The 72,089-nt window shown below is 42.8% G+C and overlaps 2 protein-coding genes across 3 annotated transcripts; one reads left to right on the top strand and one right to left on the bottom strand.

The window, feature by feature from the left end:
• Window positions 1–308: 308 nt before the first annotated feature.
• Window positions 309–23,225, top strand: nop14 (NOP14 nucleolar protein homolog (yeast)). Its single transcript, XM_056290856.1, has 18 exons — window positions 309–621; window positions 5,090–5,224; window positions 5,591–5,735; window positions 7,223–7,368; window positions 7,730–7,867; window positions 8,262–8,384; window positions 8,617–8,748; window positions 9,277–9,640; window positions 10,540–10,670; window positions 13,714–13,799; window positions 13,930–14,065; window positions 15,831–15,932; window positions 16,421–16,574; window positions 20,499–20,658; window positions 21,753–21,900; window positions 22,067–22,185; window positions 22,366–22,521; window positions 22,696–23,225. Exons 1-18 carry the CDS (start codon window positions 439–441, stop codon window positions 22,784–22,786), a joined length of 2,649 nt encoding a protein of 882 aa, XP_056146831.1. The 5' UTR covers window positions 309–438; the 3' UTR covers window positions 22,787–23,225.
• Window positions 23,226–23,832: 607 nt separating this feature from the next.
• On the bottom strand, window positions 23,833–36,321 carry LOC130121998 (alpha-synuclein-like). 2 transcript variants are annotated; one of them, XM_056291006.1, is made up of 6 exons: window positions 36,165–36,321; window positions 35,544–35,738; window positions 35,239–35,268; window positions 30,505–30,647; window positions 25,686–25,757; window positions 23,833–24,678 (listed from the first exon to the last, which is right to left on the bottom strand). In XM_056291006.1, the coding sequence occupies exons 2-6, from the start codon at window positions 35,662–35,664 to the stop codon at window positions 24,661–24,663; spliced, it is 384 nt and encodes a 127-aa protein (XP_056146981.1). In that variant the 5' UTR covers window positions 35,665–35,738; window positions 36,165–36,321; the 3' UTR covers window positions 23,833–24,660. The 2 variants fall into 2 exon arrangements, with proteins under 2 accessions (XP_056146981.1, XP_056146982.1); XM_056291007.1 differs by having other exon boundaries at window positions 36,150–36,321.
• Window positions 36,322–72,089: the final 35,768 nt, after the last annotated feature.

Genomic DNA, 72,089 nt, shown 5'->3' on the forward strand with positions numbered 1-72,089 from the left:
CCTCTGCCAGCCAGGTACACTTATACCTCACATAGAAACAAGTTACTTCCGGTGTGATCTAAACGAACTCAGCAGTCGACATTTTCCTTGACCAGTTTGGCAACTTTTGTTCTTCGTGTTGTATTTGATCGTGTGTTACGCAGTATAACATTTATTTTCGACATTCATTCTATTCCAATATTTATTTTCAATATTCAAAATTGCCCTTTTGAGTCTGGCCACTTGTGGCGCTGTAGGAAAAAAAACATACAACTCAACGCTCGTTTCATTTCCTTTTATTTGAACTCTGACCCCAAACTCCTCACACGCCGGATTCTCCCAGCAATACGACGTGTAGATTCGAGAAAAACAACGATTAGATACGAACAATATTATATTGACAAGACTCTTTGGTGGATATATCCGTGTTGTTCATCGACACAGCTGTCTTGTAGAAAGATGGGGAAGCCGCCCAGAAAGAAGAAACTTGCGGACAAGATTCGCAGAGCCAAGACCTCCACCGAGATCAAAAACAATCCGTTCGAAGTGAAAATCAACCGAAAGAAATTTGATGTTTTGGGAAGAAAGACCAAGCATGACGTGGGTCTGCCGGGTGTGTCTCGATCGAAAGCCATTAACAAGGTGAGTTTTCTTTGAATCGGTATTACAGAAACATGGAGACACCGGGAAAGTACAGTTCCTGAAGAAACTGAGGGCTGAGAGCGCCCGAACAGATTACTTCTTTACTTGACGTACGTTATCATTATACAGAAAACAATATTAAAACATTACAGATGTTAAAATGCGCTAAATTTGAAATTTACATTGCATTTCAGATGTTTTAAATGTAACTTCTCCCGACCAAATGTTTGTTGTTGATTACTACCGAAGCTTCGGAGCCCAAACAATGGTATTCGGGACAGCCCAACAATATTCCAAGCATCTCTCCACCGCACATGTCCTACCTATCTCAATCTTGCCTCTGTCGTTTTGTCTCCAAACCGTCCAACCTGAGCTGTCCTTTCAATGTTACAATTTCATTTAGCAGAAGCTTTTATCCAAAGCGACGTACCTCTGACAGTTAATACAACACAGCAAATAGGCAAATAGGGACGATGCACTACAAGGTGCCATAATAACCAACGATAATAATAATAATGGGACAGCAAAACAATTGTTGGTTGTTTGATCATTTCATCCTTCTAATATACTCATTTCTAATTCTATCCTTCATCACTCCCAACGAAAATCTTAGCATCTTCAGCTCAGTCATCTCCAGCTCCTCCTCCTGTCTTTTCATCAGTGCCTCTGTCTCCAAACAATATAACATAGCTGGTCTCACTACCATCTTGTAAACCTTCCCTTTAACTCTGGCTGGCACCTTTCTGTCGCAGATCACTCCTGACACTCTTCTCCACCCACTTCACCCTGCCTGCAGTCTCTTCTTCACCTCTCTTCTGCACTCCCCGTTACTTTGAACAGTTGTCATCCTTCTTGAACTTCCACCATTTGATCCTTGGCTTTGCCTTCACTCTCTTTCTCTTCTTGATCTCCAAAGTCATCATACAGACCGCCATCCGATGCTGCCTAGCTACATTCTCCTCTGTCAACACTTTGCACTCTTCAATCTCATTCACATCCCACCTCCTGCTTAAGGTATAGTCCACCTGGGTGCACCTTCTTCAACTCTTATACGTCACCCTGTGTTCCTCCCTCTTCTTGAAATGCTTATTCACCACAACTGTTTCCATCCTTTTCGCAAAATCCACCACCGTCTGTCCTTCCACATTCCTGTCCTTGACACCATACCTACCCATAATCTCCTCATCATCTTGTTCCCTTCACCAACATGCCCATTGAAGTCCGTCCCAATCACCACTCTCTCCCCCTTGGGTACACTCTCCACCACTTCATCCAACTCACTCCATAATTCTTCTTTCTCTTCCATCTCACATCCAGCTTGCGGGGCATATGCACTGATAACATTCATCATCACACCTTCGATTTCCAGCTTCATACTCATCACTCTGTCCAACACTGTCTTCACCTCCAACACATTCTTGACATACTCCTCCTTCAGAATTACCCCTACCCAATGTCTCCTCCCATCCGCACCATGGTAGAAGAATTTGAACCCACCTCCGATGCTTCTGGCCTTCCTCCCCTTCCACCTGGTCTTTTAAACAAACAATTTATCTAACTTCTTTCTCTCCATCATATCAGCCAGCTCTCTCCCTTTACCAGGCATAGTGCCAACATTCAAAGTTCCAACTCTCACCTCCACACTCCTACCTTTCCATCTCTTCCGCTGCCTCTTGACATGCCTTCACCTTCTCCTTCCCCCAACAGTAGCATAGTTTCAACCAGCACCCTGCTGGCCAACAGTATTGGTGGTGGTCATTCGTAACCCAAGCCTCGACCGATCTGGTATTGAAATTTGATTTATGATCTGCATATTTGATTTGGCAAATGTTTTATGCTGGATGCCCTTCCTAACACAACCCTCCCCATTTATCCAGGCTTGGGACTGGCACTGGCACTGATAATGCACTGGCTTGTGCATCCCCAGTGGCTGGGCTTTATATATATATATATATATGTGTGTGTAGGGGACAAAAAAACTTTAATCCATAGTAGTACAAGCCTGTTTCGTGCGTCACACACTCATCAGCTGCCAAGGTGACTTAACAACAAGGGGAAAAAAACCCACACAGCTATGTATTAAAGTTTGTTTGCCCTACGTCGATCTTAATATTCCGCTCCACATTTGTTGAGCACTTTTATCAACACCATTGATGGTTTCTGAAAAAAAAAAGAATATTATAAAGTTTGACATACACTTGCAGCTTAAAGTTTGCGCAAATATGCAAGTCTGCAAATATATAAGGCATTGTGGAATAGATATAAGAAAAGTGGTGAGTAGTGTGAAGTAAATGAGTATAACAATTTATAAGGCATGATAAAGGAGAAAAAAGTATGAAATGTTAAAAGAACGAAGCCCCATTATAAGCCTCTGAAGCTCCTAGTTAACATAAAGACTGCAAAAGCTGCAGCAGTTGAAGCTGCTTCTCAGGTCAGCGAGATGCACAGCTGGAGTGCTGAACATTATAAACTTTGACTTAAGTTTATAGTTGAAAGTATGCTTAAGTAAATGAGTATAACATTTTATGGAGCATTATAGAGTATGAAAGAGTAAAACTGTGCAGCAAATAGCTGTAAAAAGAACAAAGGAGTAGAATAGTGTGAGAGGGGAATAAATGAGTACAAAAGATGTTCTGTGCACCTTTGCACTGCCTGTTGACACCTATGCCCTATCGGACTTGAACCTAGTTTTATTTTTTACACGTACTTGCGTTGTCGCCTCCTGACTAGATCCTTGCTTGTGTTGTATTAACTCTCAGATGTATGTGGCTTTGGATAAAAGCATCTGCTAAATGAAATTGTAAAATAATTTAAAGGAGTAAAATACTATGAAAATTGTGTAAAGGAGTGTGAAGAAATAACATAGTGTGAAAGGAATGTAATAATATAATAATGTAATAAAAGAGAAACCCAGTGTGAGTCTGTGACAGCTGTACAGACTTGCTCTTGGTTAAATTGTGGGAAAATCTAAATTAAAATGTATATTTATGCTAGCAGCCATACCAACTTATATCCTGGTTCTGCTGAATGACAGGAGCTAGTATATAGGCGTGGGCTTGGCTAGTACTTGGACGGGACACCTTCCAGGAAATCAAAGTTGCTGCTGGAAGTGGTGTTGATTGGCAAGTAGGGGGCAGTCTTCCCTCTGGTACTAATAAAAATAAATAAATAAATAAATCCCAATGCCCCAGTGCAGTGACAGGGACACTGTTGTAGGAGATACCGTCCTTCGGATGAGAGGTTAAACCGAAGTCTTGACTCACTGTGTTCATTAAAGTTCCCATGGCAGTTATTGCAAAGAGTAGGGGGTCCCCAGGTGTTATGGCAAAATTCCCAACCTGGCTCTCTCCATCTGGCCACCTAATTATCTCCCCTTGTAATTCGCTCAATGATTCCTCCCTCTCCACCTCAAACTGATGTGTGGTGAGCGTTCTGGTGCAAAATGCCTGCCATTCATCACTGCAGGTGGGTGCTACACATTGGTCGTGGTTGAGCTGAGTTTCCCCCTTCAATGTGAAGCACTTGGGTGTCTAGATAAAGCGCTATATAAACTTAATTCAATATTATCATTATTATTGTTGTTATTATTATTATTAGCCCTGTGATGGCCTGGCGGCCTGTCCAGGGTGTCTCCCCGCCTGCTGCCCAGTGACTGCTGGAATAGGCACCAGCATCCCCACAACCCTAAGAGCAGGATAAGTGGTTCAGATAATGTATTATTATTATTATTATTAAAAACTATAAGTATATCAATGACAAAAAGTAATTGTACACCTCTTCTAAAGAAGGTAAACACTTAACACAGCAAATTTGAAAGAAGTGGGGTGTCCGGGTGGCATGGCGGTCTATTCCATAGCTAACCAACACGAGGATCACCGGTTCGAATCCCCGTGTTACCTCCGGCTTGGGCAGGCATCCCTGCAGACACAATTGGCCGTGTCTGCGGGTGGGAAGCTGGATGTGGCTATGTGTCCTGTTCACTGCACTAGCGCCTCCACTGGTCGGTTGGGGCGCCTGTTCAGGGGGGAGGGGGAACTGGGCGGAATGGCGTGATCCTCCCATGTGCTATGTCCCCCTGGCAAAACTCCTCTCTGTCAGGTGAAAAGAGGCGGCTGGAGACTCCACATGTATCGGAGGAGGCATGTGGTAGTCTGCAGTCCTCCCCAGATTGGTAGAGGGGATGGAGCAGAGATTGGGACAGCTCAGAAGAGGGGGTGTTTGGCCGGATACAATTGAGGAGAAAAGGGGGGCACAATCTAGATTGCCTGGCTAACATAAAAGTAATCAAAAAAAAAATTTACAGCTTATTTGTGCCCACATTTAGGACTCCCCCTGTTTGAGTTCTGCAATATTTAAGCAATACTCATCATCACTGTAGTTATACTTTCATATATGTTTGTGTCATATGTGTTGTTTATTTATTAGAGAGGGGAGAACAGCAGTCTACAAAATTGTTTTATCTCCACAGAGAAAGGACACCCTCCTGAAGGAATATAAACAGAAAGATAAGGCCAACAAATTCATTGACAGACGCTTTGGGGAGTATGACACCAAGATGGCACCGGAAGATAAAATCCTGCAGAGGTTTACCTTGGAGAGGCAGGTCAGTTAAGAAATAATGCATTGGTTTGTGCTGTGTGCAAATGCAAGATATTGTAACTCCCTGAACTGTTCAAAATCATTTTAAGAAAAAAAAATATTCAAAATACATGTTATGTCCTCACTTGTATGTTTGCTGTGAATGGAAGAAGTTTGGCTTTCAGACAGATTTGATCTTACCTTGACATCCAGTGGCAAGTCTACTATTGTAGGTACAATAGCTAGCAACATCATCACTCCAAATAGTTAGCTAAGCAGACTATACTGACATTCAGTAACTAAGAAAATGAGAGTTTCAGATTAAGAAATGGTCCCGTAGGGCTCCTTGTTCATCTCTGGCCACCATACATTTATCTTGCATTTCTTCTAGCGCACCCAGGTCAAGAAGGATTTGTTCAACCTGAATGAGGAGGAGGAGGAGCTAACTCACTACGGCCAATCACTGGCTGAGATTGAGAAATTTAATGATGCAGCGGACAGTGACAGTGAATCAGATGAGAAAGGCCTTCTGTCAGGTGAGTACCACCAGACTGTTACATATTGTTACAGAACATTTCTGCACACACTTATTCAAATAAGTCTCAATTTATATTTTACCTTAAATCAGTAAGGCTGGACCCGAATATCCGAGTATTAGGATATTCATTCGTTGGGTAGGTATTGTCAATTTTGGGATTTGGATATTCTTTTTTTTTTTTTGAATGGAGGCTATCAATAAAGGTGAACTGCAAGATACTTTTGTCAGCCCATTCTTACAGTGTTACAGTTTCATTTAGCAGATGCATTTATCCAAGGCGACGCACATCTGAGAGATAATATAACACAAGTAAAGATGTAGTCAGGAGGCGACAACGCAAGTATATGCCAAAAAAAACTAGATTTAAGTCCGATAGGACATAGGTGTCAACAGGTAGTGCACAAAGGCAATGGATAGGGTGCATAGATGTGACTTTTTTTGTTTTTTTTGTGTGTGTTTTTATTAATACCATCAGATGTGGAGGTGTTAAGAGAAAGAGCTGTGTCTTTAGCTTCTTCTTAAAGATGGAGAGGGACTCAGCGGATCGAATGGAGTTTGGTAACTCGTTCCACCACCGGGGAACTACAGAAGAGGAGAGTCTAGCTAGTGACTTAGGGCCCCACTGTGGCAAAAGTGTCAGGCGCCTTTCATTGGCAGAGCGTAGTGAGCGGGACTGAGTGTAGCCCTGAATGAGGGAGTTCAGGTAGGCGGGAGCCGTTTTAGTTGCTGTTTTGTAAGAGAGCATCAAGGTTTTGAATTTGATGCGAGCAGCTACTGGGAGCTAGTGGAGGGATAGGAACAGTGGAGTGACGTGCTGTTTTGGGTTGGTTGAAGACCAGACATGCCGCCATGTTCTGGATCAGGAGCTGTGCTGCATGCTCAGACAGATAGGGTCTAATTTTCTTGTTGTTGTACAGGGCAAATCGGCACCACCGAGCAGTCGAGGCCACGTAAACCTTAAAGGTTAGTTGGTCATCAGTCATGACAGCCAGGTTTTGGGCAGACTTTGTGGACATGAGTTGGGTTGATCTGAGCTGGATATTGAACTGTTGTTGTAAGGATGGTCTGGCTGGGATGACAAGGAACTCAGTCTTAGATAGGTTAAGCTGAAGGTGGCGTTCTTTCATCCATACAGAGATACCAGCAAGGCATGACGATATTTGTGCCGAGACTGTGAGGCCATCTGGCAGGAATGATAGGAAGATTTGAGACTTGCTCCAACACTGACTACTTTTAAATCCACGATAAAAACATTTATGTTTACCACTGGTTTCTGCTAAACTGCAAACTTTGCACTTTGACTTTTGCAAGGTTGTAAACCTTGCATTACATTTTGATTTCATTCTTTTATTCTTTAATTTAAATGTCTTTTTATGGATTAGTTAAATCCCTTTTATTGTATGTTTTTATGTGAAGCACATTGAGTCTGCCTTGTGTATAAAATGTGCTATATATATAAACTTGCCCTGCCTTGCCTTATCATAGCTGAGTTGACTGCCTCCCACTTTGGTGGAGGAGGTCTCCTGAGAAAGAAGATGACAGATGAACAGGATGAAGGCGGAGGAAGCCACAGGGCCAAGTCCAGGCAGGAGCTCATTGAAGAACTTATCCATAAGACTAAACAGGAGAGAGTGAGTAGTCAACATGCTATTAACTGACCTCAGCGTTCAGCTCTTAGTCTAGTCGTGAGTCTAGGCTAATCTTTTAGTGTGTTATTAGTCCTGGTTGTATGATCTTATTTTCCTCCCTGGGGATTAATCTGTTATTGATAATGTGGGTGGAAAATTTAGATGTGATTAGATGAAGTGTTAACGATCCCTATGTGTAAATTGAATCATTGCAGTAGCAGGTAAGTGTCGACATCTATGGAAGTGAGATTATTGGAAATGTAGCACAAAAACAGGAAAAGGACAGATTAATATGCCCTTCTCATATGTATGAAAAGATGTTTGAATTCACATGAATAATCTTCATGTTGCGTGTCTTCCACAGCGTGAGCGTCAGGTGCAGAAGGAGGAGACCCAGGAGCTGACAGAGAAGCTTGACCAGGATTGGAAGAGCATTCAGGCTCTGATGACAAAGAAGACCCCCAACGCTGATCAGTTAGAAAAGCAGGAGGACAAGCCCAAGGTATTATCAGCGAATATCATTTGCGCTAGCTGAAATTGCTAATGATTTTTCCATTCAAATTTGAGATTGATTGATTTACCACTGGTGATGGGTTTCCCATTAAGAGTTTTAGACCTGTGAGTTCATTCTTACAGCGCCATAACTGTAGATGGAGTGAGTAAATTATGTGTAAGGGCTAAGAATTCAAACAAACTGAAACATTCCTCCTCACATTTGAACAGATCACTGTAAAATAACTCTGAAAGTCTCTATACTACAGATGTAGTTAACTGTTTCAATAACAGGTCTATTTCCCAATGTTCAACTTGCAAGGTGTTCTGCCTCAGCGGTCACTGACAGCTAAACGGATATCTTTGCTTTTGTTTTCTTTCCCTTCGCTCTCTTTGCTGTTCAGTTGGATGAGTATGACATGAGGGTGAGGGAGCTGGGCTTCGAGATGAAGGCACAGCCCTCAGAGAAGATGAAAACCCCTGAGGAGCTGGCCAGGGAGGAGAGAGAGAGGCTGCAGAAACTAGAGGTGCGTAAGCAGTTTGGCTTCAGTCTTGTTTGCAATTGTTAACCTTTGATATATCATTGTGAACAATGCTCCATTTTGTTACTTGTTTTGAAAAGTAGAACTGCTGTAAATCCTGTCATCATTTATAGTATCCCATTTGTTTTGTTCCAATCTGTTTTAAAACTGTATAAAACTAAGTTCTGTCATGCGTTTTAGCTTCACATTTTTTTTCCCATGCAAAATTTTTCTCCAGGCTGATCGTCTGAGGAGGATGATGGGAGATGTAGCAGCGGACAGTGTGAAGAGTCAGACCCATTTATCTGCTGATGACCTCAATGACGGCTTTATCCTTGACAAGGAGGACAGGAAGGCTTTGGCTTATCAGGTAAGGGGCAACACAGGCTGCTTTTATTGTGCTTTGGCATGGTGGCCCAGTGGTTAGCACTGTTGCCTCACAGCAAGAAGGTCCTGGGCTCGAACCCCAGGCCGTCCCAGGTCCTTTCTGAGTGCAGTTTGCATGTTCTCCCCATGTCTGCATGGGTTTCCTCTGGGTGCTCTGGTTTCCTCCCACCATAAAAAAAAAAAACCATGTATGTTAGGGTTAATACTCCTGTCTGTGTGCCTGACCAAGGCAATAGAAAGAAAAAACTGGAGTTGGTCCCCGGGGGCTGCATGGCGGCTGCCCAAGGGTTAAATGCAGAGAGTGAATTTCATTGTATGGATGTACAAATGACAAGTAGTGTATTCTATTTTGTTCTTGTATCAATGGATTCAATTTATTTTTTAGCATGGTGGTTGATGGAAAAACTAATGAGTACTCTTATTAGTAATGTTTTCCTGTTATGAGTAATATTGTTTTGTTCGTGTATATGATCCATAATTTAATTGATTTTTGTTTATTTTTAATCTGGAGGATGGAAAATGGAATCTTGAGGAAGACTTGGAGAAAAATGAAGATCAAAATGAGGATGAAGATGAGGATGGTGAGGAAGGAGTAAGTGGTCAGGATAAGGAATCAGATGAAGAGGAAGAGGGGGATGATGATGATGAAGATGGGGAAGATGGTGACGAGGAGGGACAGGAGGAGAGTGGCATCAGTGAAGGAGAGGACAGTCACTCGGACTTAGGCTCTGAACAAGAAAGTGAGGCAGAGGAGGATGAAGATCAAGGAGAGACAGAAAAAGAAGATGACACAATGCCGGAGCACGTGCTGTCCAAAGAGGAGATCAAGGCCAGACAAGAGGCAGCTAAATCAGAGCTACCATACACATTTACTGGTATTTACTGTCATTTGAGAGGCATGCTTATACATGTACACACATAAACAAAGACCCAGTATGGAAATCAGAGCTCTCTTGCTTGCTTGACGAGGAGGGGCAGTTTGTGGTGGTGTTGATGTGTGTGTGTGTGTGTGTGTGTTTTCACAGCTTTTTTTTAAGACATGACAATCATATATTCTTTTTGGTTAAGGAATTCAGTACTTAATAGGGCTGGGATTCAGCAGGTACCTCCCAATTTTATATTACAATGATAATTTAGTGCCGACTTGCAATACAGTTTTTTTTAAGGCTCCATCCCTTCTATCTACAGTAAAATGTGAAAACTGCTATCATGCAAAAAAAAAAAAAAGTTAAAAATACATTGATATCAAGGCTGCTGTGTCAAAAAAGCTTAAAACATATGAGTGTGCTTCAAACAATTCACATTCAAACATTCAGAGATGTAGAAATTATTACTTCAGATCTCTACACAATATCTGTTCATTGTGCTTCAACTTTGTAAGTCAGGGAAAAAGATGCAATATCAAAATTGTCACAGCTCAGTATTGTGATTTTGCACTGAATTGATCCCACTCATTCTTTGATAGTGTTCCTGAGGAAAGGGAAAAGTATTTTGAAGCATTATAAGTGAAAATCTCGTTGGCATGAGTTTCACATTTTCCCCCTCCTTTATTATTTCCTTTGACTAACTTATGTTCGTATAATTGCCATTTGAAACATTTGTCAAAATGAAAACATTTCCACTTCAACTCATTTTGTGAGGTTGATTTTTCCATTATAGATGACTATTACAAGTAGACTTTGCATATGTAAGCACCATTACTAAAACTCTGATCATTTTAGCAAAGTTTTTGTCCTTGAAATAAGATGCCACTGTGTGTTCCCTGCTCACTCAGCCCCAGAAAGCTACAGTGATCTTAAGGCTCTCCTCCAAGGCCATACCTCTGACAACCAAAGACTGATACTGGCCAGGACTCAGAAATGCAACCACCCCAGTTTGGCTGCGGGCAACAAGCTCAAACTCCAGGTACAGACCGAGCCTGATTAAATGGATAAACTACATGTCAGATATCTGTTTCCAGGCTCCCTCACACCTCCTCCTAAACACACACACTCCCAAGCATGCACATTTTATAGGCTATTTAAATATATTGGATATTTTTGTAGATGAATGAGATGTCAATTTAACTACTACATTGAAGATTTTATGGATACAGCCATGTTGGGTGCTTTCACGCTATATCATGGCAGAGCGCTGTGGACAGTGAGACAGCCTGGGGCCAAACAAGTAAGCAACATGGCTGTGCAGTGACACAGATAACTTCGAAACATGGAAAGGTTCTGATTTGTGAGCTCATTCAGCTCGCAGATCAGTGCGTGGGCGTACGTACCCGTATGTAACCAATGCATAGCTCAGTTGGTAGGACTATAAATTGGATAAGAGATTAAATTTACAGCCAAGTATAAGTGAACAGGCACATAGTTATTCCCTGGAAGAGGAGAGAGTTCAGAAGCAGCAACTTGATGGTGGATGTATATGTCTCTCAGACCAAGACAAACTACAGAATGGACTGAATCGTAATCTCTTGTCCCTATCTGAACTGGATCAGCTTTCTATTGATTATTACTTTGATAATTATCAAAGTAATAATCAATAGCACTGATGGATTCCAATTTACCCGATACCTCTTTTCCCTGGATGCAATGTCCTGGTGAAACCTTTCACAATGTTGGTCACTGACTGCACCAAGATCAGCAGGGAAGAAGTCCAAGTGTGAATGCAGAAAATTAAATTTCAATGACATGTTGCACATCATGGTTTTGTATGCTTTAAGCATGTTGTCAAGCAGCTCAATGTAGTTTGGTGCTCTGTAGTTGGCAAGAAAATTCTCGACAAGATCCTTAAATGCCTTCCATACTATTTTCTCTGGCCCCACTAGCAGATCTTCTAACTCCCTGTCATTGATGACCTGTCTGATTTGTAGACCAACAAAAATGACTACCTGAATCGTGGCTTCAGTTATTCTTCGAAACATCTGTCTCAAATAGCAAAATCCATCACCTTTTTTGTTCATTGCTTTCACAACATTTTTCATCAATCTGAGTTTTATATGAACAGGGTGCAGAAATATCGTTGTAGGGTAAACAAGTGATTTATGAGCCACACTTTTCTGCCCTGGAATGTAATGCTTATGGAGCAGCCAGTTCTTTTTAATGTAATATGACTTTTTAGCTCAGCTATCCCATTCACAAAGGAAACAACAGTACTTTGTATATCCGAGCTGCATTCCTAGTAGCAGTGCCAATACTTTTAGATCACCACAAATATTCCAGTCGTGATTGTTGCACTGTATGTGTTTCAACAGCAGTTCCGTGTTATTGTAGGTGTATTTCATGTGTACTGCCTAGCCAATGGCTACTGAAGGGTGGACATTGCCATTGTGTAACAAGACAGCTTCAGGCTTAACTTTGACGAGTCTAAAAAGATGCCATGCACACAACCCAAAGCCATGAACAATCCATCAATGTCCGGGCAGAAACAGGTTGTGAACCTGCATAAAGAAGTTTGTCAGATGTTCTTGACGGTTCCGAAAGATAGAAATTTTTGTACCTGGTGTCAGCAAACCCCATCCTTGCAATCTTAAACCATTAATCTTAAAGTTCTGCTTTAGCTTTAGACAAATCTAAGTCCCTGGCCAGGTCATTTAATTCTGCTTTGTTATCAGATGAGGATAACCAGGCATAAAGTGTTCAACATCTGGATTAGTGTCGTTTTCCACATCTGGTTCATGTATTGTGGCATTTTCATCAGCCTCATCTAGGCTCCATGTCTCAGGTGGCTTCGGTACTGGCAAACTGTCATCAAGTGGCACTGGTCTCATGCCTGAAGGCAGGTTGGGGTATTCAATAGATTTCTTATTTTTAGTAGAGAAGTCACATACATTGGTCAGATAGAAGTAACAGTGCGTCACGTGATCCTTCTGTTCTTGTCTCGCCATATCATTGGGACTGCAAATAGCATTGACTTCCAAGTCCCTCTGAGCCAAGCTCTCAGGTTGACTGTACATGTTACACAACAAATGTGAGGAGCTCAGGATTTCTCTTGGTCACCAATTTTACATCCGAAGTCGAGCTCATAGGCTTTCTTAATAAATGCAGTTATGGTGCATCTTTGAGCTTTAAGTGTATGCTCGCCCCAGATGTAACAGAATGTATTCCAGCTGTTGCAAAATTGACGAGACATTTCTGCTGTATTAAATTTTCCTGAAGACAATAAATCCTGTTGTTAAGTAAACTCACTATGCTACTGCCTGAAGAACAGGTGCATCAACATGCATCTGTGAATGTGAGCAGCTTTTATAGCCTGTCTGCAGCATCTAACCTGACTAAGCATGCCCAGGCACACCTAACACAAAGTTTGCATAGCACCTACACTGAGTGCATGCCCAGGCACACTTCGACTGACCAAAACAGCTTGCTTTGTGGGCAGTATACTAGTAGACTTAAAATATGGGGGGAAATCACATAAATAGGTTATAGCTACAAAACTGTATGTGGTAGGAACATTTTAAAGTGATTTTCATGATCAGCAGCCCAAAATCCATAAAATACACCCAAAAGTGTTCACGAAGCAAAATCTTCATTGTCCAGTGTTATTTTTATTATTATTATCATTATATTTAACCTAGGTATTTTTTCAAATCCTTTTTTACCCTTCCATCTGAGTCCTCTGCAATAATTGGGCTCTAGCCCAAATTACTTAGCATTTCAATTTATAGTAATTTAGCAATGGCAACGAAAAGGAGAACTGATCTGCTCAAATTGAAAACAAAGCATTTTTTTTTTTAAAGATTATCACTAGAGATGTGACGTAAATGGTTAAATGGTTAGCAAAAGTACACAAGGTTTAGAAAAATACCAAAACACAAGTACGAAACATAAGTACTTTTGCACATCTGTTACACATTCACTGTTAGTTAACCCCCTTCTAAGGGTATTCAGAGTATGATGAACATGGGAGAAAGGTTGTCAATATTTTATGAAATTGTTAATTTTTGTTTCATTTTCAGAAACTGTTTGGCTTCCTGTTGGAGTATGTAGGAGAGTTGACCACCAGAAAGCCGCCTGAACTCACCACCATTGATAAGCTTGTACCGTGAGTTTGAAATCGAATCATCTCTCACAAATTAAACACTTTCATTTTGTTGATATATCAAGTATTTAATCAACAAAGTATGACCTGTCATTGTCAAAGCTTATTTTCTCTCTATCGTTTCTTCCCCTAGTCAGTTGTATGCACTGTGTCAGATGTTTCCTGAAGCGTCCTGCAAGGCGATGCAGACAATCCTAAGAGACAGCGCTCATAGCATGGAGGAGGTGCTGGAGGTCAAAGGGCGTGCTGCCTTTCCACCTTTAGACATGGTACACACTTAGCCAGCTTTCTGTAGTAGGGATGGGAATCACAGAGTAACTCACGATATGATACTACCATGATACGTTGCCCACGATAATGGTAGCATCGCGGTTCTGCCATACTCGATACATTACAAGGCAGTCATCTACGATACATCACAGTATCTGTGCAACTGAAAAATAACAGATACCCCTAAAAAGGCAAAAAGCAGGAAGTATGTATTTATTCACTGCATTGTGGTATCAGTTTCACAGAACGTGACAACTGAAATGACACAATGCACAATAAAATGCATAGAGTCTTAGCTTTGTGCCTCTTTAATACACACACACACACACACACACACACACACACACACACACACACACACACACACACACACACACACACTGACTGCAACTTGTCCATTTCCACGTGTGCCATCATTCCAATGTAAAATAGCCATAAACTGGTAAAAGGCCTAACTGCCAGAAAGCAAAACCGTTCTGGAGTTAAATTGTTTAAAGGAAGGATGCAACTGTGCCTCACTAAAATATTTTCAATCTGTGTAAATTAAATTTACAGAAAAAAAACAAATACATTAATGCAAAAAATATAAATTTCTCTCTCAAAAGATAATAAACACATACACATTTCAGTGCTTATCAAGCATAATTAACTTGTTTTATGTAAACCTGGGCACACTTCAGTGCTTACCAATACCAGCTGGTTTTATGCAAACCTGGGCACACTTCAGTGCTTACCAATACCAGCTGGTTTTTTGCAAACCTGGGCACATTTCAATTCGTCATCAAATATGCATGTTCTTGTTCAGGAACAGCACCTGATGAGCATGCTCAGAGGTGAGTGTACTCATCTGAGCGGTGATTACATGGTGATTATATCCCTAGCAGTTGAAAAGCTTCTTTCTGCGTCTACATTAGTCCCCAGAACACACACATACCTTTGTGCCAGCTTGGCAAGGAGTGGGTACCCTTGTGCCTGAGATTTCCACCAATCCAATGGGTCATCTGTCAGTGGTAGAGGTAGAGCATCTTGGTATTTTCTGATCTTCTTTTCAGCCACGGAAGTAGCCGGCAACAAGGGAGCTCTGGTGCTCTTGAGTCTGCCCGAGGAGGTCAGCAAGTGCAGTTTTCTTCTTCTTCTTCGGTGTGTGTGTGTGCAGTGGAGGGATCGTTCCCATTGTCACTGGTGTCAAGCCGTTCAGCAGCATTCTGCTCAGTGTTTCCTTCTTTGTCAGTGGTGCTTTCTTGGGAATTATTCTCTCTTTCCAAGTCTGCATCCTCCTGTAAGAAAAGGAACAGTGGCACACCTTTTATGAGATTATTTCAAAAAACATATTCACATGCACCTGCATAATTTAATAAGAAATATCAATACTTGGCACCAGTGTATTGATAAGGTATCGCAAGAGGAAGTAATATATATTCCTTTATCAATATTTTGTCTCACCCCTAAAACATGATATAACACCTATCCCTCTTCTAGATGTCTTAAGTGATCAATGTATGTAATGAATGTTCATTGAAGATATGAATTGGAGGCCTTTTTTAGCAGCAGAGATTTTACAAGTCAGTTGTGCTACTTGGTCTATGGTTATCGGGTGGATGTCAGATGTCAGAGACGTAGGTTGATTATAGTCTCGGTTTCCTTTACTTAAGAATTTGCCTTAATCCATAGCTGTGTAACTGACCTATTGTTTCTCAGTTTGCACAAGTCTGTCTCGTCTATTGACAGATATGTGTGTGTGTGTGTGTGTGTGTGTGTTTTAAGATGATCTATCTAAAGGTGACAGCCCTACTGTTCCCAACATCAGATTTCAGACACCCCGTCACCACTCCTGCCCTCCTCTACATCACACAGGCTCTCACCAAGGTAAACACAGCCCTTTTTATAATCAATAAATACTCCTCAACACTGTTTTTATGGTGCCCCCCCCCCCATTCTGGTTGAATTTAGTCAGTTACCCCTTCATCAGTCATCTTTCCATGTTTATCCATTGTCTGTGGATGAGGAGAGGCGTACGTAACAATCTTCCCGTGGTTTGATGGATGTTTATAAAACTGCTTTTGGCTCATTTCATTCTCACATTCTTGTTTTCTTTAAAACAATCAAAGCAAATCATAAATGTCATACCAGTTAAAAAAATTGAATGATGTGTTTTCTAGTTTTGTCTGTTTTGTTTTTCTTTTCTAGTTTTTACTGTAATGGACTGTGAGTCTGTCTTACTTAGGCTCAAATTTGACTGCAATGAATGAATTTGAGGTGTCATTTCAATTTGTAAAGATGTATCATAACTTTCTATGTCATATGTGTGTTTGTGTGTGTGTTTGTGTGCGCGTATGTTTTCACTGTTCACTCAGTGTGCGGTGACATCACTGCAGGACATGGTATCAGGCTTGGTTCTGTGTTGCATGGCACTGGAGTATGTCTCCCTCTCAAAGCGCTTCCTACCAGAGCTTATTAACTTCCTCGCCGGGACGCTTCACCTGGCAGTGGCAGACAAGACCTCTATAGGTAAATACAGACATATCATTTAATGCAAAAACATTCGCATGGAACCATTCAGGGCAGGATCCGAGACTTCCCAGATTGGGATGGGCATCTATTTGATTAGATGTGGCACCTCTTTTGTCACTGTCAAAATCTGTAAATAATTTTTGTGTATTTAATGTTATCTGTTCTGTCATTCTTTTATTTTCCGTTTGTAAATTGCTTGTTTGCCACTGTCACCTTCTGGTCCTCTCATGGCTCCAATCAGACTCGTGTTGCTTTAAGGTGTTGGTCGACACTAGGGTGGCAGAGACCATGATGAGTGATGCTACGTGGATACCACAAGCAATCCCACTGATGATGTCACACGTGGGAAAGATTTTGCCGATCTAGGCATAGAGAGTCGCTGGTACCAGGGCCCATCCTTCTTGCGAGTGACTCCTGAGCAGTGGCCTAAGAAGCCCGGTCACTTCACTAACTGAAGGAGATGAGCTCTCAGAAAACCTACGCTATGGCGCTAATCTCAGACCCACCAGAAGCTAGTCAGTTCACCACTTTTAGCAAATTTCTGGAGGTCACTGCGCTCTCCAGTCATGGGGCGGCTTAGGAAAGCCCCTCAGCCAGTGACTTCAGGGAGGCAGCGATATCCCTCCTCCAGCAAGCAAAGCAGGACTGTTTTGCCACTGATGTGGCACTCCTGAGAGCAGGGAAAACTGTCCCCCGTACCAGCTGCCTGGTTACTCTTGCTCCAGAATTTGATGATACCACCCAGTTGATCCGAGTGGGAGGTCACCTGTGGCACAATACTCTGTTGGATCAGGACCCTATGCACCCTTTCATGCTTGAAACCCAGCGCTGGATCACTAAGTTGATCATCAAAGTGTTGGACGAGAGATTACTCCACCCAGGCCCAGAGTGAGTATTCGCTGAAACCCGTGGAAAGTATTGGATTATCCATGGCAGCGAGGCTATCCGACATCACCAGCGGGAATGCATCGACTGTTGGAAACTGCATGGAACCCCTCAGATTCTCAAGATGGCTGACCTGCCCCCTGCTAGACTGTGCCTCCACAAGCCTGCATTGTACTCCACTGGAGTAGGCTGTTTCGGCCCCTATGAGGTTAAAATTGGCTGTTGGAAAGAAAAGAGATGGGGTATTCTCTTTAAATGTATGACAATGCTTGCCATTCACAGTGATCTCTTCTACAGCATGGATGCCGAGTCCTACCTGATGGCACTGAGACAGTTTGTGGTGTGGTGAGGAAATCCATTTGAGCTGTTGTCCGATTGGTGGACAAACTTTGTGGGAGGAGAAGGAGAGCTGAAGGAAGCCTTCACAGCTCTCCATCCAGATGTGGCCGGCAAATCCAGTTTACTCTAACCCCACAAGTGCACCACATTTTAGTGGTTGTTGGGAAAGAGAGCCGCTCCCTCAAACAAGCTCTGTGGGCAACCCTGGGTGCTCAATCAGTGATGGAAGAGGTCCTGAGGACGGTACTTATCAAGATTTGGGAAATCCTGAACTCCAAACCTCTGGGTTACACCTCCCTCAGATGTCGCTGACCCAGACGCAGTAATCTCAAATACTCTTCTGATGGGCCAGCCAGATGCGTCACTCCCGCAGGTCGTCTGCCCTAAGTCAGACTTATTGAGTTGGCATAGATGGAGACACAGCCAGTTGCTGGCGGACCATTTCTGGCAACACTTTCTGAAATACTACCTGCCTCGTCTCCAAGCATGTCAGAAATAGCAAATAGAAGTTACTAGATCTCCAGATTGGGACCACAGTCATGATCGTGGACCCACAGTTACCCAGAGCACTCTGGCCCATGGGACGGTTCTCTCACGACTTCCCTGGATCAGATGAAAGAGTCAGGAATGTGGAGGTGCAGGATGGAGATCGGACGTAGGTGCGTCTGGGGGCCTGGATCATTCGCCTTCCTGCACTGTCTGATTAGAACCCCCCCCTTTAAGAGTTGAGGCCCCTGATTAGAGGACCTTTGTAGTGTTGTGCTGATTTCCATAAGAAATCTGGGGGGGGGGCTGTTAAAAAAGGCCAACTTTCTTCTTTCTATCTTTAATTTACGTTAATCAGTTTCCTATTACTTATCACAGCTGTCAGTCAACTATTGTGGTTGTCCACTCATGTTACTGTACACTTAGCAGTTGGTACACACCTACTTCTGTAACTTTTCATCCTGACCATAGGAAAACAGGAGACATTATTTGTTCGGGTGCAGGAAATATCCCAAAGTGTTGTGTGTGCAAAAATCTCGAGTTTTCAATTCTCGTCATTTGTGCGCAATGTGACTTTAGCTGTATGTTGTGTGAAATACGGGATTCGTTGTTATTAGTGATAACCACACTAGCTTGCCGTTGATGCTGGCTTTATTGAAACCTGTAATGTTAATTGTATACATACCAGTTTGACTGCAAATGTTATGTGTAAATGGGACCTGTAGTTATGATTACATATCGTTAATAGAACATAAGCACGGCTGTGTTTATGTTCTAAAATGTTTGTTTACTAACGCTGCCTAGTTCCTGTGAAGTTACTTTAGCATGTTACACTGTTTATTAATATTGTGTGGTAGCTTCTAGACTTTTCTACTGCAATACATCCGCACATGCACAGTTGATATTTGATACCAGGAAGATTCCCTATTTTGTATGTTCTCGCTTTTGTGTTAACGGTGCCTTAATTTAGATATGCAAATGTGGATGAATCTGTGATTATGTGCATATTCATAGGTATATTTATGCATTTCTGTGTTTATTTTTTTATTTTATTTATTATTGTTATAGTTTTGTTTTATTATTATAGTTTATTATTTTATTTCAGAACCACATTATTGCACTTTGGAAACTACTTGTGCTGGGAAGTGCAACTGGACTTGGTATATATCTGTGAAGACGTTTCGTCTCTCATCCAAGAGGCTTCCTCAGTTTGTGCCTTTCTGACTAGACCAAGCTAGTCTGACTGGCTGGTGATGAGACTCAGAATTTATCCTCTAGGAGTCGTTGTCAGAGCTATTGATATGCATGGCTCCAATAGCTCTGACAACGACTCCTAGAGGATATCAAGTCCAGTTGCACTTGATTCAACTCCTTTGGATAACCATGACCTGGATGAATGAGAACATTCACAGACATACTAGTGCAGGGGTGGCTAACCATGTGCCATGGAGAGCCATGTGTATGCTGGTTTTCATTCCAGCTGGACTCCACACCAGGTGATTTCACTGATTAGCAACCCTTCAACCAAAGAGGAAGAATGTATCAGTGAAATCACCTGGTGTGGAGTCTGGCTGGAATGAAAATCTGCATTCACATGGCTCTCCATGGCACATGGTTAGCCACTACTGAGCTAGTGGGTGTGTGTGGAAGTACTGTATGTGGTGAAGAAGCTCGACTATAAAGTTCTGAACTTCAGCTTCATCTCTCTGTCTCTTATTGGACGCCCTGCAGCGTGCTTCAATCCTGTAATCAATTATAGTTATAATAACGGTTGAAGGCTGGATCAGCCAACCATTTAGATGGATGAGATCTTCCAAAAGCCTAACCTTATTTTTCACATTGCATACCACTAGACTTTGTTTGTGTGTGTGTGTGTGTGTGTGTGTGTGTGTGTGTGTGTGTGTGTGTGTGTGTGTGTGTGCATGCGTGCGTGCGTGTGTGTGTGTGCATTTGCATGTACGTTTTTTTTTTTTTTTAGTGTGTATGTGTGTACAAGATCTATCGCCACCAAAAGTCTATTATCAAGGCCAGTGCCACCACACTCTCTCACCCCTTCTGTTGTACAGATGGATTAATCCCTTCCACGCTCGCTAGCCTTGTATATAGTTTGAGGTGCTTTGCAGATAGTTTTTACTAATCTAAAACATTGCTGCGAGAGGTAGAAATGCATCTTGTAAAATGGAATTGACTTGCTCTGGCGTTGCATTGCAGATTACGCTGTAGTGCCATCCTTCAGGCCATCAGGGAAGTACAGTGACTTGCTGGTGGTGTCAGACCCAAGCTGCTGCCAGAGTTGGACCAAACACGCCCTGCCACTGTCAGCTACACAGCACCTGGAGATCAGAAACGATCTGGAAAGAGATCATTACAGGTAGGATTGGGAGGCATGGTGGTTGGATGAAAGGAAGGAGCAGGGGAATGGGGGGTAATGCGTGCAGCTCAGCAAGAACCTGGCTTAGACAACCAAACACTAAACAGCCAGGCGGGAATAAGGTGGATTATGATGGTTTCAGTCTCACTTGAAGAGGTGAAAGTGCTAAGTGAAAGAATAAAGAAATGGCCTTTTTCTTTTTTTTTTAAGATACATTGTGAGAAAAGGGAGATACACATATTTGTGCAACGGTAGCCAACAAAGCTTTTGAATATCTGTCCTTTCTGAACGACCTTGTTTGAGAGGAATGGTTGGTGAAGTCTGTGAGTACCGACTTTATATATTAAGAGAGCTGCTGAGTCACGCTGTGTCATTGAAATGCTAGGTACATGTTGCAGGATATCTATTTTGGCTAACCGTGTATGGGAAATTGACTACTAATCTTAGCTATACTGTGTTTTTCTGTGTAAACTGTACGATGTGGTGTTGATAATCAATTGGGACGATGATGAGTGGCTGTTATGATTTCACCCAGCAGCTGGTGTGTGGGTGCACAGAAAGGCTTGAGCAGCCAAGAATTACAAAGCTCTCTTCAAACAGTCTTTAGCAAATAAGGTTTGTGCCAGTTTTTGAGTAATCAGAGTCAGAAATACTTTATTAATCCCCGAGGGTAAATTTTGTATAATAAAATAGCCTGGCGGCCCATCCAGGGTGTCTCCCTGCCTGCTGCCCAATGACTGCTGGGATAGGCTCCAGCATCCCTGCGATCCTGAGTAAGGATAAGCAGTTTGGATGATGGATGGATGGAAAATATATATAAAAAATATTTTATATATATATATAACTTCATTAAAAGAAACACTCAGCGGTAGGAAAAGTGCTCAACGTATAAGGTGAAAAATAATCCAGTGATGATTCAAGTAAATTCTTTATGAGACAGTACAAGCCTGTTTCATTCCATAAGCAATCATCAGCTGTCAATAGAGCTACACAGCAAAGAACATAGCATATATGTTATGTTCTTTGCCACATAACCCAGATATTGAAAGTAAATGATGTATTTTAAATTCTATGTTTTTTGTACCTGTTCACAGGTTAACTTGTATCTCAACCTGCCTGGACCTGGTGAAACGTTGCTGTGTGCTCTACAAAGACCTCACTTCCTTCACACACATCTTCCAGCCAATTAGGATCCTGCTTTCAAAACATCTTCCTATCCAAACATACCCAGAGCTTTTACAGGTTGGTGCCAAAATGTCAGTCCAGTGTGATGGTAGCAAATGGAGGGTCTACAAGGCAACTTAAGCATCACACTCCCACACTTATTTACAGCCACATGATTGCTGTATATTGACACTTCTATGCATGTCCCTAATCATGGTCATTTATTGTTTATTGTTTGTTCAAGGAGCTTCACAGTGAAATATTGGCAGCCATCAGTGGTACCTCTGTGACCCACAGTCCTTTGGTTTTTGAAAAGAAGAAGCCTATTCCACTGAAACTGTTCACACCTAAGATTGTTGAAGTGTGAGTGACTCTACAATTAATTTAAAAAAAAAAACAACTCTTATGGGTTGACCTCATGTCACTGAACTGCCTTGTTATGAAGTCTTTTTATATAATTTGTGGAACTCATGATGTCAAGATATTTGCTGAGAAAGTAAGTCAATCTTACATACCTCTGCCCACGTCTTGTATGTGTCTCAGGTTGGATTACGGAAAGAAGCGTGGCTGTACCAAAGCAGAAAGGGAGAAGGAGCGGCTGACGCACAAGTACAAGAAAGAATTCAAGGGTGCTCTGAGAGAGATCAGGAAGGACTCGCGCTTCCTTGCCAATGAGAAGCTCAATGAGATCATGAACAGGTTTGCATAACACCCGATGACAAACATTGAGGGGAGCAAAAGAGATACTTGATTTTAAAAATGAGGTGCTATCAATAAGGAGAAATTAGTGGTATCCCATCTGCTTAGTCTTTGTTGGACGCTTTTGTCTGCATAGCACTATAATGTATTTTTACTTTTGTCTTTGTTAATCAGGGATGCAGAGAGGAAGAGGAAAGTCAAGGAGCTGTTTGGCAGCCTGGCTACCCAAGAGGGAGAGTGGAAGGCCCTAAAGAGGAAGAAGTGAAACACCAAATTCATATTCTTTTTAAAAAAATTTTGCTTCTCTCTGTCATTTATCTGTCAAGGCGTCATCTCCCACTCTACCACAGATAAGACTTGCAGTAACCTATGTAAGGTTCAAACTGGGAACTGCCATGACGATTTGATGATTTTTTTTCCTCTTAAATATTGGAATAAAATGTAATTTCCACACAAAACAAGTTTTGTACTGTTCAATAGCAAATGCTTCTATTGTAGCCAAGTGGAATGAACATAACTTAGTAATACACCGATCAGCCAAAACATTAAAACCATTGGCAGGTAAGTGAATAACATTGATTATGAAAATAAAATGAAAGCCACTTTACTTTGTCATTGTAGGTTACAATGAAGTTTGTTTTCTGCATTCAACCCATTCTATGGTATAGGCGCATTGGGCAGCTGTGGTGCTGTGCCGGGGGACCAACTCCAGTCCTTATTCCTATTGCCTTGGTTAGGGGCACAGGCAGGAGTATTAACCCTAACATACATGTTTTTTTTTTATGGTAGGAGGAAACCGTTGCACCCGGGGACAGGAAAGACTGAATTTTAGCTATGTTATGTAAATTAAAAATGCAGTCTTGGTTATTTCTTTAATGTGCTTATCGAAGTAAAGGCTGGGATCAAATGTAACACCAAAATTTTTGGCTGCCACACCTTGTGAAGTCACAAAGTTGTCGATTGTTAGTGTTACTTGATCAAATATGTGTCTGTGTCTAGCAGGGCCAATGACCAGCACGTGGTAGTCTGCAGCCCTCCCCGGGTCGGCAGAGGGGGGACCGTGATGGCTCGGAAGAGTGGGGTAATTGGCTGGATACAATTGGCAAGAAAAAAGGGGGGGGAGGAGAAAAGAGAAAGTCTATTTGGACATGTGACGCCGGTGGTATTTTGATAGTGGGCTCGTATGTTAAAAGGCTGCATGTTTGGCACAGTCTCGTTTTAATATTTTTTTTATCCACTTTTTAACTCATTAGGTTTAGAAAAAAGCACATTATTTGCTACTCAAATACAACTTAAAACATTTTTCTTTTCCTTCTTGCTTTATTCGACACTTAACAAATTCAAAATAAGTCAATATAACAACAGTTAAGTTGAATTATTTGGTTACATGCTTTTGTTTTTTCCAGTTCCATCCGATAGTCATTCAGATTTAAAAGCAGTGACAACTTGAAAAATAAAAATACAACATGAACACACAAATAGCTTAGCGCTCTGTAGTCCACCGCAAAAACGGACAATATACACACAAAAATAGAGTAGATAATTATGCCTCTATTTCAGATTGATTACTGTATATTTTTAAATCACTATACAGACACTTGGGTGTTTTTAGTGGTAAATTGGGTTATATTTCTGTCTTTGTATTATTTACGTCAAAGCCAAAGGATTGGCGGAAAACGCAAACACACACACACACACACACACACACACACACACACACACCCTAGTGACCATGCTGGCATTCTCAGTGGGAGGGACTCACTGCAAATGACATGACACCTTTTCCAGGGCTGATGTGGGGAAAAAACGTGAAAAGGACACACACAGACTCACAAAATGCGCATATATATCCACACCCAAACACCCAACACACGGACGTACACGCACATACAATCTCTCTCACTCCCTCACTCTCCCTCTCCCTCTCTCTGTGCACACATACACCAGTATGCAATTATACATAGTGACAAATACAAAGGGAAACACACACACACACACACACTAACATACGAGAAACACGCACACACGCACAGGACACACACGTCATAAAAGGACCACAACGAGGCACGACGGGACTCGGCAGAGCGGCGTGGAATGTTCAGCTCATTGACTTTTGATTCTCCAGCTTCCGGTACCCCATCACTTCCCAGCATCCTCCTGCAACACACACAGCACAGAAGGAAGGAGGCATTGAAGCGCTCGTTTTGCAAACCGTCTCTCGTTTAAACCCCCGAGTCACCTTGGATCAAAGTTATCTTGCGCCCTTCAAAAAATCACCAAGTGTTTGTTTTATCTTATTTAAATGGTCTTTGCTCCAGCTGCTGTGATTTTTAGAGATGCAGTATTCTTGGTCTAATGAAAGGGCAGAAAGCAGGTTTCACCTTCGATGAAATGGTGAAAGCGCCACAGACGTTCCTGTTTGCATGCAAATCTGGCAAAGCTCTGGCCAATTTTACGATATTTTTTTTTTCTTTACATGAAATCAAATCTCAAATCTGCATTTAGAATACCAGCAGGAGCAAACCCAGGGACTGAGGGACTTCAGTACAATGCTGGTTTCCCCTTAGCCATCACACAAGGATTTTTTTTTTTGATTTTCCCGCTTTTTCTCCCAAGTTGTATCCGGCCAATTACCCCACTCTTCCGAGCCGTCCCGGTCCCTGCTCCACCCCCTCTGCCTATCCGGGGAGGGCTGCAGACTACCACATGCCTCCTCCGACACACGTGGAGTCGCCAGCTGCGTCTTTTCACCTGACAGTGAGGAGTTTCACCAGGGGGACGTAGCACGTGGGAGGATCGCGCTATTTCCCCCAACCAACCAGAGGAGGCGCTAGTGCAGCGACCAGGACACGTACCCACATCCGGCTTCCCACCTGTAGACACGGCCAATTGTGTCTATAGGGACGCCCGAGCAAGCTGGAGGTAACACGGGGATTCGAACCGGCGATCCCCGTGTTGGTAGGCAACGGAATAGACCGCCGCGCCACCCGGACGCCCCCACACAAGGATTTTGATGCCATGGCTCTCAAAGAGCTGGATTCAGCTATCTGACGTCATTTGTAAACTTTCATTGTAGTCATTCCTGGTTGAACTCGCATCACTTGGTATGATGCCGCATAACTGGGGGACGGTTTTTAACGCAACCGGTAGTTAACGGGGCTCACCTCTGTGGTGGCAACACTGTCGACGTCAGCAGGCGACTCCACCACGTCCTGTGGTGTTGATGCATCTTCATCCTGAAAGCACACAACAACAACAATAACACAGCGGGAGGGGGAAAAACAATCAGTTACCTGATTATACAACCAAATATGATGCAGCTATATAACCTATCAGGGCATATTGTGTGTCTGATGGCCAAATCACACAAGATATTGTTCTAAAAAAAATGTATCATGGGTATAAAAGAAGCTGCATATTTGAAAAATCCTTGCAAAAACTCCTAAATAATAACAGCATAAAAAACATTTTGATGCAAACAGCACACAGAATATACCCTTCTTTGTGTTCTTTTAAAGTGTCGATTGATAATCAATTCCTAATAATCATCAGCATCAAGGATTAACAACGAGCATAGCGGTGTATATGAGTGACAGGGGGCGCTATAGAGATGAGGCAGGAGGCGTTAATGAGCAGGCTGACTCCATCTCTCCTGGATGACTTGATGAAACCATGCCATCGGGGTGACCTTGGTTAATGGGGAACAGGTGACAGAGCAGTTGTGTATTAATGTGCTTGTCTGTGTGTGTGTGTGTGTGTGTGTGTCTGTGTGTGTGTCTGTGTCTGTGTGGTGCAAACCCCAGAGCGGTTAACGCACTCTTTCCTCCTCTTTCATTTCAAACCACCCATCGTGCATCCACCTGCTCACTAAGCAAGATAGTGTGCTTGCGTGCACATGTTCATGCATGCAACACACACACACACACATGCTAAAATGTGAGTCATAGTTGCATTAAATTAATCAAGTGTTCAAAACTGAAATATCGCCGTGAGAAATCATCCATTCACACATCACCTCCAACGACTGCAGCAACGTGTAAGCCCACGACGAGACACGCGGTTCTTATCGCCTGCAACACACATGGCTATACCCAGGTTTAACATGTGTGAGCGGGGCAAATGATAACTAAACACTCTGACTCGGAGAGATATGAGGGCGTCTCCGGGAACACTGGCCTCCAATCATCCTAGAACAAACATGTTTGTCCGTTTGGACACCTTCTATCGTTTCTCCATCGTTCATCTTTTCTCCACTTTGCCATCCTCTGTGTGCTTTCTTACAATCACATAGCCCTCCGCTAACCACCCCTTCATCCCCCCCCTCTCTCTCTCCCTCTCTCTCTCTCCTCTTCCATTCTCTCTCTATTTTCTTTCTCCTCTCTCCCCTTCTCACGCGCTTTTCTTTATCTCCTCTTTCTCTTCTTCTCTCTCTCCTCTCTCCCCTCTTCTCTCTCTCTCTCCTTTCTCTCTCTTCTCTCGCTCTCTCCTTTCTCTCTCTTCTCTTCGCTTCTCTTTTTTTCTTCTCTTCTCTCTCTTTCTTTGTCCCTCTCTCTGACTGTTTTTCTGCTGATCTTCTCTCATGGTCCAGGTTGTTAGCGGCTGATTGGCCAATGAAATGGGATGAAAGAGATTTATCAAACGACTAACTCTCACCGCCTGGTGTGTGTGTGTGTGTGTGTGTGTGTGTGTGTGTGTGTGTGTGTGTGGGTGAGGTTCAAAAGACAAATCTTTGATGGGCTCTCTCCACCTGACTTCAATTTTAAATGTGATCAATATTAATAGCATTCAATAGCTGAGCTGGCTGAGAAGACCAGTTCAATTAAAGCAATCTGCTGTCTGTCTGAATGTCCGTCTGTGTCCTTCCAGGCTCCGTGTCTTTCAGCCATACAGATACCTCATGTCTGTTTGGCTGGCAGCCTATTTCTCAGTCAGTTCATCCATCCACCGACTAACCAACCGACCATCCATCCTATTCATCAAACCTTCCCCCTGCTCTTTTTGTCTGCCTCAATCTGTTTTTATCTGTCCATCTACTCGTCTGTCTCTTCTTCCTGATAATCTGTCCTGCTGCTGTTCTTCCTCATGAGACTAATTCAATACCAGGTGTATCTTCCTCATTGTTTTGCTCCCTGGGCCATAGAGCACGATTAGCCACTACAGCTTCCTAACAAAACCAGAACCGGCACAGAGGATAAAACATGTTGATTCAATAATCAAACCATAGCGGCAGAGGAAAATAAAATAGACTGCTTCAGCGGAAGAACATCATGAAAACATTTTTTCCGACGTCAGCGAAAGAAGAAAAAGTACATGATTTCTTTGGTGTCTCCATTTTCCATAGTGCAGTTTTCACTAATCACAGCCAGTTAGACATCCAAGAAGGTTGAATCACTTCCCCTGGATACAACGTTTATCGAACGATACACAGTATCCGTCAATAAACGTTGTATCCAGATGATTAAACCTTCAGATGATATTCAGATGAGCCGATTCAACCTTCTTTGATTTTCTTACCTGGATTATTGAGCATGCATCAAGACAGCCAGTTAGACAGTTGAGGTTGTGTGTGTTTGTGTGCGCGTGTGTGCGTGTGTGTGTGTGTGTGCTAAGTCTCTAGGTGTTGCAATTATTGTTCTGGATTCCCAAGTGTTTTTTCCACTAATTGAGGGATAACAGAACTAATATCACAACAAATAGTCGTGCAGAAGACAAACTGCGCTCCTCACCGAGGGAAGCATTTTGTTGGCTTATCACTCCCTACAGCTCACAGGGATGTTACGAGAAACACGATGATTACGGCCTGTTTTAGTCATCTGCGCAGAATATTGTCCCATTATACAGACTATTTATCTGCACACGGACCAATGGAAGCACAGGGCAGATGCCAATAGGGATTGCTTTTTTTTGTTTGTTTCCTGCAGCTCTGCAGATCCATTTCTAATGGGTGGAAGGTCAGGCCCTTTCTGCTGTTGTGTGCTGGACTAATGAGATTCCTCTAGTTTCACTGATGCGCTGATAGCGCCTACATTGAGTAATGAAAGATGTCTTGTGAGAAAGGCACAGATGGAGTTGTTACGTAATTTAAATGTACATTCAACCGAATGTGTAACACGGAGGTAGAATCTCATTAAAAGAAGATGGTAGGCACGCCATCACATAAACGTTTTTTTGTTAGAGTCAAAAGACATTTGAAAATAATTTACTGAAGGTTTTTGTTAGTGCCTATAGGACGGATTCATGGCTTAAAATAATCTCTAGGCTGTACAGGGGACTTCAGGAGATGAAGATAGCAAGCACCACCTACATAGAACAAAAACGGGGAAGGGAAACTAACAGCTCCGCTCCAGAGGAAGTTTGGACAAAATATATTATGAATCTCAATGGGGGATAACAAGCTCAACCTCATGGAGAGTGTCTGGCTGTAAGAGTCTTAGTAGATATTTTATCACACCTGTTCAAACATCTCATCTCATCTCATCTCATCTCACTACTCAGGCTCTTCCAGTCGCTGGAGAAACTGTAGCGCCCAGGAAGCCAACCACTACCACTTGTTTTGGGCCTGCCCAAGAGTACATACCTTTTGGCATAAGATTTATATAGAATTAGTGACTATATTTGGGACAAAACATTACTTTTAATTGGGATGAACTCCTCTTTGGTCTCTTACATGCAACACCCACAAACATTAATACAAGTTACTTATTTGGAATATTGAGTATTGGGTGTAGCTGCTAGAAAAGCAATCACAGAGAAATGGCTTAAGCCAGACATCCCATCTATAGAGGACAGGTTATGATCTCATTTACGAGATTTTTGTGATGGAAATAATCACCTTCCTCATGAGGCTTCAGGAAACTAAATTTGAGGAAATTTGGAAGAAATAGAAATTGTATATTTGCCCAAAACGTCCTTCTTTTGTTTAAATTTGTGTATGTAAGTATGTTTTTTTGTACCTTTCTTTCCTTTATTTCTTCCTCTGTTATCTCAAATGAAAAACACCCCATGTTCTATTTTTGTGTTCTGTAATTACTCTGCAAAAAGCAGAAAAGGTGGATCACTTTGTAAAAGTATCCAACTAAAGATGATTACATAAAATGCTGTTAATATGTGACTCAAAATAAAGGAAAAATGTAAAATAAATAAATAAAGGTGGACTATACTATGATGAAAGAACCAAAATGGTCATTCAACTTTGATTTGACAAAAAACAAGTTGGAAACGCACACAGGTTTTAAAAAATTAATTAAGCCATATTTTAAAAAGAGCTTGAGAGAAAGGGGAGGATACAGAAACAACAAGCAAAAAGAGCAAAACGCAAAACGAAAGAACAGAAGCGACGGGGGAAAAGGGAAGAATAATGAGTTTCCCTCGTTAGCTCAGGTTACCACAGCAAACATTTTGCCATGGTTAACTCACATCTCGGCCTTTGAACACGCTGACGCCATCTAGACACACAACTAATGCAAGAGCTGACGAACCACATCAGCCTGGTATCAGCAACAAGCAGCAGCAGATATGGCAGAGCAGGCGGTAGAGGATTCGCAAGGCCAGAGGACCATCTAGAGGACCATCTAGAGGACCATCTAGAGGACCGTGGTGAAGAGCTGCAGCTGGCAGGTGCTCTCATAGAGGTACTATGTGTTGTACTGGAGACTGCTTCAGCCATTCTGGTTGTGTATGTGTGTGTTTTCATTTGTCTACATACATGAGGACCAAATGTCCACAAAAGGATCGTAGAATCACACACTTCCTGTCTAGCAGAGACAGTTTTATTTATTTGGTTCCCACAAGGAAAGGGATGTTTCTGAGCTAGGATTAAGGTTCATTTTAGGGTTATGGGTTAGGGAAATCGGATTTTGACTGATATAAGTCATGTGTGCTTGTGTTTGTGTGTGTGTGTGTGTGTGTGTGTGAGTGTGTGTTTGGAATGTGTCATCAAATATTGCAAAAGCAATAAAAAACGTATACCAGGGAATGTCTTACATTTTTGGCAGGATCTTTCTTGACCAGTCCAGTTGCAGCGACAATACTGCCCGCCCCCTCAACTGTCTTCTGGGCCACAGCAGTGACTCCAGTGACCATGGCCCCGCCCACATGAGACACTCCAGACACCGTTTTACCTGCTACTATAGACAGAAAGGGGAAGGGGAGTAGAGGGGAGGAGAAGAGAGGACATTTCAGGCATTTATTTATTATTTTTTTTGAATTTTCCCTCTTTTTCTCCCCAATTGTACTTGGCCAACTACCCCACTGTTCCGAGCCGCTCCGGTCGCTGCTCCACCCCCACTGCTGATCCGGGCAGGGCTGCAGACTACGCTTCCTCCGATACACGTGGAGTCGCCAGCCGCCTCTTTTCGCCTGACAGTGAGGAGTTTCGCCAGAGGGACGTAGCGCGTGGGAGGATCACGCTCTTCCCCCCAGTTCCCTCTGAGCACCCTTCGTGTTTGGCATGCAAATGAATTTGAAGGCTATGTGTTATTGTAGTACTATTCATCGTGCCTCAGTTGTTCTGGGCTGCAGCATCTTCTCTGGCCATCTGGACCTTGAGAAGGAGGATTAGCACATCACGCATCAAAGTGTTGGGTATGACTCAATGTCCAGCTGAGCCGAATGATATCCTCGTGCACCTTCCTGTTGACTAATGTAAACATTTAAGCATATATATTTTAGCTGATGCTTATACAAACCCAGCCCACTACAATATCTTACATACAAATTCTCCCTTACTCAGTCTTCATGATTTAAGGCACACGCACACTAAATGAACTTGACATAATATGAATTGTGGGTGATGATATGATAGCTATTTAGCATTCTATGATGCCTGTTGGTGAAATTTTCTTTGAGAATGTTGATGGAGAAGTATAGAGAAGGCCAGAAGGAGTTACATTGTGTCTTTATGGATTTAGAGAAAGCATACAACAGGGTGCTGAGAAAGGAGGTGTGGTATTGTATGAGGAAGTCAGGAGTTGCAGAGAAGTATGTAGGAGTGGTGCAGAATATGTATAAGGACAGGGTGACAGTGGTGAGTTGCGCAGCTGGAATAACAGATGAGTTCAAGGTGGAGGTGGGATTACATCAAGGATCGGCACTGAGCCCTTTCTTGTTTGCAATGGTGATGGACAGGTTGACGGATGAGATCAGACAGGAGTCTTCGTGGACTACGATGTTTGCAGGAGACATTGTGATCTGTAGTGAGAGTAGGGCGCAGGTGGAGGAGAGCCTGGAGAGGTGGCGATATACACTGGAGAGAAGAGGAATGAAAGTCAGTAGGGAATGGAATACCTATGTATGAATGAGAGGGAGGACAGTGGAATGGTGAGGACGCAAGGAGTAGATGTGATGAAGGCATATGAGTTTAAATACTTGGGGTCAACTGTTCAAAGTAACAGAGAGGGTGGAAGAAAGGTGAAGAAGAGAGTGCAGGCAGGGTGGAGTGGGTGGAGAACAGTGTCTGTAGTGATTTATGACAGAGGGGTACCGGAAAGAGTTAAAGGGAAGGCTTACAAGATGGTAGTGAGACCAGCTATGTTGTAAAAATGGTTGTGAGACCAGCTATGTTATATGGTTTGGAGACAGTGGCACTGACGAGCAGACAGGAGGCAGAGCTGGAGGTGGCAGAGTTGAATCTATTGTGATTTTCATTGGAAGTGACGAAGAAGGACAGGATTAGGAACGAGTATATTAGAGTGACAGCTCAGGTTGGACGGTTTGGAGACAAAGCAAGAGAGGCAAGATTGAGATGGTTTGGACATGTGCGGAGGAGAGATGCTGGGTATATTGGGAGGAGGATGCTGAATATGGAGCTTCCAGGGAAGAGGAAAAGAGGAAGGCCAAAGAGGAGGTTTATGGATGTGGTGAGGGAGGAAATGCAGATGGCTGGTGTGACAGAGCAAGATGCAGAGGACAGGAAACGAATGATCCGCTGTGGCGACCCCTAACAGGAGGAGTAGTAGTAGTAGTAATAGTCGTAGTAGTAGTAGTAGATGCCTGTTGGTAAGACTTGCTGACTCATTTGGGAAAAGTGGCTGCTAAATAGAGTAAATGTAAATGCATATACAACGTGGTATGTATGTTACTGCTTCCTCAAACAACAATACATTCAACTCCCCTGATGCCTTTCTCATTGAACACCTAACCTCCTCTGATTCCTCTGCTGTGATGGGTGAGAAAGAGGTAATCCCAGAGGAGGCCTGTCCTACTCATCCCTGACATTGAGAAGAGGAACTAGGGAGAACAATAAGAAGGCAAACTGTTCATTCAAGTGAGCTAACCTTTTTTTTTAACCGACCACTTTGAAGAGTTTAAATATAGCTTATTTTACAAAAACACACAATGTAAATACTCCATAGGCTATACGCAATTCATCTTTTAAAACTTTAATCGTACAACAGCGAAAGAGTTTGAATGCAAGTGCAGTAGCATCGTGGCATTATTTACATTATGCCACCAAAAGAGGGTACAGTTTTGCTAAAATATAGTTGAAAACTATATTTAATAGCAAGACAAAATTCACCCCAAAACGTTTGGCAGCACTGTGTTTTTTCATCAGACATCTATGAGATTTAAAGAAAGCACTGTCGATTTCAGATTTTGCCTCCTCTGTTTTGCTTAAAGCTGCAGCGGAGTAAATATGGATTTCTAAGACAAGCCACTGACACGCTCATTTGTCACACCCTTCCTGAGCAATGTGACAAGGGTGCACATGTTTGATCTACTACGACTCTACCCTATATTCTGCAGTGTTCAATATCTGCCTGTAAAATAAAAGAGGCATTTCTAGTTGCTGAAAATACTTATAGCCATCTGGGCCACGCGGTTAGTGGGTGGTGAAACCAATGAGCAAACAGGTACAACTGGTTAGCTGGAGGCGTCTCGCAAGCTAGCTAAACAAGCTGAGCTACACAATTTGGCTAAGTCACTTAAAGTGGAATCATATCCCGTAAACATGGGTGGGTCAAGGGAGAAAAGGGTTTTGAATACAATAAAGCCTTGCCTGAAAGCTTCAATGTGCATACCGGTAGGCCAAGTCCGAACGGTTCGAATTTGTAGTTCTCAAACAGAAGTGTGTACAGTGTGAATTTTTTTCTGCACTGTGTATCAATATCTTACAATTGCTTACAAAATTGATAGTTTTAAAAAAAATTATAGCCAATTTTGAAATAAGTAAATAGATCAGAGAGGAAATTCTTCTAATCCATCCTCTAATCCAATAATTTGTAGAATTCCTGAATTAACCAGGGGCAACACAATGGCCCAGTGGTTAGCACTGTTGCCTCACAACAAGAAGGTCCTAGGTTCGAAACCCAGGGTTGTACAACCTTGGGGGTCATCCTAGGTTGTCCTCTGTGTGGAGTTCGCATGTTCTCCCCGTGTCTGCGTGGGTTTCCTCCAGGTGCCCCGGTTTCCTCCCACAGTCCAAAGACATGTAGGTCAGGTGATTCGGCCGTACTAAATTGTCCCTAGGTGTGAATGTGTGTATGTGTGTGCTTGTCGGCTCTGTCTAGGATGTTTCTCCGCCTTCCACCCAATGACTGCTCGGATAGGTTCCAGCATCCCGCGACCCTAATTAGGATAAGTGGCTTGGATAATGGATGGATGGACATAATGTGGAAAGTGAATGCACAATCTCAAAAGGGAACATTTTATTTCAGAAGTTCATCGGTTTTCCCCTTGAAATAGCTGCCAACATTTGCTTATTCAGTGTTTGTCATTGAAATAGAATCAACATATTAAAGCTGAAATACTGTATTTAAAACACAGGTCACCTACAATAAAACTAACCATAGTACCGACCTTATAGTACTTTTATTTTGATAAACGAGGTGACTGCATGCAGTCTTGATGGGATTTCCATGTGGATAAGAAACAGGCAACAGGTATGCTTTGTATTGTTTTAAACCACAATAGTTGGTTTATGTTGTAGCAAACTCGGGGAGGCAGCCGGGAACCGCCGCAGCCAGAATGCGAACTCGGATCTCCCGCACCATGGGCGACAACGTTAACCAGTCGACTAAAGGCTCCAACCCGTTAGCCAAGGGCTTGCGAGTCTATTGATCCGTCCACGTTACAATCCCTTGTTTTTCTCCCGCGTGGCTTGTAGGCCTGTACGTTCACTGACTGTAGTGGGGGAATGTAACGTGCAATGCATCTTAGAATGCTTCAGTTATTTATTTATTATTATATTCTTTTAACTTATATGTGTTTTTGCCCTTCGCCTCATTCTCGTGTGAGTCTGCATGCAGGGTGACAGTGTGCATCTGTTGCCCATGTACTGATGTGTCTATTGTCTCTGACATAATGCTGATTGCCACTTGTCTGTGAGATTGTGTATGGTCTGGGTAGATTTTAAAAACTGAATTGCCCTTTTGGGATAAATAAAGATGTGTGAATCAGAATCTGAAAAGGTACACACTAAGAAAAACAAGTACCAGTGTGTACCTAAATGGGTACAAATGCTTGTCACTGGGGCAGTAGCTTTCTGAAATACAATAATATACTCATGTAAGGACACTTCATTGTCTTTTAAGCACCTTTGTTACCTTTCAGCTTATGGAAAGATACATATCTGATCCTTCAAAGCACAATATTGCACCTCTGTTGCTGTAATGTACCTATGAGCACAGAAGTGTACCTCTTTTGTACCTCAATTTCTGAGAGTGTAGCCTAGTTTTAAGGCATTTCACATTGATTTAGAAAATGATTTTTTTTCCTTACCAGTTGTGACTCCGTCCTTTGTTTTCGTCCCTGCAGTGAAACACAGTGGCGATAATGACATGCTCGTTAGTGAAACCGTCAAGTAAATCAGATACCATTTTCATTTGGCTGCAATAACATGACATTTTTTTTCCATTTGGATACCGGATGGCATTAATCTCCCATTATACAGGTTTTAAATGGTTAAACTTATATAACTCAACAATTTCTTTTTCTTTTTTTAATATTCTTCAATAAATTGACATATTTCCTATTTCTGCATTTTCAGGTGACAGATTGAAGCACATCTTATTCCCGTCACCTACCGACAAAGATAACCCCATCTTTCGTCATCTCAGCCGCTCCAGTCACTCCCTGCTTGGTTTTCTCCGCCGCTGCCACGACCCCATCCTTGGCTTTAGAGAAACCCTTCATCAACGTGTCCATGGTCTCTTGATTGGCTCCCAAATTACACACACGCACACACAAACGCACGCACACACACACGCGCGCGCGCACAGCTGCGATGACAAAGAAGCACAAAGGGGGTCTGAAACACTTTAATAAGCCATTAATGTGAACGCGCGGCAGGCAGGATAACGCACAAGGCTCGCCACCGCCCCACATGCGAACCAGCGAAGATTGGCGTCTAAATATGTATAATGTGCACCAACATTTCCCTTGGGGAACGGTATCACCCCCCCCCCACACACACACACACACACACCACCACCACCACCTGTAGGAATAGGCTTTCGGCTGATAAACATTTGTCTCAACGAATTCTTAATATAGATAGGCTACATCTATGGTCGACCAATTATTTACTTTAATAAGAAAGAAAAGTATTTATTCATCCCCATTGTTATATGTTGAAGACCCTTTAATAACCCAAAAAATACACGAATAACCACATATAAAAAGCGTCAAACCTTTGTTCCACGCACCTGTTCGCTGCAACTTCCTTGCGGAGGACGAGACTTCCGGGATGACGGCGGGGAATCCTAAAGAGCAGGAAAAACAGCTTCTTGTCTCCCAACTACGACTCGTGTGCCCGGTCCTGACTCCACAGGTTTAATACGAGCCTCCCACGCGCTGATGCGCGAGGGGAGGCTGGTCGGGAGCGCGCACGTAAATCGCGCGAGTCTGATGCCTAGCTCGAAAAGAGATAAACCGTCCTCACACGCACACGCGCACACGCGCGCAGAGCATGGCTCGTCTGCAGCGCACGGATAGGGCCAGGTTAAATGGGGGAAAACAGGTACGCCCCAACGGCGGTGTTCCCAAATCCATTTTGATACAGGTTCGTGAAAACTTTGTAAAAAGTGTGAACAGTGAGGAGAGGGTTCAATTTCTATTTATTTGTTAGATGCACAGCGATACAGCGTGGCAGGCATTACATACGCATCAGTTCAAACCAAAACAAAACAAAAAACTGAAGAATATGACACAATTCTGCCCTTAGTGTGTGCGTTTGTTGTGCGTGGGTGTCAAAAAAGGGAAAATACGTTGTCCACCACACATGCCAAAAAGAAGAAATTGAAATTAAGTCAATTTAAAGGGGATGGGAAGCGCTACGTCACAGTCACACTCTGACCCAAGACTAGAATCAGAGGCAAAGAGGATTACAATGTGATGCTGGGGGGATTCCACTCTCTGGAACGATCAACACAGATAGCACAAAACGAATAAAACTTAATCAAAGGTATTTTTAACAGTTTAAAAAGTAATGAAATCAAACAGGGCAACATATCGAAACCAGCACGTGACAATGAGGAGAAATCAAACAGAAGAATCTGAAATATTTGGAGCTGCAAACGGTAAAATATAAGATACTGATTAATACTACTAAAGTCAGTGTAAAGTGTCTCGGATACAACCAAGTATAGCAACGGTCGTGCCCAAGGTGAAACTCTTTTTTGGGGGGGTGTTCCCCCCTCTTTTTCTCCTCAATTGTATCCGGCCAATTACCCCACTCTTCCGAGCTGTTCCGGTCGCTGCCCCCACCCCAGACTACCACATGCTTCCTCCCATACATGTGGAGTCGCCAGCCGCTTCTTTCCACCTGACAGTGAAGGGTTTCACCAGGGGGACGTGGCGCGTGGGAGGATCATGCTATTCCCCCCAATTCCCCCTCCAACCCCGACCGACCAGAGGAGGCGCTAGTGCAGTGACCAAGACACACACCCACATCCGGCTTCCCACCCGCAGACACGGCCAATTCTGTCTGTAGGGACGACCGACCAAGCCGGGGATAACATGGGGATTCGAACCGGCGATCCCCATGTTGGTAGGCAACGCAATAGACTGCTTCGCTACCCGGACGCCCCTAAGGTGAAACTATACACAGCAGTAGTGTACATGTTGGACAATACGGGGTTGGGCAAAATAATGACCTCTAGTTGCGCATGAGAGTTTCAGTACAGCAAGACGCTATAGCAAGGGGGCGTTTCCACCATCTTACTACAGCAGTGGTCTTATTATCCCCAATAGCAAACTGTTATTGGTTGGAGGGAACACAGTGTATCGCAGTAATAACAACCAAAACACGGAGCTTTTCTTCCAAACAAATTGGTTAATTTGTAGCAAATAAATAAGGCAGCGCAGGTAAAATGAGAAAGGTAAAGTAACTGTAGCATTCAAATGGCGGCTTTGCCACGGTGCTGATTTATTGATTAAAAAAAGCCTGCTCTGCAATGCAGAATTTCCATGGTATCAGCAAATAATAGAAACAACACTTTAAGGCATTTACACCAGTAGCCTTGGATGATATATGACCGGCTATAGCATCATGTGACAAAGTACGCATCTCACCACTGTATTTTTGTTTATTTTATTTAACTTTTATTTAACGAGGACAGTCCCACTGAGATTAATAATCTCTTTTCAAAGGAAGACCTGGCCAAGACATGCAGCAGCATAATCAAAAACATGCATTTACAGACAGAAAACCCCAAAAGGAGACGGAAAAAAAAGCAAGCATAGAGAACTTACATTTCAAAACAGAAATTTATAGGAGTCAGTTGCATACCCAGGTAAATTAAAGACATTAACATCCCAAGGAATGTGCTTCTAATTTTTCCATTTTGGAAATAAAAGCATTTAACCAGATTAATTTGTCGAGTTTCAAATCATTCTGCAATGTAATCCATGCTGAGGGTGCAGAATACAAAAACGCCCCTTTTCCAGTTTCCATAGGGACAGAGAGCATGAAGAAGTCCTGGGAACGCTAAAAGTACTGTCTGGCACGTTTCTGTGTGATAAAGACACAGGCAGAGTGGGCGCAGACCAAGTATTGCCTTGTATATAAAGGTGTACCAATGTAAGAGTCTACGGATGGCCAGAGCAGGTCAATCCCACTTCTGACACCAATGCAGTGACATCTGGGGGGCAGTCGCGGGACCGCCACAGCCGGGGCGCGAACCCGTGTCTCCCACACCGCAAGCGACAATGTTAACCAGTCGACTAAAGCAGTGGTTCTCAACCTTTTTGGGGTCCTGGACCCCCTGCGTATTTTTGATCTACCCTGAGGACCCCTCCACCTGATCTTGGGGGAGGGGGGTTGCAATTTGATAGAAACAGTAGAAACTGCATTTTAAATTGCATTATAGCATTTATTCACTCTTTGGGGCAAAAATAAGAGCTTTCAGTTGTAACTTAGATATAGTTAACAAAACAGAATTTTTTATGCAGTAACTTTCAGATATATGTAACAAAACAGAATATGTATTCAGTAACTTTCAGATATATGTAACAACATAATTTTTGTGCAGTAACTTTTAACAATGCAAACGGGAGCGAGATCTCTTATTAAAATACAATAAATTACACTTGTGAAACAGATGTAATTAGAGAAAAAATTCATGTTACCCTTTATAGTTTAGGTAGATAAAGGTCTCAGTCACATTTGAGTAAAATAATGCTATTTCTATAAATGTCATAGGATCTGTTTTTAAAGATATTTTATTTTCACGGACCCCTTGCAATTACACCACGGACCACTAGGGGTCCGCGGACCCCCGGTTGAGAAACACTGGACTAAAGGGTCCGACCCGTTAGCCAAGGGTTACCAAGCCTATTCATCCGTGATCGTTACATCATAATTCACAGTGGTGAGTCAGAGCTTTACAGTTTGTAATGAACCCCAAGGAAGTATGGTAAGCTGGGTCAACCCTAAGAAGACACTGAGCAGACGCATGCATATGTAAAATATCACCATAGTCCAACACGGGTAGAAGCAAGTGGCGGCACCAAGTTGCTTTTTTTACAACCCCTAATCAGAGAAAGTTGGGATGGTTTGTTAAGTTGGACTCTTCATCAATATTGTCAAACAATTACATCTTTTAGAACAGACGACTTATTCTATTCGGCTCCAGAAAGAACTGGGAGAAAACGATGGGAAAGCTGGTGTATTTATTTAGCCAATGAGAAGGATAGCTCATAGTTACTGTTAAGTATACCGTATATGAGACGTTTTACTTGATCGTCACATGACCTCACGTTTTTTTCTGCTCTTTTTTTCTGTTTGTTGTCTGTTCTTTTTCTTGTTCCTGTAAAGTACTCAGAAATAAAACTGCTGGCAAAACACGATTCGGTTTTTTTTATCACCCCTAAACAGACGTCCAAACAAACCGGCACTCAGCTGAGCTGTTGGAGGGAATGTGGAAAAATCATGGTTGACCATGCTCGTGTTTTTTTTGGTCGTGCCCCTCCATTCAGACTTTTTGGAAGGAAGTATCAGTTATCATCTCAAAAACCCTGGGTTTTAGCATTAGTGCTACATTCTCATCCTTGTATATTGGACACATCCCTGACGGACTGAAGATATTGCTGGCAGCAAGTAAAAAGGCCATTATAAAGCAATGGCTTCAGAAAAATAGTCCTACTATTGGATATTGTCAAACAATTACATATTTTAGAACAGATGATTTATACTATTGGGCTCCAAAAAGAACTGGGAGAAAAAAAATGGTGTATTTATTTAGTCAATGAGAAGGATAGTTCATAGTTATTGTAAGTATACTGTATGAGACATTTTACTTTCGTGGTTTCTTGATCGTCCCATGACCTCACGTTTTTGCTGTTGTTTTTCCCCCCTCTGTTTGTTGTCTGTTTTTTATTGTTCCTGTAAAACACTCAGAAATAAAAAGTAAAAAAAAAACAAAAAAAACAAACAAACTGAAAACAGTGATCTTTGACCTTTATTACATTGAAAACAATACAACAGTACATTATTTGATCCGAGGTTCAACAATTGGTCAGAGCCTCCTTTCCAGCACCATAGTAGACTTTCCCAGGGAGGCTGGGCAAAGTGATGCCCCGATAATTGGAGCACACCCTCCGGTCCCGCTTTTTAAATATGGGAACCACCACCCCAGTTTGCCACTCCACCTGTACTGTTCCCGGCCTCCATGTTACACCAAAGAGGTGTGTCAGCCAAGACAGCCCACCAATGTACAGAGCCTTCAGCATCTCAGGGTGAATCTCATCCACACCCAGCGCCTTGCCACTGAGGAGCTTCTTAACTACCCCAGAGACCTCTGCCAGGGATATGGGTGGGGGTTCCCCCGAGTCTTCGGACTCTACCTCCTGCACTGAGGACGTGTCAGCAGAGTTCAGGAGCTCCTCAAAGTCTTCTTTCCACCGCCCGACAACATCCCCAGCCCGTCTCTTTCAATAGAAGCGTCTGCTAAATGGAATTGTAAATTGTAAGTTGAACCAAGAAGTAGCTCAGCAATGCAAGTGGCCATTGATGATATTGGACATTTTGGGTAACAACTTTTAACGTGTACTTTTGTCTTCACTTTCATATACGTGGTTTAGATAACTGGGTTAAAATTTGATTTGTGAAATGTGTCTGATGCTCGTGTTCTGTTGCCCCATAAGACGCAGTTGTAAAGTTGTCCAAAAGCTCCACAATGAAGCCAGCGAGTAAAGTGATATCATAACTGATATGCATGATGGCAAAAGCTGTGAAAATGAGAAACAAGTCATTAAAAAAATGAACTATCCTTTAACCAAAGGAATTGAATCGAGGGCAACTCCAGTTGCACTAACCATGACCTGGATGAATGAGAACATTCACAGGCAAACTATTCTTTAAGCGTTAAACGATCTATTCAAGAGTTAGATACTTCTGCCTGGGCTGATCTTCCTCCTCCTGCTCATCTTCCTCCTCTCTTCCCTCTGTTCCCTCAGAGTTCAAGCCAAGTGATTCATCATCCTCTTGCAGCTGTTGCCTTAGTAACGCCACCATCTCCCGGTGCTTTTTAGATTTTTCATGGTTCTTCATGCTGTGGATATATAGAGGGTAAAGAATAAAGTGAAAGACAAATGAAAAGAAATAGAGAAAGGAGGCCTAATATAAAGGAGGGGATTAAATATGAGCTGTTGGATGGGTGAACAGAAGTTGTTTGTATAGGTACAGACTGTCCATACTTGCCTGAACAATGAAACCAGACTAAATGGAAACAAGCTGTGATAGTGTTTGCTTGGATTGGATAAAATAAACAAGAAATAATAATCTAATATCCAACTCATGTAACAGACTGACAGTCTCGTACCTCCCTGGTTCCAAACTCCTGGTGCCCTGCTTCCCCATATGCATTACAAGCATATCAAATGTATCCAAATTAAACTATTTGTTTAACCGTCATGTGCCTGACATTAGAAAAAACAAAAACAAAACAAATCTCTGAACAAGGTCATTAGCAAGGTGGGCATTTTGTGCAAAATGTAAAGCGTCTCACAGAAAACAAGTGCAACATATGGACAGACAAGTTAAAAGGTGTCGTTTCAAAAGGAACACATCAGATTTACACGTTAAAAACTGCAAATTCTCTAGACTTAGGGGAGGAGATTAATTTCTAGTCTTTCCTGTTACTTGACGTGCACTGATATTTGTAGCTGGTACCTTATCCGTTCATAATTTTTACTTTGGACGATAGCTTTTTGCCAAATTTAGTAACGATACACGGTAATGCATATTGTGTAATGTTTTTTTTTCAATTCTCTAATGAGAATATGCAACATAAGCCAATACCATGATGCAGGGATGTTTTTGCATCTGTAATTAAAAGTGCCCTGATATCCTGATAAAATGTACAATATTTCCCAGACTACAAGTTACACCAGAGTGTAATTCACACTCAGCAAAAAACACGTTGTTGCAAGGGGGGATATATATACACACACACACACACATATATATATATATATATAGGTCGCTTCGGTGTATAAGTCGAATTTATGTGGTGGTACAGTATAGAGCCCTGCATGAGAATGTTTAATTAAACCCAATCCCGCCCGCACCCGTAATGTTTTTGTCCACCGCACCCACAAATATTTTGACCATTCTCGCCCACACAATATGGTTCCATTGGTTCTATGTCATATGTGCTCCACCCTCTAATGGGCTTCGCTATTGGTTTACCCCTTCAAGGTTTATCCCTTATTTTCTTGGATCGCCACCTTGCCGTGGTGGAGAAGCTTGCGTGTACCAATGATCCCAAAAGCTATGCTGTCCGGAGCTTGGCTGCTGGTAGGGTCACCCAAGGCAGATAGGTCAAGGGGGAGGTTCCAGAAGAAGCGCGATCCAATGAAGACCTCAGTAGCGGAACTGGCGGAAGATGTCTCCAGGTCACAATGGCAGTGAAGACAGATGAAGGCTGCAACCACGGGTGTCCCCAACCGTCTTGGTTCTCCATGCTATTGGACTCTGGCCATCCCCTGCCAATAACCACGTGGTGGCCACAGGTGCATCAGCCACCCCACGTAAAAAAACTGTCATGAACAGGTGTCCTGCCAGGATCGACCTCTAAGCCCATCTGAGGACCAAGAGGAATCAAGAGGGAGGACGGTCAATCTCCATCATATCAGCCAGCTCTCTCCCTTTATCAGTTATAGTGCCAACATTCAAAGTTCCTCCTCTCTTGCTGCCTCTGGACATGCCCTCCTCCTCTCCTTCTCCTCCATCCAACAGTAGCATAGTTTCCACTGGTACCCTGCTGGCCAACAGTACTGGGCCTCAACTGATCCGGTATGGAAATCTGATTTATGATCTGCATATTTGGTCTGGCAAAGGTTTACACCAGAAGCCCTTCCTGACACAACCCTCCCCATCTATCTGGGCTTGGGACTGGCACTAAGAAATGCACTGGCTTGTGCATCCTCTGTGGCTGGGTTCCACTTAGAAATGTTTTACAAACATTTGATATTTGTTTTTATTTATTTAGAATGTTTTTATCTTTACTCTTATTTGGTCTTATTCTAATTTCTGCCATGGCTGATTGTATTACTTTGTAAGCACTTGGTAACATTGTTTTAGAAAAACACTATATAAATACAAGTTGTTGTTGTTGTTGTTGTTGTTGTTGTTCTATGCCACTTTTCAGGGATGTCAGCTGTGTCAAGCAACCTGCAGGCTCAAAAGTATGGTACAAGGCCCTCAGGTTGGGCAATGCTAGACCGGTGGACCTCTTATTGAGGTGCAGTATGGTACGAGGCCCTCAGGTGGGGCAGTACTCAACCGTTGGACTGCTGCTGTGTGGGATGTTGTCTTGGTTGGTGTCTGACTAGTGTCAGTCAGGCCCAGCTCGGAGTACATTCATCCCTAACAGCCTTGGCCTTAGGTGTAAACCAATAGCGAAACCTGTTAAGAGGGCAGAGCATGTACGACATAGAAATAGTAGTTACCCTGGATGTAACTCCAGTTTTATGAGTATGTGCGTAGCCCTCTAACTTCTGGCCCAGGTGGCCTTAGTCTGTGTTGCTGACTTCAAGAGACAAGCTGCGGTGATGCTGGGGTTTATAGGTGGACGGGCGCTGTGTGGCTCATACCACCTGATTGAGTGGTGATGGAAAAAAAAAACTGTCTCCGGTGCCAGGGCAGTGCCACGAAGGGGTAAACCAATAGCAAAGCTCATTAGAGAGCCACGCACGTACTCATAGAACTGGAGTTACATCTAGGGTAACTACTATGTTTGTGTCTTCTCCCGTTCCGCAGGGAAAACACGTAATTTTACTGTGTAGTATTAATATAAAGAGATGCCTACCTGTTGGTAATAACATAGCGTTCTAGTGCATAATTACATTCCTACTAGTGCAATAACTACAGTTATTCTAGTTATTCCAGTGCAATAAGTACACCTATTATAGGGCAAAATTACATTGTTTATTAATTTTACTTATTATTTTAGAACATGCGTTGTTGGCTGTGGTTGGTTGTTTTGCTAAGGATGTTTTATTTTGTTTCATTTCCCTGTGTCTTTTAACGCACTGATCCGCACTGTATTCTGTACAATGACAATAAAGGCTTTCTACTCTATTCTATTCTATTTTATTCTATGTCAACAAAGCCTTTCCCGGCGATGAAGTCATATGGCCGCAAAGTGCGACACATTTCCCGGTAGTATATCGTTTAGTATGTGCAGGAAGAAGTGTTTATCTTTGAAGGAAAGCTTACTTGGACCGGGGAGCACGGATCAAGTATGTAGCCTCCACTCAAAGGTGCCAGATTTGTGCCCGTTGTAGATCAATACTTTTGCACATTTGTCGCAACTAACAAAGTCCAGTTTGTTTCCAACCTTGTCAGTAAAAACTGAGATTTTTTGTTCGAAAAGTCAGACTTGCCTTGTTTTTCCTTTGTACTGTAATGGCCTGCGTTAATCTTCTTAACTTCATTTGTTGACTCCATCCTTCTGGTTAGCACTAGCTAAATCCCGGATCTCGCATCCCGCTCGCAGCAGAGTTAAAACCACCAGCTCCCGCGAGATTTGCTTCCCGCGGGATCCCAATCCCAATGCAACCCTCTAGTACAATATTTTCAATTGAGTCACAAGATTAAACACTGTTATCCAATGGCCTTAGCTGGAATGCAGTGTATTCACCCAACAAAATTACTAAGTCACTTTTGAATATAAGACACAACCAGACAAGTGAAAAAACAGCAACTTAAAGTCGGGGAAATACGGTAGATCTGTATGGGATTACTGCAATCCAGCCAGCTTTGCAGTTTACAATAGCAGCTAGGTGCTCTGTGTACGTAGTTACTCATGCTTTGTGTGATTTCAAAGATTTGTCACATGCATGTCAGCATAAGTCATCATAACAATCCATTAGCTCATCTCCATTGGGCTACACTGAGGGAGGGAGGGAGGGGGAACTGGGGGGAATAGTCTCTGGCTCCAGTTAGATGTCTCGTGTTCTTGATATTGTGTCAAAGATGTCAGTCCATAGTAGTTGGTCTTTGTGACAGAGAACAAGGCTGGGTGACAGGTTGGCTTCTGATGGACTGCATCTCCCTCACAAAAAAAGTAGTTCATTCAAGTGCGCTATTAGTATTGTAGCGAATTTGGGGGGCAGTCCGGGAACCGCCACAGCCGGGACGCGAAACCGTGTCTCCCACTCCGCATGCGACAACATTAACCAGTCGACTAAAGGGTCCGACTGGTTAGCCAAGGGCTAACGTGTCTACTTATCCATGCACGTTACAGTATACTTATTTTGAACTAAAATCAGTGAGTATACTTTCAGTTTACTTTTTAAGTACTTATCAGAGATATATTGAACAAAATTATACTTAAGTATACTTACAAGTATACTACTAGTACATATACTTGAACTTTACTTGAACTTGAGCTTTACTTGAAGTTTACTTAAGTTTACTTAAAAAAATAAACTACAAGTATACTGGTTTTTCAAGGCTCAGCGTTTTCGTTTTTTTTTCGGTTTTCAAAGCCACCCAGCATGCCGAATTTCGCCAGAAGAGGGCACTGTTACATAACCTCACACAAACAGGAACATCTTTTGGATCCGTGGAAACATAAAATTCGACTTAAAACCAGTTTAAACCGACCTGCTCCTTTGAAAAAATCTGGGTATTTTTCGGTGAAAATCGGTGAAAACCGAAAACGCTGAGCCTTGTATTTTTTGTAAGAGCTGTCACATGTGAGGTGAGATGTACGGTAATATTTTGTGTAAATTTACATTAGATGATTTATTGTGACGCAGTAGTTTAAACCGGACAAGACATTGTCTTCTATTATTTGAGCAGGTTCACATGTATTAGAGAATGTTGTCCCCTATATCCTGAATGATTTACCTCCCTGTTTCTTCCCCCCATTCATTTATTTACTGTCTGGCGAGGGTAGGCTGACTGACAGCAATATGAGAGAGGATATGAGGTTCTCTTCATGTGGTGACATTTTTAGACATCAGTCTGATGAAGCTGTGAGTCTCTGTCTCATATCCAGGTGGTTTGCAGTCTTAACATGGATGCTTTCATATAGGGCGATATGATGTTCAAAAGCATGGAAATATTCATTTGAGAAAAACGACTAATGTATTTCAAAAAATATATATGTTTTAAACCAATGGTCAATGTGTACTTTGTCTCACTTTTTGCTTCTCCCTCTTACAGCTGACCATCACAGTGTGTACTGTATGACAGACCCATTTCCATCACCACTACTATTCGCCGTGTATGCAGGCGGGAAGCCGGATGTAGGTATGTGTCTCGATCGCTGCACTAGCGCCCCCTCTGGTCGGTCGGGGCGCCTGTTCGGGGGGGAGGGGGAACTGGGGGGAATATCGTCCCACGCGCTATGTCCCCCTGGCGAATAGCGTGGGAGGATCACGCTATTCCCCCCACTCCCCCCCCCCAACAGGCGCCCCGACCGACCAGAGGAGGCGCTAGTGTAGCGATCGGGACACATACCCACATCCGGCTTCCCACTCGCAGACACGGCAATTGTGTCTGTGGGAACGCCCGACCAAGCCGGAGGTAACACGGGGATTCGAATCATTGATCGCCATGTTGCTAGGCAACGGAATAGACTGCTACGCTACCCGGACGCCTTATAAATGTTTTTTTAAGAGGTGAAATGTTTATAAATGCCCTTTTTTATATTCCACTGACATTATTTCTATTCGTCCAATTATGTATTAATTTTGTTTTGTTATCATGCTTAATTAGTGTTCCCACCTCCCTCTTCTGCAGTTTATACATTTGTGAATTAGTTAAATTAAACAACCAAATAATACATCATTCTTCAGTGCCGGTTGAAACTTTCTCATGTCCACATCTAATGCATCACTTCCCCTGCTGTCGAGACCCACAGTACAAACCCCCACTCTGGTCCCACTTGCCTGGACACCGTCCATGCTTTGAATCATCTGACACTTGGGTTGGGGGGGTGGACGATCAAATTTAAAACTGGGTGCAACAGCAAGGGATGAACATGTACTAAATTTTTCTGACTAATTTTACATCTTTTCTGATAGAATATATTGAATAGAATGTATTTGATAGAATATATTGATTGCAGAGTCAGTCTATTCCTGTCAAGAAGCAACACGATTACCTCCTGAGTTTCTGAATCTGATTTATTCTATAAGGGACCATCAGTGATTTTCTTATGAATCATGTCTTTATGTTACTAGATTGTATACAATATTAAAGGGCAGTCTGCTCGCGGCAGAAGCGCACAACAGAAGTGCAGGGACTTTATCCTTCTTAGGGACTGTAGCAAAAAAGAAAGCAACTATTGAATAAAATGCACATAAAATCTTATCAAGTGTTTGTCAGGGGCCATGTGGGAGGAGGTTTGTGGTCTGCTCAGACTGTACCCGAGCTGTTAGGCCTTCATAGCAAGTATTATGTTTGATCAAAGTCTAATAAACAGTTTCTCCCCCTAGCCGTCAGGACTCTGAATCCCTCCTTATAGCCCCCTCCTCACACACCATTGGCATTAACACCACCATTCACCTAATTGTTATGCGTGATATGTTTATTTCTGCTATTGTGTAACCGCATTGTTCGTGATAATATGTGGCGTGTCTGTTGTTGTCCATGTATGTATTGTGCTGCGGAGTTCAATGTGTACCAAAAATCAAATTCCTGGCCTTGGTCGCGTGGCTAATAAAACAATCTAATCTAATCTAATACCAAACATCACCATGAGCATCGCTGCAGTGGCAGCATTCATATCCTGGTTATGGGAAGCTTCTGAAGGGAGAAGGGAGAAGGAAATGCAGCAAGGAACAGGGCAATCCCGGAGGCAACCATGTTGCAGCATGCAAGGTAATGTAACTGAGGAGAAGATTCAACTTTCGCCAGGACCATGACCCTGAACACGAAGGGAAAACCACACAGGTGTCAGTTAGAGTCAAAATGATCAATGTACTGGAATGGCAAGGCCAGAGCCCAGACCTCAGTCCATCCATCCATTCATTATCCAAACAGCTTATCCTGCTCAGGGTCGCGGGGGTGCTGGAGCCTATCCAGGCAGTCATTGGGCGGCAGGCGGGGAGACACCCTGGACAGGCTACCAGTACCCCCCCCCCCCACACACACACACACACACACATTCAAACCTAGGGACAATCTAGTGCTGCCGATTCACCTGACCGACATGTCTTTGGACTGTGGGAGGAAACCAGAGCACCCAGAGGAAACCCACGCAGACACGAAGAGAACACGCAAACTCCACACAGAGGACGACCCGGGACAACCCCCAAGGTTGGACTACCCTGGGGTTAGAACCCAGGACCTTCTTGCTATGAGGCGACCATGCTAACCACTGTGCCACTGTTCCACCTCTGTCATACTGAGAATATATCGCTTCTATGCACCCTATGCGTTGTCTTTGTGCACTGCCTGTTGACACCTATGTCCTATCGGACTTCAACCTAGTTTTTTGGCACTTACTTGCATTGTCACCCCCTGACTAGATCATTACTTGTGTTGTATTAACTCTCAGATGTACGGCGCCTTGGATAAAAGCGTCTCCATCCATCCATTATCCACACCACTTATCCTGCTCTCAGGGTCGCGGGGATGCTGGAGCCTGTCCCAGCAGTCATTGGGCCGCAGGCGGGGAGACACCCTGGACAGACCGCCAGGCCATCACAGGGCCAGATAAAAGTATCTGCTAAATGATATTGTAACGTTGTAATATATGGGAGGGTTTAAAATTACTGTTCACTTATGGTCCACATCCATCTTGAGAGATATTGAGAAATTTTGAAAAAGGGGAAGAAAAAGAAAATGTTGCATTGTCCAGATGTACAAAGCTGATCGAGAGTTATCCAAATCAAGTTCAGGCTAAGAGGGGAGTGTATACATGTGGAATCAATTACTTAGGGTTTTATGTTTGCAATTAATTCAGAGCATTCATAGAAATTGGTTTTCACTTTACGCTTTGACTTAACAGAGGTATTTTGCGTTGATCAGTGGCAAAAGCACCTTAGAGCAAGACGGTCTGGGAGTGGACTCAATGGTTTGCATGTTCTCCTGTGTTTGCATGGGTTTCCTCCCACAGTCCAAAGACAATTAAAGTCTTTAAATTGTTGGTCAGAACCAGAATACTTTATCTCCGAGGGGAAATAAGTGTGAGTGTTGTGTGTGTGTGTGTGTGTGTGTGTGTGTGTGTGTGTGTGTGTGTGTGTGTGTGTGTGTGTGTGTGTGTGTGTGTGTGTGTGTGTGTGTGTGTGTGTGTGTGTGAGGCGTTCTGTGATGGATTGATGACCTGTCCAGGATGTCTCCCTTTCGTCTGCCTAATGCCTGCTCAGATTAACTCCAGGCCTCTGCGACCCTGAACGGATTAAGTGGGTGTAGATAATGGATGGATGGAGCCAAATATTTTTTGTCACCTATGCAAACTTCTTCTCATTCCTTCTGGATTCAGCGCTAATAAAGATTAGCCCTTGTGCAGTTGCACAGTCAATAAATAAACATGTGATCCAGATGCTACTATATTACTTGGTTACCGGTACATTTTACAGGAATACGGTTCAAATGATGGTTTCATACAGTTAATCAGGGTTTGATTTGATTTGATTTAAACATTTCATCCTGCCTCCCCTTTTCCTCCTGTTTGATTTTATGACACGATGTGATATATGTCAATCAAAGAGAGTGTCGGTACTTGTAAATGTCTATTACTGACTTTTAAATTCTATCCATATCAGAAATTTGCTTACACTTGGTGCTGTCATGTTGAAGAAAATGTTGCCCTTTTAACGATGATTCACAGGGTTATAATGGCTTATTGCCCCCCCCCCCACAACACAACACAACACAACACAACAGTGGAAAAAACTTGTTAAAAATTGGCCACTGCAGATCATCAACATCATAACCATAACAGATCTGTTCCTTCATGCTGTATTTCTGTATGGGTGTGGGGGGTAGGTGCTGGCGTGGTTTTGACCCTCTTTCCCCTTAAAAATCCAACTGGTTCCACGGCAAGTCTGATCACATTCATTTTTTATTTTTTTATTTTTTTTAATTTTCCTCAGCCTGTCAGTCATCCAGAATGTGAATCACTTCCGCAGACATCTTACAGGTCACTAGAGGGCGCCTGGAGATCCCAAATGGCATATTATCTCATACGCCAGGCCTTACTGAAATGTAGGCTGTAGCCAAGTGTCTGCTCTGCCATGTTTTTGCATCCATACCTGTGTGTGTTATATAGCTGTGTCAACCCCCCAGCACCTACATTTAAAAGCAACTCACAATGAAGCAAAAGCAGTGGAAGCTAAAACTCCAACATCAAAATGACAAGCAACCGTTAGAAAGTGGCAGGGGTCAGAGCAGCAGGGCCCCAACTACAGCTACACAAAATATTTCTGCACCCTTACGGTGACCTTGTATGACAGAGAAGTGCTTTCAGCACTTACAACTGAGGAGGAAAGGCTGACAGAACACTTTTTAGAAGAATATTTATTTATCTATTTATTGATTGGGTTTTGAAAAAGAAAAATACGCTTGTGTCATCAGAGCATTTACACAGAGTAAAAAGTACACTGCTGAAAAAAATAAAGGGAACACCTAAAAACACAATATAGACCGCGATGAATGAAATATTTCAGCTGAAAATCTTTATTTATTAGACAGAGGAATGTGTTTAGAGCAAAATAACCTAAGAAGGATCAATGGAAATCAAATTCATTAGCCCATTAAGGTCTGGATTCAGAATCATACTCAAAATCAAAGTGGAAAATGAGAACATAGGCTGATCCAACTTCTGTGGAAATTCTTCAAGACGATTCAAAATGAGGCTCAGTAGTGTAGAAAATAGAGGAGGTCTCTTATCCAGTGGGTGTGAGAGGGAGATCCAGGTGACTTCCCCCTGGTCAAGATTAATCTTCCAGCCAGTAGGGTGACAAAAGCCAAAACATCTTTAAAAAAAAAAAAAATTTAGAGAGGGAAGGCAATGGGGGGGGGGACCCCAAACAAGGCACCAAGAGCATTTAGTTCTAGTTTTCCCCCAGAAGAAGATGCTCTAAAATTGTAAAATCATCCTGTGACACATGCATGGCACAAAACGTTGTGAAAACCATAAGATTTCACAAAGTCAACGACTTTGAGGGTTAATATGAAAGCAGCTTCGTCCCTGACATAATCCAGTGAGCTGAGCGCAAATAACAGTGTGATTTGGGATTTAGATAGAGTTGTACCACTGCTGCTCGCATATTTTAGTAGACGATGAAGAGATGTGAGAGATTTGTCTCGGGTGGGCCGAGGCAGGAAAGTAAAGTATTTCATGAGAGCTGGAAGAGGGAAGTTTTTAATATCATAATGGAAGACAAATAATGACTCAGTTTTTGGGACTGCCTTGGGAAAGGGATTTCACCTTTGCGGGGTCAGGAAGGAGAAACTGAAGCTGGGTGGAGAGACTGACTGGCTTGCAGGGATGTGTGTGCCAAGTCTTTGGTGGCAGCAGGTCTTAGTCCATCTGTGGTGCTGTGCAATGGCTTTGACATATAATATTTTAAGTTTATATCCTCAAGGACATTTTCGAGCACTATATATATATATATATATATATATATATATATATATATATATATGTATACGGGGAGGGCTACAGACTACCGCATCTCTCCTCCGAAACATGTGGAGTCACCAGCCACTTCTTTTCACCTGACAGTGAGGAGTTTCACCAGAGGGATGTAGCGCATGGGAGGATCACGCTATTCCCCCTATTTCCCCATCCCCCCAAACAGCCGCCAGGACCAACCAGAAGAGGCGCTAGTGCAGCGACCAGGACACACACCCACATCTGGCTTCTCAACCACAGACACGGCCAGTTGTGTCTGTAGGGACGCCCAACCAAGCTGGAGGCAACCCGGGGATTTGAACCATCGATCCCCGTGTTGGTAGGCAATGGAATAGACCGCCATATATTTGTATCTATTTTTTTGTTTATTTATTTACTCAGGGTAGCTTCTTTCAAGAAGGGTGCTTTTCTTCAGTAACGGCCTGCTTCACTTTCGTACAGTTACACATATTCACATCCATATCTAGGAACTGCCCAGCAAAACCACATTCTTCTGCTGTAGGCCACTGAACAGCTACACTAGAGCAATGTGGGGTTAAGTGCCTTGCTCAAGGGGACTTCAACACTAAGGGAGGATAGAGCATCATTCACTTCCACAGATACTTTCCTGCCCGTCCAGGTGACCAAACCAGGGACCTTATCTGCCCCATACCAAATTACATGAAAGTGTGTGAAAGTCCAGCTCCCTTACATGGCCTGTATGCCACGTGAAGTATTAGCCAGCGAAGGAAGGAGAAGTTGAACGTAAAACTGGAGAAAAATGGGGGAAATTAAGGACAAGTAACACAGCAACATTCTTGATGAATTTCTGGAGCTTTGCCAGCAGCTCAGCGGCAAAGTTGTCCAGATAAATGACTTGAAATTGGATAAAACAAAAAACACTCCGAATCTCTCGTGACAAATGTAGGATAGTTTTCCTGTTATTTCTGGAACAGCTCAATAAATGTTATCATTATTTCAAGATAATCAATGAAATAAACTAATTAGCCAAAGAGTATGTAGAAGCCACACGTATTTAAAGTTTGGGTTGACTTGAACTGATTTCTGGACCAATATCAGGTGTGTTGGTTTAGGATTCATACTCCACATTTATCCAGCACTGTCATGTGTAAAACAGAAGTTAAGGAGAAGTACTCTAGTGCTTGGTGAAGATCATCTGGTGAATGGATTAATGCAGGACATAAATCTTTCACATGGCAACTATATTACTGCGTGTCTTTTGGAAATCAAAATGGGGTATTGTAACAGTAATGAATTTGTAGAGACATTTGGAAATGCCATTCAGAGGTGGCGAAGTCCACATAGTGGCCAATTATATTCACTGAAACTGCTTTAAAATGACTTCGGTGTTTTGGAGGCTACACATTTAATATTTCAATGACAGCCTACATTTGGAAGATTCAGTCAAGGCCTAATGACATGAAATATACATCATATATATATATATATATATATATATATATATATATATATATATGTGTGTGTGTGTGTGTGTGTGTGTGTGTGTACATTATCCAAGAAAAAAAAAACCTCAGGAGTGATGGCGACCTCACTGCATACACAAGTCGATCTCCAAGGATCACACCAAGATTTCATGAAGGATAGAATCAGGAATGAGGAATCAGGAACGTTTATTGTCATTTCATTCATGAAACTTGTTTCCCCCCAGCCCACAGCAGTGCAACACAAAGACAAAAACACATATCCAAAGCCTACAAGAACACAGATATCCAAACTACAATAAACAAATAAATAAATAAATACAAAAACTACAAAACTACAAAACCACATATGTCCAACACATCCAAAAAAAAACAAACAAAAAAAAAAACTGTCCAGCCAGGATGACTGCCGGTCTGCATGGGCTAGCAGTTAGCTTAGCCTGCCCCACTTCCGCGTCCTGTCAGACCGCCCTCGGTATTCCCTCTTCAGGCGCAGCTCCGAGCAGGGCCGTGGTCCCTGGGCTCACCGGACGCAGCAGAGCAGGCTCCCCCAGCCGATCCAAAGCCAGCTCGCCCAGCCAGACACCCTCGACACACCTCTCCGCACTCCACATGATGACACCAAAAACCTAGTCAACGCCAGGCGAGGCCGCCACCAGGCCGCCCTCAGTGTTATCGGACCTGCGTGTGCTAGCAGTTAGCTCAGCCTGCCTCGCTTCTACATCCTTTCAGACCACCATCGGTGTTTCATCTCTGGAAGAAGAAGATCAGTGTGGCCTTAGCCAAGTTACGCTTGTGATGTTGGGCAAACGTCTAACTGGAGAAAGGTGAGGAATAGAAAGATAAGTTGACCATCATCAGTACAAACTTGTTGGGAGTTATTGTATTTGAAGAGATATTTATCATTATGAAGAAGGCGTTATGGCCAAAGACTGAACCCCATGGAACTTTACAAGTCTTTCACCGATATTTAAGCGCAGTCTATTAGGAGGCAATAGTGACAAAGGTCCTCTGGTAGTTTACAACCCATAAGTCAACTTTGCAGAAGATTGCGCCCAGATAATTGATTGTTCAATTTGATGGGGTGATGTCGTGATGCCCGTTTAACCCACAACTTTCCGTGGTTCATTATTCTTCAAGCTCTGCATCAAACACAATTTGATGCACTCTGATGTAAGAGTGCATATAACCATGCTAGTTTAAATAAATAAAACCAACGATTTCTCACTAGTGAATAATGTAAACTTATACGACAATGTATTTTTAAATTTGTGCACATTAACAGTTGTTTTTCTTCCAAAACCAGCTAAACGCAACAAAGTGAACAATGGATTTTCTGGAGAAACTATAAAAAAATATATACATATCGTCCATGTTACTTTAGACTTGGAAAATCAAGATTTGTTCTTTTCTCAATGGTGCCGCATGAATGGCGAGACGTTTTGTAAAAACCATAAGGTCTCTTAGAGTCAGTGTCAATAACAAAACATTTTAGTGGAAAATGAAATCCAGTGACATGCCTGCACACACAATGAGAAATAGGACGGGGATTAAGACAGAGCACCGCTGCAGTACACAGGTGTGTTTGTTCTGTCCTTAGTAAAGGCTGCCATACATCTGATAAAAACCCAGGAGGAGCGTGTAACAGCAAGTCTTGGCAGCAGTTTAATGCAACTCTTGTTATGTAAGTACAAAGTTATGGAAACCACCAAAAGTTTTGGAAAACCTATCTCATATCCCACCCAAAAAAACAGGGACAAAAAATAATAACAAATAAATAAATAATACAGGAACCTTACAAATGGTCAATTATAATCTGTTCTTATGATGTGATCTATCACTATGCATACATAATGAAGGGTGTTTTAGGACCAGTGCTGTATGCTAAAAAACTGATGAACTGGTTATACGTTCTTTGTTTCTCTCTGTCCAAATGGTTTTGGGTCTGGGCCTCGGTTAAATAGAGTGAAATAGATTCCCACAGGGAAAGAGGGATGATGTTCATATATCTCAAAGGCCATAAAAATAGTGAAGATACCGAGACAATGTTTTACTAATATTTATATCAAATTTTGGACATTTTCTGTTTGGAATGAGATCAGCACCTGCATAACAGCATCTAACTGGAATGTAATTTTTATTACTGCACGTGTTCTCTCCACCCCCCCTTCCCAATTGAAGTTGACCAATTGACCCTTCGTTAAGCCACGCCCCCGAAACGCAGACTGGCCAGTCACAGCGCAGCATAGGACAGGAGGTCCGACACTTTCATGGCGGCGCTCCGTTGACTCTGACGCAAAAGTTTCAGATTTTCTTCATTTTCGAGCTGGTTTTGTGGACTTTTAGCTAATTATGGTTAACCGTTGTGCGTGGGCCACTTGTAACAGTGACGCACGTTACCCGGACAGGTTGGAAGGAAATGTATGTTTTTTTTCCCTTTCCAAAACCAAAATCAAACCCTGAAAAGTGTAGGCTGTGAATAAAGCTATGTGGAGGTCCTCAAATCCAGATGAACCCCTCAAAGATCAACAAGCACAGTTTTGTCTGCTCCAAGGTAAGTAATTACTTCTGTTACCCGTAAAATAATGTTAAAGCTTGACGGAGTTAGCAACAGTAACTAAGGGGGGCGGGCCTTAGCGAAGGGTCAATTACCCCACTCTTCCGAGCCGTCCCGGTCGCTGCTCCACCCCCTCTGCCGATCCGGGGAGGTGCTGCAGACTTCCACATGACTCCTCCCAAAACATGTGGAGTCGCCAGCCGCTTCTTTTCACCTGACAGTGAGGGGTTTCGCCAGGGGGTCGTAGCGCGTGGGAGGATCACGCTATTCCCCCCAAGTTCCACATCCCCCCTGAACAGGCGCCCCCACCGACCAGAGGAGGCGCTAGTGCAGCGACCAGGACACATACTCACATCCGGCTTCCCACCCTCAGACACGGCCAATTGTGTCTGTAGGGACGCCCGACCAAGGCGCAGGTGGCGCGGGGGATTCGAACCGGCGATCCCCGTGTTGAATATACCCAGACTGCCGCACCTGTTCTAATAATTCAGGCCTAGAGGGAATCCTTTATCAAAAAGGATCAATTATTTGTCAAACTCGTGAATCTGATTCAAAAAATCTCCACTAAACGTGAAAGATAAAGATTACAGATGAAAGTAAACGAGATTGGTGATGAAATGATGAAATGAGTAAATGAAGATTGAGGAAACGCAGAGGGTCTGTGGGGGACATACGGTTTAGTTCGTTGGATAGAGCGCTCCTCTCTCAAATATGTTTTACTGTCCAAAACCCCAAAAACAGGTAACCTTTGAGACGTTCCACTGACTTAATGTTAAGGTTTGCAAGAAGGTTTTAAGAAAAAGAAAAGTCACGGTTCTGCCAGTGGTGACCGACTGAATTACCCTCCTCTGCATCTCAGTGCACTTGTTTTTCTGCCAAGTGCTCAATGAAGCTTGCTCCGTAATTGTAACATGACTCCCTTAAAACATCAGATGTCCATTTTGCGTCATAGCAACCTGTTGCAAACCGTTTATCTCTGCTGCTGATCAGCTACGGAATCGACAAGACACGTCAGCTACAATTGGATCCAAATGCACCCTTCTGGGCACCACCAAGTTCGGCTTAATACATGCAGGCATATAACAGACACGCACGCGCGCACGCGCGCACGCGACTACACTGGGTTTGAATTTTTCTGGCTCGCAGAGAGAGGTGTGCGGTTTTTGTGCCTCGGATCTGTGGTTTCCAATGCTCTGTAAAATTATTGCAGCATGCAAGACCGGATGTGACATCTGACAGAGAAAGTCACATTTTACTTTCGGCTGCTGCAACACGCTACAAGGCTATGCTGAAAAGCGTGTTTTCTCGACATGCCCAAACAACAACATCACTATTTGTTTATTCAGCTTCGCCCCGACAACAGTGATGGTTAATGTAAAACACTGCTCCGAGGGTTTTATTTTGGATGATTACGCACAACATTAGCTTTGGCTCCAGTATTTACTATTACATTAACAGTAAAGCATGAAATACTTCAGCTGTTATACATCCACGTTTGTCACATAACGGCCAAGGGGAGGGTGCGTGCCCGTGTGTGTGTGTGTGTGTGTGTGTGTGTGTGTGTGTGTGTGTGTGTGTGTGTGTGTGTGTGTGTGTGTGTGTGTGTGTGTGTGTGTGTGTGTGTGTGTGGGGTGTTGGTGTTGGAAGGGATCCCGGCTTGCAGATGACCCTAGTTTGTGTTTGTAATGAATGGCTGTGAGCTTCACACCTCCCAAGTGACCATGACAAACACAAGCATACACACGGAGCATTGTGTGTATCCTGACTCTTCTGAGGGTTCGGGTCACAAATCTCCCCAAATCCACAGAGGGTTGCGGAGTCGTGGTTTTCACTAAGTATTTGCGGCGTTGGCATTTCAGCCTGGTCAAAAAACCTCCCCCTCATTCCTACATACTTAAATGATGATACAAAAATGCGATGACATAACACATTAATCTGTTGTATCAGACTCACAGGACGGATCAGTAACAATCAGACTAATTACTCATTATTTATTTATTTATCTTTTTTTTGTCCAGACAAATCAGATATACCATAAAGCCAATATCATTATAATTGTATACCCTTGTAAGTTTTAGCCACAAAAGTGAAAGAATATGGGGGGGTCTGGGTGGCGTAGCGGTCTATTCCGTTGTCTACCAACACGGGGATCGCCGGTTCGAATCCCCGCGCAACCTCCGGCTTAGTCGGGCGTCCCTACAGACACAACTGGCCGTGTCTGCGGGTGGGAAGCTGGATGTGGGTATGTGTCCCCGTCGCTGCACTAGCGCCTCCTCTGGTCGGTGGGGGCTACTGTTCTGGGGGGATGGGTAACTGGGGGGGAAAGTATGATCCTCCCACGTGCCATGCTCCCCTGGTGGAACTCCTTACTGCCAGGTGAAAAGAAGCGGCTGGCGACTCCATGTGTATCGGAGGAGGCATGTGATAGTCTGCAGCCTTCCCCGGATCGGCAGAGGAGGTGGAGCAGAAACCGGGGCGACTCGGAAGAGTGGGGTAATTGGCCACATAAAACTGGGGAGAAAATACAAAAAAGGGGGGGGGGTGAAAGAGTATATTGTGTCATCTGTGGGCAGGGTTAAAATATCTCATTAGGTGTTAACGTCTCTTAGGTGTGTCCTCTTGTCGAAGTCAAGACAGTATTCCCTGCCTCCATGTCAGCTGACTTGTGCATCACTCACCCAAATGCTGCTGCTGCTGCAGCAGAAACGGTATGTCTGGACAAGTCTGTGACTTAAAATCACACAAAATATCTTATCATCTTGTTTCAATAATTGTTTATTGAGAAATATGTAAGATTATTAATCATGCTTTCAGAAAATCCATGCCGTTATCTAACTATTTAATTTTTAAAAGCATTTTTTTTACAAGTAAGCCAAGAAATCTTCATGTGGGTAACCTTTTTATGTCTCACCATGGCAAGAAGTTGCGCTTCAGACTAGGCAGAGCGTCTTAAAATCGATGCGATTCAACGTGTTGCAGCATTCCTCATCTTTCAGGTGAAAAAGGGGATTTTATCTGATTTGAAAAAAAAAAGAAAAAGAAAAATCACCAAATTGAAGTATCTCATCCCACTGCACCAGTCAATTATTTTGCTCATTTTCGATGATTTTCTCACTTGAACGTGTCTTTCTTGCACGTCAACTTTGCGGGGTTGACAGGGAGAAGGAGACACACAGGTGGCATGTAGACGGTCCTGCTTTTAGCTGTGAACGGTCACTGGCTATCAGCCACGACTGTAGCAAAAAACAAAAAGAAAAGAAAAGAAAAGAAAAGGAAACAAAACAAAACAAAACAAAACAAAACAAAACAAAACAAAACAAAACAAAACAAAACAAAACAAAACAAAACAAAACAAAACAAAACAAAACAAAACCAGAAACAAGCCAGGAAAGCCGTCTGACTTCCTGGGAGATCCTTGGGAATGCAGGCTGAAAGTTCGCTCTGATGTTTGTCGGCTGTTGCCATGACAACGGGAGGCCATGCACAGGGAAGCCCCTGATCTGCTGACGTTGACGCTGTCACGGTGCAAAGGGTGCAGAGGTAAAGGGTGGAGAAAAAAAAGGAAAACACACACACACACACACACACTCAAAGCCCAACCTTGTGTGTGTGTGTGTGTGTGTGTGTGTGTGTGTGTGTGTGTGTGTGTGTGTCACCATGGAGATACTCCAGTGTTTGGGTGGAGCAGTCGCTTCACACGGTATGAATGGTTGTAAAGGAGAGAGAGAGAGAGAGAGAGAGAGAGAGAGAGAGAGAGAGAGAGAGAGAGAGAGAGAGAGAGAGAGAGAGAGAGGAAGGAAGGAGGAGAATAAGGGCGTTGCTTGGCCTTGAGTCACAACTGGTAGACTTGCACTTTCAAGCAGTCAGTCCAGAGACCTAGATTCATGAATGAGCTACCAGCCATAGGGGTTGTTTATCTTTGTGAGAGACAGGAAAGGTTTCATTTGAAAGCTTGCTCAAAGTGTGGAAAGTGATTGTGAAACCCAGCTTTCTGTTAGTCTGCTGTTAAGTGCATATATTGTTTAGTGCTGAGGGAATTTCATGATGACAGATTAGAATGTGTTTATCTATAAAAAAATGTAATTCAAATGTGGTGACATGAATCCCACCTTATGTAAAAATGCTGATGAATGCATTTCAGACTGTTGTTTTCATGATTTATGAGAGAAATTAGATATAATTTATTGGCTAGATTTAGATTTTTTTTTTAAGGGCAGTGGGCTCCTATGCATTGCTTGCATAAACCTCATCTCATCCATATGGGGTAGTATATCTATACACTGCATTACACATGCACTGGTTTTTCCTTTAGTTTGTTACTGTCTTCACATTTTCATAAAACTTTTTTCTTTTTATATCCAATACCTCCGTCTCTCCAAGTGGATCACCGACCCTTCGGTACTGTAAAGCAAAAATGCCTGTCATAAGATGCCGAAAAGGGCTTTAGGTCATAAAGGTGTATGCTGTGTTTCCATTATATTGAGGAAAAGATGTGAAACATAGTTATCTGGGTGGTGGTTCAAACATATGAGATGTGTATAATCATGTGCTGACATCTCATGCTTGGCATATAATGCAGTTTACCAAAGGGTCTGGATCTTTAGTTGAATATGCTGGCATGATGGGTAACATGGCTCTATGGGACTGGGAAAAGTCACTTCTTTATAAAGGTTGTGCTTACAAAGGAAAACAGAATCAAATCACTTAGGGTGGATACTTAACCATGGGTTGTCTTGTTTGTTCATCTTAATTTTCCTCATTATTCTTCATCAAGTATTGAATAAGAGACTGGACCAGACAAGAAAGCATTGTAATCGCATACTTGCCATCATTTTGGGATTAATAAGGGCTATAGATTTGATCTGAGGATGCAGGAGAATGTACGAGTCAATAGCATAGCACCAGTTGACAATGGGAATTGCGCTTAAATATATTTCAAAACTTGAAATTATTCCCAATCATCTTCTTCGTCTTCATCATCACCATCATCCTCCTCCTCCCTAAAATTAAATGTTCTTTTAAGCAACTATATGCTACAAATACATAGTATATTTAACATCTGAACTGAATTCAGACAGTATTTTTATTTGTAATTATGTACAGTAGTGCTTGAAAGTTTGTGAACCCTTTATAATTTTCTATATTTCTGCATAAATATGACCTAAAACATCATCAGATTTTCACACAAGTCCTAAAAGTAGATAAAGAGAACCCAATTAAATAAATGAGACAAAAATATTATACTTGGTCATTTATTTATTGAGGAAAATGATCCAATATTACATATCTGTGAGTGGTAAAAATATGTGAACCTTTGCTTTCAGTATCTGCTGTGACCCCCCCCCCCCCCCGTGCAGGAATAACTGCAACTAAACGTTTCTGGTAACTGTTGATCAGTCCTGCACATCGGCTTGGAGGAATTTTAGCACATTCCTCCATACAGAACAGCTTCAACTGCTCGCTTCAGGTCCTTCCATAACATTTCGATTGGATTAAGGTCAGGACTTTGACTTGGCCATTCCAAAACATCAACTTTATTCTTCTTTAACCATTCTTTGGTAGAACGACTTGTGTGCTTAGGGTCATTGTCTTGCTGCATGACCCACATTCTCTTGAGATTCAGTTCATGGACAGATGTCCTGACATTTTCCTTAAGAATTCACTGGTATAATTCAGAATTAATTGTTCCATCAGTGATGGCAAGCCATCCTGGCCCAGATGCAGCAAAACAGGCCCAAACCATGATACTACCACCACCTTATCCCATTCACAGATGGGATAAGTTTCTTGTGCTGGAATGCAGTGTTTTGCTTTCTCCAAATATAACACTTCTCATTTAAACCAAAAAGTTCTATTTTGGTCTCATCCGTCCACCCAAAATTCTTCCAATAGCCTTCTGGCTTGTCCACGTGCTCTTTAGCAAACTGCAGATGGACAGCAATGTTCTTTTTGGAGAGCAGTGGCTTTCTCCTTGCAACCCTGAAATGCACACCATTGTTGTTCAGTGTTCTCCTGATGGTGGACTCATGAACATTAACATTAGCCAATGGGAGAGAGGCCTTCAGTTGCTTAGCAGTTACCTTGGACTCCTTTGTGACCTGGCCGACTATTACACGCCTTGCTCTTGGAATGATCTTTGATGGTCGACCACTCCTGGGGAGGGTAACAATGGTCTTGAATTTCCTCCATTTGTATGCAATCTGTCTGACTGTGGATTGGTGGCGTCCAAACACTTTAGAGATGGCTTTGTAACCTTGTCCAACCTGATGAGCATCAACAACGCTTTTTCTGAGGTCCTCAGAAATCTCATTTGTTCCTGCCATGGTACCCTTCCACAAACATGTGTTGTGAAGATCAGACTTTGATAGATCCCTGTTCTTTAAATAAAACAGGGCACCCACTCACACCTGATTGTCATCCCATTAACTGAAAACACCTGACTCTTATTTCACCTTCAAATTAACTGCTAAACCTAGAGGTACACATACTTTTGCCACTCACAGATATGTAATATTAGATCATTTCCCTCAATAAATAAATAAATGACCACGTACTATATTTTTGTCTCATTTGTTAATTTGGTTCTCTTTGTCTACTTTTTGGACTTGTGTGAAAATCTGATGATGTTTTAGGTCATATTTATGCAGAAATATAAAAAAATTCCAAAGGGTTCGCAAACGTTCAAGCACCACTGTATCTCCCCTCTCACTCTCACTTTGCGTCCATAATTTTCTTCTTCTTCTTCTTTAAATATGTCTTTACTGTCTTTTTCAACTCAGCTCTTTCTGTGTCACCTTGCTTCTTACTTGCATGTTTCTCTTATTTCCAGCATTTTGCCCACATTTCGAATTCTCCTTACCATTCCTTGATGTATTTCCTTTAAATGTTTTATAACTGGTCTCAATCTACTACAACTACTACAACTACTACTACTACAACAACAACAACTACTACTACTACTACTACCACTACTACCACTACCACCACTTTCGGCTGCTCCCGTTAGGGGTCGCCACAACGGATCATCCGTTTCCATCTCTTCCTGCCCTCTGCATCTTCCTCTGTCATGCCAGCCACCTGCATGTCCTTCCCCACCACATCCATAAACCTTCTCTTTGGCCTCCCTCTTTTTCTCTTCCCTGCAAGCTCAATCTTCAGCCTCCTTCGCCCACAATATAACCAGCATCTCTGCTCCGCACATGTCCAAACCATCTCAATCTTGCCTCTCTTGCTTTGTCTCCAAACCATCCAACCTGGGTAGGGTTGCCAACTCCTTGAAATGGAAATAAGGAACAGGAGACAGGGATGGAGGTTGGATGGACGGGGCGGCACGGGCATAACAAATATAATGTGCCTTACGCTACACACACACACACACACACACACACACACACACATATATATATCGTTTTTTTTTTCAAAAACCGTCAATGTCATTGTTATAAGTGCTCAACTAATGAGGAGTGGAATATCATTACAGATACAGGAAAAAAAAGTTTTAATACATTGCAGTACAGGCCTGTTTTGTGCGTCGCGCACTCATCAGCTGCTAAATATATTAGTTCCTTATTATATATATATATATATATATATATATCCCTCTAATATACTTGTTCCTTATCATGTCCTTCTTTTTCATTCCCAATGAAAATCTTAGCATCTTCAACTCTGCCATCTTCAGCTCTGCCTCCTGTCTTTTTGTCAGTGCCACTCTCTCCAAACCATGCAACATAGCTGGTCTCACTACTATACTGCTCAAAAAAATAAAGGGAACACCTAAAAAACACAATATAGATGAATGAAATATTTCAGCTGAAAATCTTTATTTATTAGACAGAGGAATGTGTTTAGAGCAAAATAACCTAAGAAGGATCAATGGAAATCAAATTCATTAGCCCATTAAGGTCTGGATTCAGAATCATACTCAAAATCAAAGTGGAAAATGAGAACATAGGCTGATCCAACTTCTGTGGAAATTCTTCAAGACGATTCAAAATGAGGCTCAGTAGTGTGTGTGGCCTCCACGTGCCTGTATGCACTCCCTACAACGTCTGGGCATGGTCCTGATGAGACGACGGATGGTCTGCTGAGGGATCTCCTCCCAGACCTGGATCAGGGCATCGGTCAACTCCTGGACAGTCTGTGGTGCGACATCGCGTTGGCGGATGGTACGAGACATGATGTCCCAGAGGTGCTCGATTGGATTCAGGTCTGGGGAACGTGCAGGCCAGTCCATAGCATCAATGCCCTCGACATACAGGAACTGCTGACACACTCTGGCCACATGAGGACGAGCATTGTCATGCATGAGCAGGAACCCAGGGCTCACTGCACCAGCATATGGTCTGACAATGGGTCTGAGGATCTCATCCCGGTACCTAATGGCAGTCATGGTACCTCTGGCTAGCACGTAGAGGTCTGTGCGGCCCTCCAAGGATATGCCTCCCCAGACCATCACTGACCCACCGCCAAACCGGTCATGCTGGAGGATGTTGCAGGCAGCAGAACGTTCTCCACAGCGTCTCCAGACTCTCTCACGTCTGTCACATGTGTTCAGTGTGAACCTGCTCTCATCTGTGAAGAGCACAAGGCGCCAATGGCGAATCTGCCAACCAAGATGTTCTCTGGCAAAGGTCAATCGGGCTGCACGGTGTTGGGCTGTGAGCACAGGCCCCAATTGTGGACGTCGGGCCCTCATACCATCCTCATGCATTCTGTTTCTCACTGTTTGAGCAGAAACCTGCACATTAGTGGCCTGTTGAAGGTCGTTTTGTAGGGCTCCGGCAGTGCTCCTCCTGTTCCTCCTTGCACAAAGGACCAGATAGCGGTCCTGCTGCGGGGTTGTTGTCCTCCTGCGGCCCCCTCCACGTCTCCTGGTGTACTGGCCTGTCTCCTGGTACCTCCTCCATGCTCTGGACACTGTGCTGGGAGACACATCAAATCTTCTTGCCACAGCACGCATTGATGTGCCATCCTGGATGAGCTGCACTACCTGAGCAACTTCTGTAGGTTGCAGATACCGCCTCATGCCACCTCTAGTGGTGAGGGCACTAGCAAAATGAAAAACTAACCACAGATCGGCCAGAAAAGATGAGGACAGGCAATTGGTCTGTGGCCACCACCTGCAAATCCATTCCTTTTATAGGGGTTGTCTTGCAAATTGTCTAATTTAAACCTGGTGGAAATTAGACAATTTACCAACAGGTGAAATTGAGTCACAAATCAGTGTTGCTTCCTAACTGGACAGGTTGATATCTCAAAAGTGTGATTGACTTGGAGCTACATCGCATTGCTGATGTGTTCCCTTTATTTTTTTGAGCAGTGTATATTGTAAACCTCTCCTTGAACTCTTGCTGGTACCTTTCTGTCCTAAGTCACTCCCGACACTCTTCTCCTCACACTCCTCCTCACACTCCACCCTGCCTGCACTCTCCTTCACCTCTCTTCCGCACTCCCCATTATTTTGAACAGTTGACCCCAAATACTTAATCTCATCCACCTTTGTTACCTCTACTCCTTGCATCCTCGCCATTCCGCTGTCCTCCTTCTTGTTCACACATATGTATTTCATCTTGCTCCTACTGACTTTCATTCCTCTTCTCTCCAGTGCATACCGCCACTGTTCCAGGCTCTCCTCAACCTGCTCCCTACTCTCACTACAGATTTTAATGTTATCCGCGACCATTATATTCCACCATTGCAAACAAGAAAGGGCTCAGAACTGATCCTTGATGTAATCCTACCTCCACCTTGAACCCATCTTTCATTCCTACCGCACAGCTCACCACGGTCACCCTGCCCTCATACACATCCTGCTCCACTCTTACATACTTCCCTGTCACTACCGACTTCGTCATACAATAACACACCTCCTCTCTCGGCACCCTGTCATATGCTTTCTCGAAATCCACAAAGCCACAGTAATGTAACTCCTTCTGACCTTCTCTGTCCACCTTATTCCTAGCGCCCATGATACCTTGCCTGAATTATGGGCGCGACTTCCAGCGCGTCCTGTCAATAAACCGGAACTGGTGTTTTCTATGGTAACGGTACGCTAACTATCTTTCTTGGAGCGATTTGTACGGCGTCTCATTCATTCGTGAAGATTTAAACAGCAAAATTAGCTAATGATATGGGAACACAACCTCACGAAGCCCAAAAAAAAAAGGGTGAAACGAGAATACCTTTGCCATCCGTAATAGAGTTTTGGGAAGATGACGTGAAGAAGTGGCCTCGCGTACGGTAGCATTTTTAGCTATTTTATTCGTTGAGGCGATGAGCACTTTAAAAAGCTCGGAGGTGTACCAATATCTACACAGCAAAAAAGTCAGCCGGGGGTTATTTAAGGATGTTGGAAACGACCAAACGACCTTGTCTACCTAAAAGCAGACATAGAGCCTCGTCAGAGCTCGCACGTATCTCATCATAAGGTTTAGGTGCTAGCATCAGGGACAGCTGACATACAGACAGCGGGTTGCTCATGTGTTGCAGGGCCAGGACGCTCTTTTAGTCATGCAGCAGCAATTCTGTGGAAGGTCAGTAAAGTAATGACATGACGAGACATGAAAAATGTGATATTTTTACAAATAAATTTACTGAACTGAAAATTGCACTGTACATCAATTAATTCACTGCTTAATATTTTGTTGTTGTTGCTGTTGTTCTTGCACACAACCTCACATCAAGTCTGCATCATCTTTCAGTGTAACATCTGCAACAGACAGCGACCTCTCAGGGCATGGTGTTGTTGTCAAGCCACATGTGATGGTTGCTCCTTTGAAGTAGCTGTGGTCCTCCATTGCTGGGTCTGCCCACTATGTTTGGGCATCATGAAAAGTCTTTGAAATGGGACCTGGCTCCTCAGACAGAGACCTCCATCTCACCAGACTCATCTGCAGGTAATACATAAAGTGCATATTTAGGTCACAAATGTTTTTACATTTTTTTATTTAACCTTTATTTATACAGGTAATCCCGTTGAGACAACGAGGTCTCATTTTCAAGACAGACCTGTCCTGTAACAAATATAAACAATACAACACAACGCTGAATTATGGACAGGCAGGTTGATCAGTACCAAAAAACAAAACAAAAACACGAGTTGTATTGCTTCAGTAGTTATCAATTCAAGCAGATGGAAACATACACAAAGATTGACATAAATTAAATGAACACATTTTAAAGTACAATGTTCAGATAATATGAATTAATGGTTAGTTGATGATATTATTTGTGAAGGATCTGGAAAGGCAAATAATAATAACAAATTAGGGCTACTTTAAATAAACCATTTTAAACACTGCCTTACTTGTAGCTGTTGTCAGACTATTCTCTACTGCAAAGAAGCACTCTAAACAAAGTGTTGTATGGGGGAGTAAGGTTGGCTAATCAGAATCTAACTTGCAAACAGACGTCAGGATACACAGCCTAGGTTTAATATTTTCAAAATAAATATTCTGTATCTGTTGATTAAAACAGGGAATGAAATCAGCACCTGCCAAATAAAGGGTAACGTTAAATGTCCGCGGCAAGTAAACATTTCAGGTCACCTGCCTGTCACCATGGCAGACAGGTTTTTCTTATACTAACAATACTTTTATATATACTAATAATATTTTTTAAAACAATGCTTACATAAAGAATAGTCAAGGATAGTCAGATTCTGAAAACCGAAAAAAAAAACCTGGAGGAAACTAGTCGACATCACATTAACTTACCTGTTGTTGTGATGTGATGAGTCCTGATGAGTCGGTGTCTCTTCTTCTCAGGTGGCCTCTCGTAACCCAGAAAAAGTGTTGGGTAAGGGTTATCCAGCGTTGGCTTCTTATCAACAAAGTGAAACAAGCAAACATAAAGAATTTGAGGGGCTTTTCTAAGTTTAAGTTCTTTAGCCAATTTCTTTTTGCCTCATCGTCTTGTGGGAGATAATGGAATGATGTACCATCGCTGACAGGAACAGTCTGGTTTAGTTTTAGGCTTATGATCGAAGCACTCCCACTCATGAAGTTTCGTCTGGTTGTACGTACAACCACAAACAGCACATGTTGTCCCCGAGCTCCGTAACGACATTTCACATGTAGGTTAGCAACTTTTATCATCTTTTTTGTTAAACACGAACAGCAATAGCTAACACTTCTTCAGCCAAACCTGCAGCCGATCAGTGATACTGCTTCCGCCGAACGCCGGAAGTATTACCCATAATTGTTTCCTCAGTGACCCCCCCTCCCCCCAGGAAACTCGTGGATACTTCTCCAGCAATATTCTCAAAGCAAAAATTGCATCTGTGGTGCTCTTTGGTGGCATGAAACCATACTGCTGCTTGCTAATCATCACCTCTCCTCATAATCTTGCTTCTACTGCTCTTTCCCATATCTTCATGCTGTGGCTGATCAACTTTATACCACTATAGTATATACCACACCACATTTTTTATACCACAGCTCTGCACATCAACCTTATTCTTGCAAATCAGTACAATTAAGCCTCTTCTCCACTCCTCAGGCATCCTCTCACTTTCCAAGATCATGTTAAACAATCTAGTTAAAAACTCCCCTGCCATCTCTCATAAACACCTCCATGCCTCCACAGGTATGTCATCTGGACCAACCACCTTTCCGCACTTCATCATAGCTGTCCTCACTTCCTCCTTGCTAATACACCACGCTTCCTGATTCATTATCCCCACATCAAACTTGTCTTTCTCATTTTCTTCATTCATCAGCCCCTCAAAGTACTCCTTCCACCTTCTCAACACACACTCCTCACTTGTCAGCATATATCCATCTCTATCCTTCATCGTCTTAACCTGCTGCACATCCTTCCCGGCTCGGTCCCTCTCTCTAGCCAATCAGTACAAGTCCTTTTCTCCTTCCTTAGTGTCTAACCTCTCATACAACTCAGCATACACCTTTCTTTTGCCTTTGCCACCTCTCTTCACTTTACGCCATATTTCTTTGTACTCCTGTCTACTTTCTTCATCTCTCAGACTATCTAACTTCTTCTTTGTCAACCTCTTCCTCTGTATACATTGCTGTACTTTCTCATTCCACCAACAAATCTCCTTGTCTTCCTTCCTCTGTCCAATTGACACACCAGGTACGTTCCTAGCTGCCTCCCTCACTATTTCTGCAGTGGTTTCCAGCCATCTGGCAAGTCTTCACTACTACCCAGTGCCTGCCTTAACGCTTACCATAACTCCAGTGGTGCCAGCAGCCATAATCCTGTTCATTTGTTTTTGCCACTTACACCATTTGACACAAATACATTTGAAGGCCAGTGATTGGTGTTACCATCACTGGCTAATAGCGCACAGTGTGTACATATCCCTGTACACACCATGCATACACAATTACGGCTGCCAGTGCCACTGCTTAACTCCACACTACATTCTCCCTTGTTCAACTTCCAGTATTTGATCCTTGGCTTTGCCTTCACTCTCTTCCTTGTCTTGAGTTTTAAAGTCTTCCTACAGACCACTATCCGATACTGCCTAGCTACGTTCTCCACTGTCACCTTGTCACCAATCCCTTTCAGATCGCAGCTCCTGCATAAGATTTAGTCCACCTGTGTGCACTTTCCTCCACTCTTATATGCCACCCTGTGTTCCTACTTCTTCTTGAAATATGTCTTCACCACTGCCATTTCCCTCCTTTTCACAAAATCCACCACCATCTGTCCTTCCACATTCCTTTCCTTGACATCTCCTCATCCCCCCAGTTCTCTTCACCAACATGACAACTGAAGTCTGCTCCAATCACCACTCCTTCTTGGGTACACTCTCCACTACTTCATCCAGCTTACTTCAGATTTCTTCTTTCTCTTCCATCTCACACCCAACTTGCAGGGCATAAACACTGATAACATTCATCATCACACCTTTGATTTCCTGCTTCATACTCATCACTCTGTCCAAAACTCTCTTCACCCAAAACACACTCTTGACATACTCTTCCTTCAGAATTACCCCTACCCCATTTCTCCTTCGAGCCGCAACATGGTAGAAGAGTTTGAAGCCACCTCCAATGCTCCTGGCCTTACTCCCCTCCCACATGGTCTCTTGCATACACAGTATAGCTACCATCCTTCTATCTATCATATCAGCCAGCTCTCTCCCTTTAACAATCATAGTGCCAACATTCAAACTTCTGACCCTCACCTCCACACTTCTACCCTTCCTCCTCTCCTGCTGCCTCTTGACATGCCTTCTTCCTCTCCTTCGCCCAACAGTAGCATAGTTTCCACCGGTACCCTGGTGACCAACAGGACTGGTGGCGGTCATTAGTAATCCGGGCCTCAACCGATCGGTATGGAAATCTGATTTATAATCCACATATTCGATTTGGCAAAGGTTTTATGCCGGATGCCCTTCCTGACACAACCCTCCCCATTTATCCGGGCTTGGGACCAGCACTAAGAATGCACTGGCTTGTGCAACCTCAGTGAATGGGTTTTTATAAATGCTTTCAATGCCGTTTTAAATACCATCATATAACCTCAAATAGACCTTTCTTCAAAGTTAGGGATTTCATCAGTGTGTTGATAAGCTTATATGATTATGCAGGCTTCTGATAATTCCATTCATCTTTCATGTCTTGAAGTGCGAGACATATGGGAAAGAGAGCAAGATAAAGAAAGACAGAGTGGCAGAATGAGATTGCAGTGCAGAAACAAAGGCTAAAGAAACACACTTTCCTGTTATTCATTGTCATAACAATAAGCACTTCTCTTTGCTCCAAGGGTCCCCTGTGATTTGTTTACAGCGTCATCATACTTTCTTGTATTATCTTTGAATATTTTCTTGTGAACTAGATCAGATGTGTTAGAAACTGAATTAAATCAAAATAAAACGAAATTCAGCCTGTTATTAGAGACAGGGAAAAGAACACAAGGAGTACTTGTACACCTTAGCAATTTGGCTGAAATTAGTGTTACTCCCTTTTATGGCTGAAAGCCTACTTTATTTATCATTGCAAGAAAAAAATGTATTCTTGGCTTGATCAGATACAAATGTCTGTCTGATATTTCAAGTTAGGTAACTCATGTAAACTTTTGAAAGGCAAAAGAATAAAGACGTGGCTGGAAGGCCTTCAATATGATTCATCTTGGAGCTCTTTCTAATATGTCTTAGTCAGTTTTGCTGCAATACATCTAATCCTAATATCTCGCAACAATTTGCGCTATAACTGCAGAGAACTCAGTAACAGGGCCAGTCTTTCTTAGAGTGGTATTGCAATGTTAATTACAATTCATTTAGTAGAAAACATGAGGCGGTTTTTTTTACTAATGAAAACCTCTGTCTTTGCATAGCATATGTGATTTAACTGCCAACATCTTGTTTATTTTTCTTATATTTATTTTCTAACAGGCTGTCTTTGAATTCTGTTAGTAGCACACATGTTAAGCTTTTACTGCATTTACGTGGAGGGATATGTAAACATTCACTTATTTATCATTAGTGAGGAATTTCTAAACCATTTATCAATATGGACACCTCAGACCTGGAGCTGTGTGAAGTCCCCTCCCACTTCAAATGCTCCACCATCATTCCAGTCCCAAAGAAACCCTCCATCACAGGACTGAATGACTATGGGCCTGTTTGCTCTGACGTCTGTGGTCATGAAGACTTTCGAGCGACTGGTGTTGGCCCACCTGAAGAACATCACAGGATACCTGCTGGACTCTCTGCAGTTTGTCTACCAGGCAAACAGGTCAGTGGATGATGCAATCAACCTGGGACTGCACTACATCTTCAATATCTTGACTGCCCAGTGACATATGCAATGATCCTCTTTGTGGACTTCAGCTCAGCGTTCTACACCATCATTCCAGAAATTCCCTCCTCCAAATTCTCCCAGCTCACTGTATCCTCCACCATCTGTCAGTAGCTGACCAGCTTCCTGACAGGGAGGAAACAGCAGATGAGGTTTGGGGAAGTCACTTCTGGTATGTGTAGAGTAAGCACTGGTGCTCGCTCACCAGGGATGTGTCCTCTCCCCGATGCTCTTCTCCCTCTACACCAACGACTGCAAC

This window comes from Lampris incognitus, chromosome 12 (genome assembly GCF_029633865.1).
Source record: "Lampris incognitus isolate fLamInc1 chromosome 12, fLamInc1.hap2, whole genome shotgun sequence".
Taxonomy (NCBI): Eukaryota; Metazoa; Chordata; class Actinopteri; order Lampriformes; family Lampridae; genus Lampris; species Lampris incognitus.

What these genes read in the sequence shown, in the direction of transcription:
- nop14 (XM_056290856.1), top strand. Translation starts at nt 439, where the DNA reads ATGGGGAAGCCGCCCAGAAAGAAGAAACTTGCGGACAAGATTCGCAGA. An exon ending in GGAAGGCTTTGGCTTATCAG is followed by an intron (nt 8,749 to 9,276) that starts GTAAGGGGCAAC and finishes TTTAATCTGGAG; the next exon opens with GATGGAAAATGGAATCTTGA. An exon ending in GCTACCATACACATTTACTG is followed by an intron (nt 9,641 to 10,539) that starts GTATTTACTGTC and finishes CTGCTCACTCAG; the next exon opens with CCCCAGAAAGCTACAGTGAT.
- LOC130121998 (XM_056291006.1), bottom strand. Translation starts at nt 35,664, where the DNA reads ATGGACACGTTGATGAAGGGTTTCTCTAAAGCCAAGGATGGGGTCGTG. An exon ending in AGATGGGGTTATCTTTGTCG is followed by an intron (nt 35,269 to 35,543) that starts GTAGGTGACGGG and finishes GTTTCACTGCAG; the next exon opens with GGACGAAAACAAAGGACGGA. An exon ending in AAAGGACGGAGTCACAACTG is followed by an intron (nt 30,648 to 35,238) that starts GTAAGGAAAAAA and finishes TTCTGTCTATAG; the next exon opens with TAGCAGGTAAAACGGTGTCT.